A 60,948-nucleotide genomic window follows, 5' to 3' on the forward strand; every position below is an offset into this window, starting at 1 on the left:
TAGCATTGCATTGTCTCGTCTTCCAAAATAAGACAAAATGCCTTTGTCTTGAGAACCCATGACTATTAATCATTTTGGATTTGCAGGATCAAATATCTGGATCCAGCTTTATGCTGTTGCTTGCCATCTCCCCCTTTTCAAAACCTCAAGGAACAAAGCAGAGAGATGAAGACATTCAGGTCTGACCTTTAATGCTGTGAGCCTTGGCATATGGTTCATTTAAAGTAAGAGTGGTGGTATCTAAAAAGTCAGCCCTGGGTAGACCAGGCCATCTGCCAGTGGCTTTTAGGAGAATCAATTATCAAAAAGAGAAAAATACACAGCAGAGTGCTTTCCCTCCACTTGTAGTGCTCTGCTTTTATCTTCTATGTTTTCAGCTTATGGTTGAGTGGAGAGGAGGCATTTTCCACACTCAAGCAATGGCCTTGAGATCTAATTAACTTGCTGGCAATAATAACCAGCAGTCTGTTCTCCCCCTCTCCCCCTCCCCGCTGCTGCCTGACAACATGATTCAGTTGCATCAATTTGCTCCCAACAATTTTCAAGGCCATGAATCTCAGTTGATATCGACTGCAGCCAGTTTGAAGTCTCCGCTGAGTTTGTTATGTTCAACAGCTAGTGATTGAAAAAACAAGCATACCCCCTTCATGGCTCACCTTGTGATGGGCCACCTATCTCCTTGCCATAACGTGTGTGGGGGGGGGGTTCCCCCCAGCTGGAACTCACTGGAACTCAGTTCCAGCACCTCTCAAATGGGCACCACTGCCATTCTAAGAGAACAAGGGAGGTGTTAATGGTGAGTTCTGGCGCCTATTTTTCTCGAAAAATAGCACTGTCGGTGTATCACAGCCATCTCCCATCTTTATAGAATAATGTCCAGTGATAATGGGTTAGCATCCATCAACATCTGGAGAGCTACAGGCTCCCCATACCCCATTTTAAGAGCATGAAAGCATATGGCACGAGAGCTTTGGCAGAGGAATGTGAAAACAGCACATGAGAAACAGAAAAGGTTATAAAGTGGAATAGCAGGTTGTCATGGACCAGCTTTCTGCATGTGCAAGATAGCAATTCGCTAGATAAATTGTGCCAGCAGGTAAGAGCTCATTACAGGCAGGTAGGCTCTGCAGCATGGCATATGGCTTATCAATTTCATAGCATCCATCTCTTTAGGAGAACAAATGCTACTTTCACGGCTTCAGCATAATGGTCCATGAGAATGCACTCCACAAGAAATGAAGACATTTCAGTGAATTGAGGTTTATTGGTTCTCCCTCCCAAATTTAAATGAGGACCATGACATATCGTGGGGATCCCTTACCCTGGCATTCCTGGAGAGGGGGCAGGAAGGGCACAACAGAAGTCAACTTAAATTAGGCATCTTGACCCTTGTCATGCACAATAGACTACCCAAATGGATTGCCAGCTGCTGCCACCTCCTGAATTTATTTTAATTTTATGCCATTTTATATCCTGCCTTTCTGGTGCCTATGCTGACAGCAATTAAAACAAGCCATAAACTATTGTGCAATTACAAAAAGGCGATATAATAAAAAAAAGGACAGTGCAGCCTAATAAAACAAAAGCATCAGATAAAAAACTATCTAACGCATAAAATACAGTGATACCTCGGGTTACGAACTTAATTCATTCCGGAGGTTCGTTCTTAACCCGAAACCGTTCTTAACCTGAGGCGCGCTTTCGCTAATGGGGCCTCCTGCTGCCGCCACGCCACCAGCAAGCAATTTTCATTCTCATCCTAGGGCAAAGTTCTCAACCCAAGCTACTACTTCTGGTTTAGTGGAGTTTGTTAACCCAAAGTGTTTGTAACCTGAAGCGTTTATAACCCGAGGTACCACTGTAAATGTCTGGGTACAGAGAACATTTTCATCTCATAGAAAACCCAAAAAGAGAGAGGGGCACCTTAGCATCCCATGGTGTAAAGGTAAAGGGACCCCTGACCATTAGGTCCAGTACCTATTTATCTACTTGCACTTCATGCTTTCGAACTGCTAGGTTGGCAGGAGCAGGGACCAAGCAATGGGAGCTCACCCTGTCGGGGGGATTCGAACCGCTGACCTTCTGATTGGCAAACCCTAGGCTCTGTGGTTTAACCCACAGCACCACCCGTGTCCCCATCCCATGGTGTAGAGTCCCACAAATTAGGGACAGCCACAGAGAAGGCCCTTTCTTCAGCGTTTATCAGTCAAACCATAGATGGAACATACAGAAGGGTCCTTCAGATCTTAGGGCATAGCTAGCATGGTATCCTCACCCTTGTTTTAATACGAAAAACCCTTGAATCCCATCGTATTGAGAAGAAAAAGACACTAAGGGGTTAGTAGGCCAGGAAGAGGGGCCTGGTGGCTTTCCTGGGTTGCAACTTTGTAACATGCAATGGCTGATAGTCTTAAGTCAAGGAACCTGTTAAAACCTTACAGCTGTTTCTGACCTACTACCACCTTAGAATAAAGCAAGTACCCACTCTGCAACAGGCTATGGTCCCAGGTACCCCAGGAATCTCCAGGAGATCACAGAATAACCTTGTAAGGACTCATAGCTGCCTGATAGGAGGGAAGATTATGACAAAATTTCCAGAAAGCCCTGCTGACTGAGAGGAGATATGATGACAATCTTAAAATACCTCAAGTGTTGTCACATGGAAGATGGAACAAGCTTGTTTTTTCCTGCTCCAGAGGGTAGGCCTCGAACCAATGGCTTCAAGTTACAAGAAAGGAGATACCGACTAAACATCAGGAGAAAACCTTCTGGCAATAAGAACTGTTCAGCAGTGGAATGGTCTCCCTTGGGACGCTGTGAACTCTCCTTCCTTGGAGGCTTGTAAGCAGAGGTTGGATGGCCATCTGTCATGGATGCTTTAGATGAGATTCCTGCATTACAGGTGGTTGGACTAGATGGCCCTTGAGATCTCTTCCAACTCTACAATTCTATGGTTCTATGACTGCAATTAAGCTAAACCAGAATTCCTAAAGTCTTTCTCAAAAGAGAACAGAGTGAAGAATGAGGAGAAGGAGAAAGCATGACCCGCAGCTCACAAATCAAGTTTTCAGTGGGCAAGATGAACAATGTGAATTTTCAATTTTGGAAATTTAAAGTTGATTTACCATTTTCCCAAAAATCCCTACAAATGGGACAAGAAAGATAGACAAGCAAAGGCAACAGTAAGCTTACTAGTGGAAGGTAGTCAACTATTCCACATAAGAAATAAGGCCACATATCTGGGAAAGAGGCCTGAGTGGCTTTCTTCATTTCCCCTTTGCCTTCCTTCCTTGCTTCTGTCTGTAACATCTAATGGCTGATCCTCTTGAGTAAAGCAACCTTGTTAAACCTTACAGCTGTGTCTGCCTTCCTTGGACTAAGATGGAGAACCTGCTTTGCAACACACCTTAGGCTTTAAAGTAAATAGGACTATACTATTCTCTTGGGTAATGGGTTCAAAGCAGAGATGTAGGGTGAAATAAATCAGGCTGCTCATACTGTTCTTGGATCACACCTGCTGTACTTTCGCCAATTATTAATAAAATATACATAACGTACCACCATGATAAACGAGAAAAGTTTGTTCTGACTTCTGAACTTGTTCTTGCTGCTAGATAGACAGGAGAAGTCTTCTGTGTGATCTACTTTTAGCAGCAATCGCTGAGTCTGGAATTGGCCTCTCCCTCTGGCCTCCTGGCAGATGAACAGCATGACCCATGCACAGGACTTGGAGAAGTATTTATGGATTGTTACTTGTGAAATTGTTGCAGTGTGATCTGCTTCAGGGTGTTGGCAGGGGTGAAAGGAAGGTCAACCCTGATTGCCCACTCAAGTTGGCACAAAGGCAGGCAGGAACATGGGGTGGGGTGAGGGAGTTTGGGGTGAAACAAAAGGTCAAACTTGCACATTTTCTGTCAATTAACCCGTAAATTCCCAACTTCCCATATCAAGAATCTTGACTATTACCAAATGAAGATTTGGGGCAGCGCTACCAGTTCACCACACTGGGCTATGCTTACCAGATGTCCCCGTTTCCCGGGAACAGTCCCCGGATTTACAAATCTGCCCCTGGACAAAATCTGTCCCCGGATTTCACTTAATGTCCCCGGATTTATATTTTAAGTGTTGTAGATTTATTAGTAGGGGATGAATGTTGTGTGATTGTTTCAATGGCACAAGACACATCATATGGGGACTCCCGGTGAGGCAAAAAGGCAGGCGCCATGGCAGTGAGCAGCTCTTGAAGCCAGCAAGAGCCAACTGCACTACCAGGCTGCTGAGACTGCCACTGCTGTTGCCACTGCCACTGCTGAGGGGGAACAAGGGATGCCCGGCGCATCAACTGGGGGAACTGGTGACCTCCCCAACCCAAATCAAGCCAGGAGCAAGAGTGCCTGGCCACTCAGCCGACTGCCCAGCGGCACTCCGGGGCCGGAAAACCCCAGAGCTGATGCAGGGATAAGGAGGAGAGGAGAAGGAGAAGGAAGAGAAAGAAAGAGGAAAGATAAAAAAAGAGCCACCGCAGCCGCTGAGGAGGAGAGGTAAGAGAGCACCGGGAGGGTAAGGACACGTGGCCAAGCCCAGGCCTGACCTGAGCCTACTCCACGGCAGCTAGCACTCCAAAAGAGCAGGCCAGGGCCCAGAGGATGGCTGCATGACAGAGGAGACCACAGAAGAGAAGATATTACTTCTTAATTTTTTTAAAAAAAAATAACCCCAGATTCTTTGAAAAAAATATGGTAGCCTTACACTGGGCGCCAAGCCTAGGGGGCGCCACATGGTGTCACAACTGTGATATAGTGCATATGCAGAGCAGAAGGCTGAAATTTGCAAGACCCAAGCCCGCCCCTGACAGTTAGGCACAAAAAAATTGACAAGGACCTTCAGACTATATATGCCACTCAATATGGGGCAGGGGGAGAGGGGAGAAGCAGCTCAATTTTGGCTAGGATTATATAATGACATTGCCAGCTTTGAGTATCAATACATCAAAGCAACCCACTCTTAATTCATGTCTTGGGAAGGGCAACTTAGATTTCTCAGGTGAAGGAACTAGCATGAAAAGAGCAAACATTTGTTTCCTCTCTGCACCCACAGCCAATGTCTCTGTTGTTCATGTAGTATTACTAGTTTTCTGCATCGTGCTGTGTTGAAATCTGTCTTCCAATTTCCTGAAAGTTTTCTTAATCTGAAAAAGAGGCTTCTTTTTTCTGTCTCATTCTCAGTGCAATGAATAATTTCTTTAGAAGTTCTGAAGGTGCAGAGCTTTGAGCTTACCTTGTCATGCAAGGCGGCTGAGGGTGGTGTGTGTTTTTTTCTAGCCACTGAACATTTCTATGGCACTCTGCAACTTCTTGGCTGGGCTGGCAGCTGGCCATGTTTCCTGGTGGGAAAGTGCCCCATGGGAGGTAATGACAGGCTTTAAGTGAAGTGTGGGCACCCAGGAAGGCTACAGAATACAGGCCAGTGGTGAGATGATTTGTAGAATGAAAGGAAGGGCACCCACAAATAGCCCATGGCCACTTCAGAAGTAAGATAAATGCAACCCCATATCTCCTCTTTTTCCTGTCCCCTTTAACCTGCAATTTCTTTTCTCATTAATTGTTGGAGAATGGTAGAACAAATGCAGCAACCATAGCCATAACACAACTAATCTCTGGCTAGTCATTTGTCACAAAGCTAGCATCTGGTCTACCAAACAACAACAACAACAACAACCCTGACAGCATTAACCATAATTTACCCAGTTCGTCCATCCACTTCCATCTATGTGCTCTGCAAAGAATGTCTTCCTTTCTCACGTCTCATTGGATGACCCATATTCTAGCGGCTTGGTCTCCCAAAGCCTTTCTGCCATTGTACACGTCTCTAAGAGCTGACCATCTTAACCAATGGCAGTCAAGTACCCCCGCTTACCCTACTCCTCTGTGACTGTAATGCAATTCATCTAGTCATTGCCAGATGTTTAATCACCACAAACTCTCCTAGTGCATTGCTATGTATCTATTTATAGATTTGTCCTGGATACATACACACCTACAGCTATACACATCAACATAACAAATACAGGTTTGCATTAATAACATGGCAGCTGAAGGCAGATTCACACATGACATTTCTGAATTTGAAAACTCTCCCTGCTCCACACACACACACTGTCAACATACCTCAGCATGCCACACTGCCACATTACTATGTGGAGGTGATTTTACAAGAGCCTGGTTGCTTAATAAAAAATGGCAGTGTAGACTCCAATCAGCTTTACCATGATATAAATATTCCATTTATTTACATCTACAGTATACAATTCTTAATTGCCAGTAATAGTGCTTGAGGATTGCTCCAGATGGACTATTTCTTGGTAATCCATCCTTAGAGTACCCAAAATGAGGTGAGCATTTTAAATATAATCTGAGCTCCAGATGCATGTTGAGTATCTTCTTCCATAGAAGAGACATCTGAAAGAAATGGCGATCCCTTTATTGTGCTAAGGATTTGCTCACATAACATGATGGATTTTCATATGAAATAAAAAGGGAGGGGAGGATTCAGACTGAGGTATCTTATTTCAAGAATTCCCAAGAAAACAGCACAGCCAGCTATGTGCTGACTGACACAATGTAGCTCATTATAATCAGAGTTATATCTAAATCAGTATAACTAATTATGAAAATTATCTCCATGGATTTTTCCCCTGATTAAACCCACACAGTGTTTCTCCTTCTCTGAACATATTTTGCCACATGCCTTCACTTCAAATCTGCTGTGGTAATGTCACAGTCTGATTTTTTTAAAATGCAAAACTGAACTCCCAAACAGGACTTCTGAGCATATACACAGTGTGATTTTCCACCACCAACAAGAATAATCAATCAGTAGTCATTCATTGTAAGAAGTCAGAAACTATGTGTGATATCCAGTGTTAATCAATCATAGAGTAGACCCCCTGAAAGTAGACTTTATTTCAGTGGATCTCATTTGGGTATGAATTAGTTGGCTATCACTCTACCTTTGACATCAAGATACTCTTGAGCCACTGTGATACCACATCCCAATCCTGAAAGGTGTCTGGGTTTTTGAGGGGAGGTGGGGGGGAAGAATGATAGAAGAAAACACCAAAGAGAACATGATCATTCTAATGCAATCAGGTCTCTGTCTATCCCTCCTTTCAAGCTGCTGTCTTTGTTTTAATACAACTGAAACTGTGAAACATGATGTTGTGCATGTTTATTCAAAAGTCTTCACACATTCAATGAGGCTTTTCCCCAAGTTAGGTGATATCAGGTGTGAAGAATTCTTTCCCTCCCCTGATGGCACCAAGAAGCAGGGAGGAAACAAGAAAGTTCTTACTTATTATTTATTTCAGTATCACAGTGAAAGACAAATAATCCTGTCATTCCTCACTGATGGCATTGTTCACACTGAGCTCCTCCCCCTTCACTCTTAGCAACAACACCTTCCTCTATGGCTTCCGTCCATGGTCAACTGCCTCTGTGCCCTTTGTTCTTGCACACGTAATGAACGCCGCATTTTGGGAGAAGGAGGGTCAGTTATGCTGTTCAGTGACATGTCAGCTAGCTGCTCTGCCTCCCCTCCTCCTCCTCCTAACACCTTATAACTCTGCTCTTCACCTGTCTCTGAGCTATTATCTTCCTCAAAGCTCTGCTGTAATTTGAGACTGCCTCCCTTTTCTCTGAGAGTTACCGGAGAGGGGGGGGGTGACCTCCACCATTCCTCCTCCTCTTCAGTCCAGTCCCTGACAAGTGAATAGTTAATAATTTATATCCTACTTTTCTATTACCTGGATAACTTTAAAAGAGGTTTAGACAAATTCAAAAAAAGTACATTAATTTTGAGGCTGAATAAAAATTAAGGGTCAAACTATATCTATCATCTATCTATCTATCCCTCTATCTATCTATCATCTATCTATGAGGTTTAGACAAATTCATGGAAGATAAAGCAAGCAATGGGTACTAGTCGTGTCAGCTGTACTGGAATCTCTACAAGGCAACATGATTCAAAGTGCAGAGCCCTGAATCACTTAGTGGCACCTTAGTCATCCAGATATTTTGAAAAATGCTGCAGTCATTTTTGAAAGCAAAAGCAATGTCTCTAATCTTTCCATAACACCGGGGTGGGCTAACGGAGAGAAGAGGAGAGCAAATACAGAGTGGGGCAAGGACACAGAGGAATAAGGCTGTTGTCTGTGTTGTAATCAGAGGGATTGGCCAGTGTTCTACAATACCAGTTGCAGGGAACAGCACTGCAAGGTTAAGTTTTATGTCTCTAAGCGGAGGTAAGATGTCAGAATGGGGAAAGGTGAAGAAGCACTCATACACAACTGACTGATCTCACTTTTAAAGAGCAGGAATGATTACTCAGGAAGTGAAGGAGTCCTTCTCAAATTTATGCCCTCAGAGGGATGGCCTTGCATGCAAATTTCACCCAGTTCTGCAAAAAAAATGTTAGAGATGGTTCCCTTCTGCAACGGACGAGTGGTGATCACATTTTAGAGTTGTTCAGCACAAAAGTCCCTAGAATTATTTACTTGTAATTTGCACAAATCTGGAGGGGCTACCATGCTTGCAAATTTTATCCACTTCTGTCAAATAAAAAAAGTTATAAGCATTTTAAAACTTCCCAATAGTGAATGTGGATGGGGAAAACAAAGCGGATTTGAACAATCAAGTCCAACTGTGTTGTTTTTTGAAGCTCTGAGTTGAAACTGAATATTGTGGTTGGTGTACATTTCTACTAGATAGGTCTTTGGTCTGATCAGGCAAGGATCTTTTAATGTTCTTATATACAGTAATAATTTAAAGCAGATGCGGGGGATGCAGCAAGATAAAAGAAGAATTCAAACAATGCAAAAAAAAGGAAATACTAAGAAAATAAGAATTTAAAACAGCACTCCCCAGATGAGTGCACATGGAATATCAGCCTTTGTCTTAGAAACTCATTCAGTGCACAGTGCTTATTAAACATACTGGTTTGTATTTCCATTTTTTAAAGTGTCCCCACCCCCCTTTTCCTTACCACTTGTAGGTGCAATGATCACTAAAGAGAGAATGAAGATTCTTCTTCCTGTTCTTGACCATTTTAAACAATGTAGTACCTGAGCACTCAGCACCACCTCTGGACAATAGCAGAAAATGCAAGGGAGAACCAAGCTGAAAACATGCTTTAAATGCAGAGCACATAGGAGAGATTAATCTCCCAAACAGATTCATAAGCAACAGAACAAAGGCACCACATCCTTTGTAGAATATGACAGAACTGATAGGTGACAAAGAGAAGAGCAGGCTTCTATCTAATGTGAAAATCTAATCAACAACCCAAAGTGCTTTCTCTCACAGTTAGAATAATTGCATGTTACGCATTGCAAAGTGGGCTTCTTCTTTGTTTCCAACATCAAAAAAATATTAAGAATCAGATCAATGTTTTTGTCCTTTTGCAAGGCATTAATTTTGGTCAGGACTTCTTCACACTACCAAGGCTCAGAAGTTGTGCTCTCTGAATGGTTACCCCTGATGACACCTACCTAGAATGGTTCAGAGGTTGCATTCACACACCATTTCTGCAATGTTTCCTAAACTTAATACCTGCATTATATTTGAGCTTTCACACAACGTAAAAACCAATTCCAGAAAGCTAGTGGAATCTAGTGGAAATTTAGTACTCATTTCTGTGTTAATTGCTTCCAGCGCAAAACATCAATTTGCAGCCCCATTAACCCAGGAAATCACTGGAGTAAAGTGACAAAATGTGGAGTGGTATATACCAGCCTACAGTTCTTTCCTGCCATTTTCATGGGTGAATCATGGAGGAACAGAGAAGCACACGTGTCCGGCAAGGTGGCAGAGTAGCAACACTGTCCAATGGCATTTGTTGTGTCACACCATGTCTATTGGTGTGAATGCAATGTAGTGCAACATGCTGGTTTATCTGTCAAAAAGCCACAGTTCCATAACACAGTAGTTACTGCAGTGTGAAAGGAACGTTAGAAAATGTGACAGAAGCCCTACCATCATAATCAAGATTTTGAAACCTGGAGATAAAACAATTCTGGGGAGAAAACCTACAGTAAAATTAATGCAGTGAGCTCACCTTCAGCCCTCACAAAGTTTACAAAAGAGATACAAAAGTGGTCTCTACTTAATCATAGGTCTGTTTTAAAGGGAAGGTGGAGGTCAAGTGTGAAAATCGGAGTGTTCTATTGTCCGTTATAGAAACAGATACACACGAATGGACGATGGAAGTAATTTGGGAGAAAACAGCCTATTGACTTTAACGACGCCAAAGCTACTGCCTCCTTTGTGCCTTGTATGCAAAAACTTGCATGCCTCCAGCAAAAGTAATGGAACATTAATTGGAAATGCGTCAGCAAAAAACTAAAACTAAAAATACCGTGTCTTGGACATTATTTGAATCTGGTTACATCCCCTTGGGTAATCTGCAACTGTTTATTGTAAAAATTCTAATGTAGTCACTAAGCATGCAGTTGGTATCTCATCTGGCAGATCCCATAAAGCTTCCTTATAAAGATGAACTTGAATTAAAAGCTCATAATGCTACTATGCATCCAGATAGGTGACAAATAATGTAATCCTGCAGTCCGCTATGCCTGGTTAAGCCTACTGAGTTCACTGGGACTAAGTGAGTAACTGAGTCCAGGGCTGCAGCCAAATCCTTTATCAAAGGGGAAACTGACACAACTTCTGTAAGCCAGTAAGGCCTTTTAAAGTAGAGTTTGCCAAATGCAAAATTCCAAGAAAACAGCTGTCCCAGAGCTGCAGTCTCTGGAAAAAGAAGAGAAGATCCTATGTCCAATCAGGAGCCATAATATTTTGAAATAAAGAACAGTCCTACAAAAATAGAGGCTGTGATGGGTCCATAAATTCCTTTTGGAATGTGTGGGTATCATTCACACGTGCATGCAATAACATATTCTTGCACAACATAAAGTCAGCAGGCAGCTGATGATACTCTGGAGCAATGAGAGGCAGTTCTGCAGTAGGCCACAGCCAGCATTGTCAATGACAGGGAATGATACTCTGTGTGGATAAGACTGAGAGGTTTCCAATTCATGCTTCTTTTCCCATTACATCCACTGCTGCAACAGGAATAATTAGAAAAGGGATAAGTAGAACACTGACCCTGCTCTAACCCAGAAGAGACAGACTTCTTGAGCCAGTCTCTCCCAACCTGTTGCCCTCCAGATGCTGTTGGACTACAATTCCCATATTTCCCTGACCATTGGCCAAGATGGAAGGAGGTGATGGGAGAGTCTAAAACATCTAAAGGACACCCAGCTAGTCTAAATGCACAGCTTGGTGTTGACCTCCACCTGGAGTTATTTCTGGACCATGCTACTTCAGACTTAACAGGTGGAGAAGCCCCATGCTCTCTACAAACATCCCTGCATGGAGAAAACAAGAATATTAGAAATAGGATTTTTGAAAGTAGCTCTCAACCTTGCTTCCATTTCATGCAAAGGGGGTCCAAGAAGACCTAAACCACACAGTAGAATTGTTCCTTAAAATAAGTGCCCCTTTTTTTGTACCAGAATGAAGCAGCTCCAAGTGTTTAGCAACAGAAAGCTAAAATGTCTTCGGTATTGCTAAAGTATAACTCTTAAAAGTTATCTCCTTAAAAACAGAATTTTAATGACTTCATTTGACCTCTTTCATTTCCCAAGCTGTTTAATTAAAGTGACTTGGGTGGTAAGCCCTCCAGGTACAGAAATGAAGATTTTGAAACAATGATTGCTGCAGCCTGTTTTGAACCCCTGTGAAAGAGAAGCCTACGAATAGAAACAAATAAATAAATCACACAACGGCGTCACCGGGTATCCAGAGTAGGGAGGGCAGGAGAAAACTGCATTTATTCAATGAACATGTCACCCACAGCCTAAAAATAATTGTGTGGAACAGGCTCCAGGAAGCCTGCAGGTTGTGTGGCACTGGAGAGGAGATAAACTCTAAATAGAAAGACAGGGGTAACGGTCTAGGAGAGGTTTTCTTTTCTTCAGAAAGGAAAATTAAGGGTGATAAAAAGCTCCCATTTTTTCCCTGCATATTGCTGCAAAAATGTGGAGAACTGAATTTAAGGCTGGAAAAATGAGAAACAGGGAGAAACAAAGTTGGAAGATCCTTTGATTCCTAGGTGGGTGAGAACTTACCAGACCAAAGTTCTTTCTTGGAGATCAATGTGTTACCACAGCTCTGGAAAAAATGGAATGTTTTGTTTGCCCCTTACATTCTGTACATAGGAACAAGCATAGGTGCATAGTCTTATACTAGTCAGGCAATTGGTCCACATAGCTCAGTATTGTTTTCACTGATGGACAGTGGCTCTCCAGGGTTTCAAAGAGGTTTCTCTCCCATATCTACCTGGAGATGCTGGGCATTGACCCTGGGACCTTCTGCATGCAAAGCAGATGTTGTGTCATGAGTTACTGCCATTCCTCAAAGAGTTGTCCCTTCCTCCAGTAGCAACACCAAGTGTTAAGCAGCTCTCTTTTTGAGGCTCTGGGGTTCCTCCCTGGGCAAGAAGGTATCAAACTCCCTTCTCCTGCAGTATTCAACTTTTACACTTTGACACTGAAGGGAGCCCTTTCCTCTCCCCCACCTCAATTTGCTATTCCAGTTTTGGCTTGCAACAAAAAGTTGAATTCTAGCTCTCTGGCCACACTGAAAGAGACACAGCATGTTCCCTCAAGTGCTGCAGATCTGTCCACTGGGTAGAGAGTTAAGTCAAGAAATAGTGGTATAATTTTAGTGGATCTGGTTAAGTTTTAATTTTGTTCCACAGGGGGAGATGTGTTATCCGTTTAGTGATGAATGTTGCTCAATGAAATTACAAAGTAGGGTAGAGGGAGAAAGACTGTGGCAGCTGCAACCATTCCAGAAGGAGCCATTACTATTGCCAACCTCTATAAAGTGTGAATGCCTATCACCAGAGTTTCAAGGTAGAAGTCCATATTGGTTACCAGTGCAACATAATGAGGATGTGTCAGCTTGCGTTAAAAAGCACAGAAGAACTATTTGCTAGAGGTCTGCAGGGTTCTAAATCTCATAAGGAGCCTTCAGAAGTAGAGGAGTTTTCCTGCTTCAGACTTTTACACTCCAACTCTGGGGGAGAGAATGGCAATAATGGTGCAGGCAGAGGTATGGAGCTTAGCTTGTTAAACCATACTTGGGTATTGCTTTTACATGCAACATCATTTTGCGCTCTCTCAGCTCTCAGCTGGAAGAACATCACCTTCACCAAGCTTTGACAGGATCTCTTCCTTCAAACCTGAGAGAGAACCCCAGCTACCAAGAAATCATCTCCTGTCAATAGCTCCCATTACTGAATCATCAATCAATTACCCTTGGACTCTTAATGAGTCATCAGCCTGAAAGAAGAAACCAATTTAGGCACAATCCACTGTGAAATTTTCCTGCTCTTTGGAGTGAATGGGAATATCTTTTTTATATATATGTGGTATATTGTGCCCTTTCACACCAATTAAAAATTGTGTCATTTTTTTTGTCACTTTGATCTGGTTTATGTGGGAATATTGTGTTACTAAATGTGGGAACTGTCAAGAGGGAAAGTAATAAAGAAAGTTGGAAATTTTGTTATGTTCTTCTTAGTTTCTATATAGAGATTTCAGTCCACGCTTTACCCAGAAAAATAACACATGCAAGAAAATGTGACATATTATGACTTCCTTCCTCTGTTATGCAAGTCAGGCACAAACAGGGCAAGGATCAGGCACTATTATGATTTGGTGGTGGTGCTGACTGAAAGTTTCCATCTGGGTCATGCACTCACATTATAGAGGATTTGTGTTCCATGGTGAAGAAAGTTGATGCAGGCATGGGTGGCTAACCTGCAACCCTCCAAATGTTGCTGGACTATAGTTTGCACCATCTCTGATCATTGGCCACACTGGTTGAGGCTCCTTGGAGGTGAAGGGCAGCAACATCTGGAGGACCAGAGGTTAGCCACCCCAACATGCAAGTATGTCATCTCACTCTACATTTCAGGGATAATGCCAAGGTGGCCACCTACACATCACTCAAGAAGAGCAAATGCATCCTCACAAGAGAGGACAAAACAGTGCACCGATCTGCATGCAATTTGCATGTGCTTATTTGCAGCTATAGATGCACATTCAGAAATTATTACAATAATTTAAACAGAAATCAAGACAACTCACCCTCTGGGGAAAGACGCAAGGGTCCTGCTGGCCTACTTAGGGTTCTGTCTAGTTGTTAACAGTTGGTGGGTGACTACAGGGCCCATGCTCTCCCTTCTTATAGTTCTTTATGTTTAATTTGGAACTGGACTGGACCAGGAGGGGCTGGTAAGGATCGGTGGCACCACACCCCTGACCTCCCAGAAGCGGAGTCACTACCATATACTAGGGGGTGTGAGGCAGCAGGCAGATTCAACGGCATGGGTGCTTTGGCAGAGGCAATCCAATACTCCTGCTGATGTGCCCACACAGCACCAGCTTCCCTGCTGCCTCACCTTCTCCCTCCCAGAAAGTTGCAGTGACTCCACTGCCAGGAGGTCCTGTTTACAGCTCCTCACTTACTACTCCTGGACTTGACTGGACTGCCCTTCAAATAAAAGAAAATTTAAAACAGAGGACTGGCTGTTGTCTGTAAAGGAGTCACACCTTCCCTCAGGATATAAGAATAAACAAAAGAGAGGCAACATTAATTAAGGATGCTGTCTGTTGTGACAAGTATTTGCAGTGGACATAACAGAGGCAAGAATAAGTCTTATCAGTTGTCCAGCATATGGACAAGAAGTTCTTCGTAATATATAACTAAAAGAAGTAGATGTGTTTGTTGCTGTCCGTGTTGGCATTCACAGTAAGACAGCATCAGTAAATGGCTAAGCACTTCTTTTTATTCATCTAGCTCCTCAACCATCTCAGCCTATGGAAACAGATTATTGGTTAGATTACCAGTAGTACTGTCAGGACTGGTGGTCTCATCCTGAAGGAATTGAACTGAAAAATTGATCTTGGCTTGTGCGTGGAACTGACTTTATCTATTAGGGAAAGAAAGTCAAAAACTCATTTAGTAAATATGATTGGCTGTGTTTATCAGTAATTACGGACAGGTTGAAAAAGACTGGGACTTCAGTGTGTACGCTGGGCCTCACCTTGAGTGCTTTATTTTCTGAGTTTCTTATAAAGGACTGTGGGCTACTAAAAGATTCTATCTTCAGTCTTAAAGTCACTCAAACATTTATTATCCACTGAGAAAAACAACAATGGTTATGTCCTCTATGTGGCCTTGATAGAACACAGAAAGTATTCACATCTTGTTTTGAACTGCCACTTCTTTCCCCCCTCAGTGTCACTTCCCATTCACTCTGCTGAAACCTCTGCCATTGTTAAAAATTACCACTTCCCCCCTCTCACTTCTCCTCCATCCCTGGTCTACTCAAATGTCTGCTGTTGTTAAAAACTACCACTGTGGTGCAGCACTACAAATACTCCAATGGGGACTGTGTAATGATAGCCGTCTTATGATCTGAAAAGTAAATTAGGCTTTGATCCTATACACTCTTACTTTGAGAGTAATAACCATTCATTTCCGAGGAGCTGGTGCTTACTTCTGAGTAGACATGTATAGGATTGTGCTGTTATCTAATTCCCAAGCCTTTTAATATTTCTATTCACAGAATTTTTGCCCAGAAATTTCAAATCACTACAGAAAAACACCCCTGCTCTCAGGTTTACAAACTAAAACTGCATGACACAAATGGAAAGTGGTTTAGAAGGAATGAGGAAATAAGCAAACTTGAGTTCAGGTTCTTCGTTACAATTTCTAGTTATTATGCACCTACTTTACTAGTGAACTGAGATGGTATCTTGTTAGACTTCTTAGGCTTTTGTTCTGGCTCCCAAATTCTATATTCTGGCCACAAGGCTTCTCCTTGTACCACATATCTATCTTCAAATATCTGCCCCACACTGCCGAGACTTTATAAAGTCTTTATTGTTGTTTCAGAACATGCTTTTACTGAATTTAAATTAAACTATGGTATTTTATTTCTCCAATATATATGATACAATTTGGATTTGAACCTCCTGAAACATGTGGTGAGTCATAGAATAGTTTGAGCTGTTACCTTTGGTCAAGTTTTGATTGCTTCAAATAATTTTTATTTATTTATTTAAAACAAACTTTATGAATTAGTATTTATTTGATACACAAATTAAGCTAAGAATGGAATGGTAAAAGCAGTGGTTTAAAATATCTTGTTTGTTTTCCAGGAAATAGTAAAGATTTAAAGACAAGCACACTGACTGTTGCCTACACCTCTATAATCTAGCTGTATGTTTGAAAATAAAAAATATATTTTAAAAAATGCAAAATGTGTGCAGCACTCTCTGCTTCAAAGGAAGTAACCACAAAGGTGCTCTCTATGGAGCACCCTACTGCTCAAGGAAGTGGTGAGGCATTAAACACCGTACAAATATGGTGTAACAGGTCCATTGGATAAAACATATCCAAGTAAATATGGATGCCCCTAAGAACAAGTGAAAGTCATAAAAGCATGGAATATCAATGCTGGTATTGATATAAATAGTGCTGTAAGCAGGCTGCTATGCATCTTCACACCTAAAATTGCCCTATACTTTTGGTTGTCAATATCACTATTATTTCATTATTTGCTCATCTATTGATTACAATCCTCTGTGCAGCTGCACACTTTTAAAACCAAGTGTTTTTGGCTGATGGATACAGTGTACTGAACAAATACAAATACATAGTTACTATGATCTGTCAGAAGGCACGAGTCAATTATTTGCAAAAATATTGAAACTGCTTGCTGTTCTCAATTTCTGTGCCCATATTATATCATTGCATACCAAGCTTGCAACAGAGTGCATATTATATCAATGATCACTTGCAAAGGTACACCTTTCCCCTTCTTCTTTTTAGCTACAGGATGCCTAAAGTATACAGTGTCAAGGCATTAAAAAAAAATAGCCACTAGTAGTTTCAATATCAACAGGATTAGTTCCATAAATCAGTGCAGCAGCTGGGGAAGGAGGGCTATCAGATGGAAAGGGTGTTTTTGTTCTGATCTAGAAAAATAGACTCCCAATATCTAAGCATTCTAAAATTAATTTAATTTTTAATATGCTCTTGAAACCTCTGCTAATGAATCATGATTGCTATGTGAGTGAATCAAATTATTATAAGTGATGATTCACTCCAGGTGTTCAAAAGTGACACAACCCCAGCTCCCATCTCTCCTCATTATTATGCCATTTGATTTGGAAAGGAGGGTGTTAAGGAGCCTTGTGGCACGTCTTTTAACAAACCATAACATTTCTGAAAAAGATGGAGATACCCAAATCATTTGCTTCTTCCTTTTCTTTGGCAGCATCAGCTCATCATTCCCTGTCAGCTTGGTACCAACAAGCTGTTGCTAGGATGTGGATGTTTCCATGGCAATAAGCAAACCACTTAGCAGAGCTAACAAACAGAACTCTCTCTTTTGCTCTCAACTCCCTCCTGCACCTCACCATGCTTGCTCAAGGCGTATAGGTGTATTCACTATTATTAAGCCCAAACAAAGCTGAGAACACTGCATGGCTGATTGCATCTTTTCTTGTGCAGAACACATCTGCAGATTCGATTATTCCAGTGAAAGTTTTTGATTAGTGGGGGGGGGGAGGGTTTAATTTACCCCTTGGGAGTAATGTGTGGCTATCTGATATGGGGTCTGACTTCCAATGGATAAGCCAAAGTTATCTCAAGAGTCAGAAGGAACATCCAGTTTCTCTTAAATGAATATGGATTGCAGGATGACCCAGGTGCTCTCTTGTTCTTTCTAGATGACTTAAGGATGCCTGATAGCTTCCTGTAGCACACTCTGCAAGCATGAAGAGACTGTGTGTGATTGCCACCTGTTGGGTCTGAAATTGTAACTACAGTGTTGTGAGCTGCGATGGGCGAATAATATGACTTGATGGAGTGGTTGCCCATATCGCTCCAAAGTTCAAAAACCCTTCCCAGTTCAAAAACCAGGCTCAACAACAAATTTAAAACACTTAATTATAAAAGCAGCATAAAATACAGTATAAAAACATGAATAACAATAAAATTCAAAAATCAATTAGATAATCCCCAGGGCTAGCTGGCTGAATTGGTCCTACTTAGGCCAGCAAGGAGGCCAGGGGAGAATTAGCTGTGGGGTTGAGTGGGTGATCTTCATAAATGGGGAGGGGGAGGGAAGAGAAGGGAAATAAAAGATCAATCTGAATTCAAATTAAAGGCCAGTCGGAATAGCTCTGTCTTACAGGCCCCACGGAAGGAGGTTAAATCCTGAAGGGCCCTAGTGTCATGGGACAGAGCATTCCACCAGGTCGGAGCTATCACTGAAAAGGCCCTGGCCCTGGTGGAGGATAGTCTGACTTCATTAGGGCCCGGGACCTCTAAACTATGGTTATTCATTGATCTTAGGTCCTCTGCGGGGCATACCAGGAGAGGCGGCCCTGTAGCTACAAGGGCCCTAAGCCCTAAAATTCTGCTGTTTTTTTGGAAAATACTACCACTTTCAACTTTTCCTACATTCTTCAAGATGTCTATGTTTTAGATGAGTCATCTGATGGCATGTCTTCAGTGTAAACAAGTAGCTTGGGAACCTTTGTTGCCATTCATTGCTACTCTGTTTCCGTAGAAGAGAGGTAGGTGCTAAGTAGAACATAGGAAGTGGTGTTATTGACAGTTTGCATTTCTTAGTATTGATCTGATGTGTAGAGATCTTTCCTGTTCTGCTTAGTTCAAGAGGGTTCTGGATGCTTGTCTGTAAGAAAGAAGGTTACTGATGTTTGGGTTATTCCTTCAGGGAAGCTGAGTACAGCTGGTTTAAACTGGTTCTGTTATCCTTTCTGTCAAGGTCATTCTGACTATAATAGTCAGGCCAGGAGGAGCCTGGCTTTCACACTTGCTCTTTCTATCTCTTTGTTCTGGTGTGGTGTTCTATATGCAGTGTTCAGGTTTAGTCTTACTGTAGGTTCTTGTTAGTTTAAGTTAAGTCTGCTGCAACTGGATTCCTTATGGACTGTGCCAATCCTGAATGTATTGGATTTGTGACCATTATGCTTATTTGCCTTCAGTAGCAGTAAAAAGCAGAGACATCACCTTGCCAACAAAGGTCCGTATAGTTAAAGCTATAGTTTTCCCAGTTGTGATGTATGGAAGTGAAAGCTGAACCATAAAGAAGGCTGATCGCCGAAGAATTGATGCTTTTGAATTATGGTGCTGGAGGAGACTCTTGAGAGTCCCATGGACTGCAAGAAGATCAAACGTATCCATTCTGAAGGAAATCAACCCTGAGTGCTCACTGGAAGGACAGATCGCGAAGCTGAGGCTCCAGTACTTTGGCCACCTCATGAGAAGAGAAGACTCCCTGGAAAAGACCCTGGTGTTGGGGAAGATTGAGGGCACAAGGAGAAGGAGCTGACAGAGGTCGAGATGGTTGGACAGTGTTCTCGAAGCTACCAGCATGAGTTTGACCAAGCTGCAGGAGGCAGTGGAGGACAGGGGTGCCTGGCGTGCTCTGGTCCATGGGGTCACGAAGAGTTGGACATGACTAAATGACTAAACGAAAACAACAGCAGTAAAGCTCTGCTGGATGAAGTACAATTGCCTGTGGTCTATTTTTTAGGAACTCTGCAATATGTTTAAGTTTTGCTCCACACACGACAGTTATGCCAGGTCAGGCCATTAGTCCCTCTAGAGTAGTGTCCACTCTGACTGGCTGCAGATCTCAAACAGAGCTCTTTCCCATCACTTGCTACCTCATCCATGCATCTCTAGAGACTTAAATCTGGGACCTTCTTGTCATGGACTGGCTAGAAGCAGAGGAGTGGTGAGAGGCACCAACTGGGGAACCCCCAGGGGAAGATGGCTCAGAGCCAGGGGATTGGTGGTGGGACAAGGATGCGAGGTCAGGGGAGGGGAGAGGGGGCAGACTGAGAGGAGGTGGTGTTGGAAGCTGAAGCAGGAAGAGTCTGGGGCATAGAGCAGTCCACAGAGCAGAGGCTGGAGAGGAGAGGTGCCAAGAGACAGCAATGAGGCAGGCTATTTAAGAATGCATGAAGTCTCCCCCTCCTGCTGCAACCAGCTCCCCTCTGCCCCCCCCGTCTCCTAGAACATGCAGAACATTTCATAAATGAAAAGAGCAGAGGAGAGATTGGTTGCATGCAAAAGCAGTCTAAGACTGCTTGGAAAAAACCCTGGAGAGGAGGGGACCTAGGCAGCTGTGGAAAGGGGGGTGACATTCAGTCCTCACAACTGCCTCATTGAGGCAAGACCCATGGGGTAGAGTTGCTGTAATCACTAGACCTGCTTGGTTCTGAATAAAGATTTGATTTCACTGACACCATGCTTTTTATTGCTGACCTACACCTGACTCCAGCTCCTGCATGGAAAGCACTTGCTCTCCTACCAGTGGTGGCTGATGCCCATTGGCACTGGTGGGGCAGAAGGCAGAGAGCCCAACAATAGGCAGATCCAGAGCAAATGATAGATGGAAGCAACCAAATCTAGTTTGACCTTCCTCTTCCCTGCTGAGTTTTGCCAGGCCAATACTGAGACTGAGGAGGAAGGACAGGCATGGCAACCCTGCCCTAGACTGGTTGTAAGTATGACAGCAGAGGAAGCTAAGGAGCTGGTTCAATGCGGACTGGGTTTAGTGGAGCAGTGCCCCAACGGACCAGCTTCCACTACTGAACTATACTTCTGCCCCATAGCTGTGTGTAACTTTCCCCAGTAATAAATTGTTCATCTTAAATTGGTTGTTTTCCCTCATGAAAGGCTGAGTCGCAGAATGGAAAGAGCAAAAAGCCAACCAAGTTTCTTTTGTTGCACAAAGTATTATAACAGTTAATGCTCTGAGTCTTCCACCATAATTTCTGGCAAGTCCCTTAACAGCCAGGCAGAAATTCAACAGGAGCATGGATGGGTGCAGCAATGAAGAAATCTTCACCTGCAAAGTTTCTGCCTGACACACAGACAAAAGGGTGGCAATTTTTTGGCCCCATCCAAATATTATAATGTAAATCGTAGAATGCTTCCATATGTCGCAAGATGCTGCCTCACTTAGCTAATACAGTGGTACCTCGGGTTAAGTACTTAATTCGTTCCAGAGGTCCGTTCTTAACCTGAAACTGTTCTTAACCTGAAGCACTATTTTAGCTAATGGGGCCTCCTGCTGCTGCCACGCTGCCGGAGCACGATTTCTGTTCTCATCCTGAAGCAAAGTTCTTAACCTGAAGCACTATTTCTGGGTTAGCGGAGTCTGTAACCTGAAGCGTATGTAACCTGAGGTACCACTGTAAACAGAAAATGCTATAGATAGGGTTGCCAACTGACCAGAAGGAAAGAGGGTGATCTGTTCCTGTTCCTTTCGCAGCAACACAACCTGCCGAAAACAGCAGGTGAAACATTTTGTAGGATGGATATAAGCCCGCTATTCTTTGAAGAACAATATTTGTTAAAGGTATTGGAGTAGGGGGCAGTTTTAAAAAACAACAACTTGGCAATGGGAAATAGCTCATTAAACAAGTTACTACCTATTTAGATCTCTCATTGCTATTTTGGTGCAGGGGTAATTTGTCTCTGGTGCCAATCTTGCCAATTTTTCTGAACTAGCAGTAAAAAGAACTTGTACTGTCCTTTGGGCCTACGTGAATCATCTGCGGATGATGAACATCAGCATGATTAAGAGTACCAATTCTCCACAAACCCATTCACATGGAAACTATTTAGCGACAGGCAGAGAGCATGGAGTGATCAAGTCCCAATGTGCATGAAATGCTTCAGTGGCTAAAGAAAAACAGGATGAGCAGAAATGCTAGTATGTAGGTAGAGGGGAGAGGGAAATGGTTCGTTTCACATTTAAAAGTAAACCTACGTAATTCACAGTTTCCAAAACTATATACAAACTGAAAGACAGCAATCCTTCAGAAACTGCACTTCTCCAAATTTTGCAATGCAGTTCCCCAGCCAAGTGGTGTATAGAAAAATGTATATATTAGTCAGTATAGCATACAAAAATGCATTGTATTAGGTGAGATTGTTTTTTTTAAAAATGTGTATATTACACAAAATTACATGCAAACCTGTATATAATTGTTATTGTTTTTATTTTGATTATGTATTTTGTGGTTTTATATTTTGATTTTATTCTATGAACTGCCCTGAGACCTCTGGGTATAGGGTGATATATATATATATATATATATATATATATATATATATATCTCACCCTATACCCAGAGGTGTGTGTATATATATATATATATATAATGTTAAAATGCTAATTAGTTTTCTGGAGGACTTTTTTTAAAACAATCATCATCATCATAAACTGATGTGGGATTCTAGAGGATTGAATGGCAGCTTAAGAAACAGAGAAACAAAAAATGACAGATCCAGCCATCCCTAGGAAAAGGGATCATGAATCCTTCATTGAATGGTAAGGAGAAGGTGGCGATTCCCTTTTGGGTGTACCACAATTGTTTCTTCTGAAAGGCAAAACCTGTCTTTTGGTGCCTTGCTTTCCTAAAATAAGACCATAAGAAAAGCCCTGCTGGTTCAGACCAGTGGGCCATCTCTTCTAGCATCCTGTTCTCACAGTGGCCAGTCAGATGCCTGTGGGAAACCTGCAAGCAGGATTTGAGCACAAGAGCCCCTTCCCCACCTGTGGATTTCAGCAACTGGAATGATGATGCAAGAAGGGCTGTGGGGTGGGTGTATTTCCCTGGGCTAATGATACGCACAGCATATTTTTAGGAGCTGTGTCTAAATATTTCCAGCATGCTGTGCACAATATGGTTGTTTGTGCCTTCCTTCAATATGTGATAACATTTGTTTAATGATTTCTCAGGCACCGACCCAAGCTTGACGGTATCTGCTGTTAAGTTCTAATGAAACCGGGGGAGGGAGTCGCTTACTAAAACTGGAGCAATATATTCAGCAGCACCCCCTCCAACTTCCCTTTGAAACCCAACTGCAACATGTTGCCTTGGGACGAAATAGCATTCATTGCAGGAGAACTTCATTCCTTCTTCATATGCTTGCTTTATTGTTTCATCCTTAAGTTTTCCTCTTTGATATTTTTTCTTCTAGTCTTAGGATCACTTGCACTGCTAAGATTTTAAAGCTCACGGATACACCTGCAAACCAGTTCTGTGTCAGGAGAAAGCATAATACACATTGCCAATTATGAGGAAGAAATGCACTGGCGCTCTAAGAATGTAGGATAAGTTTATCATTCCTTTTTATTTAAGGAATGATTAACAGCTGCCCCACAAATGATTCCAAAGTGGTGTACAATATGAAGGAACAATAAATAGAGGGAAATATGTATCTACATAACAATTTTGCAAAAGATCTGAAAAGCATTTAATTACACAAGTTCTGTATAGTATACAATATAAAATAGGTGAGTCACCTTTCAGGGAAAGCCCTCTCTGAAAGATAAACTTCCAACAGCAAAAAACTAAAAGCAAAAAGACTGAGTTTGACTGGAAGCTGATCCCACAGAGCTGGAGATGTTACACTAACAGCTGATGACTGGGGCACCCCCCCTCATTACAGGAACATATGGCCAAGGTGGTATGTCAGATAAACTGGCCTCAAGTTGTACAGAGCTTTAGATGCTAAAAGCAAAACCTTGAACTGAAATAAAGTGCTATCCCACTATATACGGTAAGCAGCCTTGTGTCTGATTGTTTATGTACATATGTATGCATGGAAGTTATGTATTTCAAGCAGTGCTGTATTATTTTAAAATCCCTAGGTTGCAAATTTCAGGTGAAAGTTATTGCAACACACTCGTTTTTTTCTGCCTTTCTTTTCAGGCCCCAAACAAGTCCACAAGAAACTATTCAGATTTTTTTTTATTTTTTAAAGACATGGATCAAAAACCCATTGAAAAAATTGTGGCAGATCCACACTAAGCATTTAAAGCACTTCCAACACACATTTAAAGCAAATGTGCTTCATGAAAGAATCATGGGAACTGTAGTTTGTTGAGGGTGCTGGGATTGTAGCTCTGTGAAGGGGAAACTACAGTTTCCATGATTCTTTGGGGAAGTCATGTGTTTTAAATCTGTGCTGGATGTACTTTAAATAAGGTGTGGATTTAAAGGCTGGGTGCAATGGATTAATTTGGATTAGATGACATTCTATGGATGAGGGTTGAATTATATTTAGGCATTTTCTTCCCCTCTGGCACTATCAGTCCATCACAGCTAGCATCATGGAAGGTTGTGCACATGCTGTGGAAAATAGCACAATGAAAGGAGGTGGCTGGAAAATTAAGGAGGGGTTTACAAGGTTTACAAGCTGAATGCCAGCACTGCTACTTTTGCCTTTGAATGTAACTGCTCAGTGATTGGATCCCATCTAAGGAACATGCAGGGCATCCTTCTCCAACTTGGGTCTTCAGACATTGTTGGCTTCCAATTCCCATAATCCTCAGCCAGCATGGTTAATTGTCGGGGCTGATGGGGTATGTAGTCCAACATCTTGGGAACCAAGGTTGGAGAAGACTTCTATAGGGCAAAGTTTGGACAGTAACTGGCCTGTATTAATGCTGCCTTATTGCTTGCTCAGGCAAACACATTAATGGCCTGAAAGTATAGTGAGATGCCATTCAGCAAGGTGGCAACCCCAAATATCCCTTCTGTTCCCCCAATGCAATCTCAGCTTTTAAGGTTTTTAGATGTCATGACTATTTAAAGAGACGGAAGTATGGAATCTCAGAGGCAGCATAAAGAGTATTCTGAACTGCTCGCTATCTACTCAGACAGGTGTAGCTTATCTTAAGGGGCCAATCCAGAGCCCATTGAAGTTAATAAGATTTCCCCCCCCCAATTGACTTCAGTGAGCTGAAATGTGGAATGCAAAATGAGTGAAGCGAGCAGTAAGCATCAACAAGGGAGAAGCACATTGGAATTCAATCATGGAAGCTGGAAGCTTTCTATTAAGAACTTGCCTTCACGACGAGTCAAACCCATTCGTCATGGTTTCAGCTGTCAGGGGGACAAATGTATTCAAGATGGATATGCAGAACAAAGGCCTGAAATAATTTCTGAAAGCAATGTTGTCCATTGATGCTTGCTATGCTTGCCCAGAAAACCTCCTTGCCTTCCTTCCTTTGCTTCCCAGCTGTACATCAAAGTTAAGGTTACCAGGTTTTTTTTTCTATGAATCCAGGGACACTTTTCAACTTCAATAGGAATGATAGGATTTTGTCAGGGGACTAATTTGTAAATCCAGGGACTGTCCCCAGGAAATGGGGACATCTGGTAACCTTAAAAGGGGCCTCAGGATGAAGCACTACTTGTCCCACTGGCCTAGCCCTTCTAGCCTAGCTGGGGGTAAAGCCAACCTTCCCCAACCTGGGCTCTTTTGGACTACAATTCCCATCAGCCCCAGCCAGCATAGTTGGTGTGAAGGCTGCTTTAGGCTTCTTACAGGATAAGTGTGACATGTCTTTTCTGTGCTTTGTTCCTCCCCAGGACAAAGGGAGAGCACTTATTGATGCAACTGGCTTCTCCTCCTTAGAGGGTAGCATTGAAATTGACCATGAAATCACTGCTCAGGGAGGCCACCCATTGCCCCCAAGAGTTGCTTCAAGTCTGCAGCTGGCTGGGAGTGATGGGAGTTGTAATCCAAAACAGCTGGAGAGCAGCAGATTAGAGAAGGGTGACATGTCATCTTGAATCCCAAGAGCCATCTTGGACCCCATCTTGGGAGAGAGATAGGATAGGAAACATTAAATGGATGGATGAATGGATGGATGAATATTCTTCAGATTGGGATGTTAACATCTCCTTGGATACAACTTTCACAGCAGATTATTGTCTCTTCCAGGTTTTTCTCCCAACTGTCCATATCCAAAGGCTTCTGCTAACCTAACAAGTGGGGCACACAATATCCCTGTAGGTCAGCTACCCATCTGAATGCATCACGTGTTCTTTCAAAATTGCCTTTTTCCATAGTTAATTTTATACAGCATAGCAGCTTGACTATCGCTAGCTCACCAGAGCGAGGTCCCAACTAAAGAAGAATGGCAACTTAAGCTGACAGAATATGGGCAGCTTGCAGACTTAACATGTAGAATAAGAGAACAAGAAGAACATACATTTAGAGAAGATTGGAAAACGTTTATTGAATATATGGGGGGAAATTGTGTACACTTGAAAATGTTGGCAGCATTAAGATAAATTCAACAGTGTAAATAAGTTTTGATGGATGTAATAATGGAATACTGAAGAGTTTAGTTTTTGTAAAATATGCAGGGATTTATGATATGCAGAATGAACCATGGAAAGAGAAGAACAGAAGTCATTGATATTTTAAGGACGTTTTAATGAGTATTCTAAATTGTAAAACAAAAAATAATAAAAATTAACAAACAAACAAAACCCCACTCTCACCCAAACTGACTTGAAATGTAGTGGTGGCAAAATGACACTGGTACATTTTAAACTGTTAATATGTACAAAGCTAAAGAGAGAAAAAGATGTCAATTTTAAAGGGGATTTTAAAAAGGCACTTGGATACTATTATGATTTAAAAACAAAGCGAAACTGTGAAGTTTCAATGTTTGCTCTCTTTTGTGTCTCCTCCTGAAAAAGGGGAGGTGGAGTTCCTAAAATGATTTACAGATTCAGCAGCAGCCAGCAGCAATGAAGAAAATTCCTGGTTTCTTTTTCTTAATGCATTTTAATAGGGGGAACTTCAGGCCTCTTCTCCTCATTGCCCCTCCTTCCACACCCTCCTGCATCTGCTCTGGCACTGCAATTAGCACAGTGGGAGCCAAAAGCTCTTGTTCCATTGTTTCACTTCCCCTTTAGGCTGTGATGAGATTGCAGGAAGCAAGAAAGATTCTGTCCTAGATATGTGCATGTGCAATTTAATAGTGGATATATTCAAGGAAAGGCCTTTACACTTTGCAAAGTATTTCTCTGTGCCTAGCCTTGTGAAATCTCCAGCAAAAATTTCGGTTTCCTATTCAGAAGAATAGACAACAGCTTTCTATTGCAGTGGTCCAGATCCAGCTTGGGTACCCACAATTCTCAAATTCCCTGTCTCAGCGATGGAACTGCTGACACTGAACATTCAAATTTTCAAAGAGCCAGGCATGTTTCTCCTCCTTGCAGTAGACATACCTCTGGGAGGTAATAGTTAAGACCTGGGGAAATGTGCAGTGACTAGCTCACTGATATAAAGTGGCTGATGGAACGTAAATTGTTATAAATGTTTTGTGGCATGCACATGAATTTCCTGTTTGCAAAGTGTATGGTTGGAAAAGGCCTAATAGGATAGGATTCCAAAGGATATGATTTCCGGGTAAGTGTTACAGGCTTAAGAATTAGATTGAGCTAGTTTAGAACCTGCATAGGTGCCAACTCCTGGGGCCCTGGGTGCCCAAGCACCCACAAAATTCCCCATGAAGGGGCCGGGCATCCACAAATTTTGGTGCCAGGGCCATGCACGCTGCATGGTATCCATGGCCCTGGACACCCATGGTCGCTGGGCCAAGTGGGCACTCCTGAGAACCTGGTTTCCAGTAGACATCCAAATTAGGTAAAGGTAAAGGGACCCCTGACCATTAGGTCCAGTTGTGGCTGACTCTGGGGTTGCGGCGCTCATCTCGCTTTATTGGCCGACAGCTTCCAGGTCATGTGGCCAGCAAGACTAAGCCGCTTCTGGAGAACCAGAGCAGCGCACGGAAACGCCATTTACCTTCCCGCCAGAGTGGTACCTATTTATCTACTTGCGCTTTGACGTGCTTTCGAACTGCTAGGTTGGCAGGAGCAGGGACCGAGCAATGGGAGCTCACCCCGTCGCGGGGATTCGAGCCGCCGACCTTCTGATTGGCAAGTCCTAGGCTCTGTGGTTTAACCCACAGCACCACCCGCATCCCTAGACATCCAAATTGTACTTGCAATATTACTGGTCATTTCTGTTTAAATCACTTGCAAATGAGAATGTTAACTTCATCTTCTCCATTCTGCAATTGATTATGAAACTAGTAGACACTTGACCAAATATTTCTTTAGTAATTAAAGAAATATGCCACATACTCTAGATTATGGATTCCTTTAATGCTTTTTTAATACATAGTTTGTAAATGCTGTGCATGTGGTATTAGCTTGAGAAAGGGGATCTAAGAAAAATAGCCCTGCAAAATGTAGAAAATAGGTTGTAAGCCTGCTAGCATTTTTATATCATGTCTGTTTAAAAAATCCATCTCATCTAACTATCTGGATTTATGAATAAGATTCCCAGGAATTGTGAACTCATATATACCAAGTGTCATTTCACGACTGAAGAGGTGATAATGTGCCACAGTAGAATGAAACTAGGCACATCTCTGGGGAACTTTCATATTTCAAAATCATATGAATAGCATTTTTCTTTTTTATGCAAAGGTTTTTCCAGGAATCCTTATGTACTGTAGAAGCTAGTCATACTACTGGGAACAGTAAGGCACTACTTGACCTATTGATTTCAGTTGCCGTAACCCAGTCCGAAACAGTGGCCAAAACATTTTCCAATGCAATGAAGTTATTCAGAATGGTAATGCACAACAAATGTTGTAACTGTTGCTCACAGAGCTGGTGGGTGGGTGTGGGTGGGTGTAAGGCTGTGCACACACACACACACCCCAATCTGATTCAGGGTCTGATATAGTTATTTAGATTGACCCTGACCTGGGATGATCTGGATTGCAATGCCCCCCCCATCAGAAATCCAATTGATTTGCATTGGGAATCCAAAATGGCCATAATTTTCTTATTTTTCCATATAGGTACATAATATTAGAAGGCATGGTAGCCCCCAGAAGGGTGGTTCCCGAACACCTCCATTGTTGTACATTTTCGTTCTCGAATGCTGAAAACCTGGAAGTAAATGTTTCCATTTCTGAACATTTTTCAGAAACCAAATGTGTGACACAGTTTCCACTGAGTGCCTCGGTTTTTGAACATTTCAGGAGCCAAACGGGCTTCCGGAATGGATTTCGAGAACCAATGTAAAATTATGCTGTATGAGTGCTGATTATGCACTGACAGTATATACCGTATTTTTCGCACCATAGGACGCTCTTTTTCTCTCCTAAAAAGCAAAGGAAAATGTGTGTGCGTCCTATGGAGTGAATGCAGGGGGGAGGCAGTCGGGAAAAGCCCCCAAGAGCCGCACACAAGCTCCGTGCGCTCTTGCGGGCTTTTCCCCTGGAGGGAGAAGGGACTGACTGGCCGCATCAGTTGCTTCTCCCACCTCCCAGAAAAGCCAGGAGAAGCCGCGATCTCTTTAAAGGGGTTGTGCGGCTTCTGCGGGCTTTTGCGAGAGGTGAGGGAATCCCCCCACCTCCCAGGAAAGCCAGAAGAAGCCGTGCAGCCCTTTTAAACTGTGCGTGGCTTCTGTCGGTTTTGCGAAAGGTGAGGGAATCCCCCCACCTCCCAGAAAAGCCAGGAAAGCCCTGAGCAGCGTCTCCCGGCAAGGAGAGGCTCCACGGGGCTATGGATTCTTTAGCCCCACGCAGCCTCTCCCGGGAGGGAGAGGCTGCACGGGGCTAAAGGGGAAGCCAAAACAGCGAGCGGGATCCATCCCGCCCCCTGCCTTGGCTTGCTACATAGCTGCGCGCAACCCCTCCGGCAAGGAGAGGCTGCATGGGGCTAAAGGGGAAGCCAAAACAGCGAGCGGGATCCATCCCACTCGCTGCCTTGGCTTGCTCCATAGCTGTGCGCAGTCCCTCCGGAAAGGAGAGGCTGCACGGGGCTATGGATTCTTTAGCCCTGCGCAGCGTCTCCTGGCAAGGAGAGGCTGCACGGGGCTAAAGGGGAAGCCAAAACAGGGAGCGGGATCAATCCCGCTCGCTGCCTTGGCTTCTTCCATAGCTGCGCGCAACCCCTCCGGCAAGGAGAGGCTGCACGGGGCTATGGCTTCTTTAGCCCTGTGCAACCCCTCCGGCAAGGAGAGGCTGCATGGGGCTAAAGGGGAAGCCAAAACAGCTAGCGGGATCCATCCTACTCGCTGCCTTGGCTTGTGCCATAGCCGCGCGCAACCCCTCCGGCAGGGAGAGGTTGTGCACAGCCTGTACGCTGCTCTTTGGGGCTGGGGGGGAAATATTTTTTTTCTTGATTTCCCCCCCTAAAAACTGGGTGCGCCCTATGGTCCGGTGCGCCCTATGGTGCGAAAAATATGGTAATATATTGGGCAATATAAAATGTACTTACAAGGCTTACACGTCCCAAAATACTGAAAACACTGAAAACAGAACACAGCTGTAAATAAAATGCGAAGCTAATCTAAAAACTAGGGCCCAGATGGGGGCCAGGGGATGGGAAGAAGGCCCTGCCTAAGTAATGAAGACTGTCTGTCTGTATTTAAAGAGACTGATTTTTAGTTCCAGATTAGCACAAATCACTATAAATCCCAATCCCTCCCTGTAGCAATTCATAGCTGCCTCAACCTTATCCAACACCTAACTATGTTCTATTCCAGCGGAGGGGAATTTGCATCTCCTCAGACCTCCACTTACTATGATGCTAGTATAGGAGTTGTGAAAGTTCTGGAGGGAAACTCCTAGGCAGGAGAACCATCAATTAACATTGGATATTGGAACCTTCCAAGCACTGAAGTAGCCTCACCCCCCAAGACTTGCTGCCCTCCTAGTCAGGGCCTTTAATCCAGCACTCCTTTTCTTCTGTTGGAACAACCAGTGCTTGCCTCTGCCGGTAGCTATGTGTAGGACTCTCCCCCCCTCCCCACCCCATAAACCACCTGATTTCAAGAAACTGAATTGTGCTTAGTTATTGAAACAATATAAAATACCTACAGTTAGAAAGTGTTGCTGCTGAACAAATCAAGGGCTCTTGGAGAAATCTTCCCTATCCAGTGATAATTTCCAGCTGCCTAAGTCTGAGAGCTGCTTTCCCACATTTTGGACTTCCTCAGCCATCCTGGTCTGGGCTTCTGTATTGGAAGCTGCCAATCAAATGATTTTCACTTTTCCGTATATGCAGTGTCCTCTTGGACTCACTTTAAAAGTCCTCAAAACTTCCATTTCCACATTAAATGAATGCTCCTTTTTCTGATTACCTTGTTGTTAGGATGCTTTGGTTGCTTTCAACATTTGCTCCATCTGGGGTTACACATTTATCACATAGAAAAAAAATCCCACCACTGACACCAGTCTGTCAGGAGCTCCTTGCTTCCCTGAGCAATGAAAAGTCAAGGGGCTGGATGCATAAGCACTGGGTACTTTTGTTGTTGTTGTTGTTGTTGTTGTTGCTGCTGCTGTTGCTGTTGTTGTTGTTGTGTTTGCTTTATTTCCAAATAAACAGGTAGACCATAGTGGGGGCCAATTAATTCCCTCAACAGAAAGCATAGATGTGAATCCTGCATCATATTCCCCGAAGAAAGGCCCTTGGACTCCAAGGTGCTTCCCTTTCAGCTAACTCACAGCTCTGGGAGTCTCACTCCTTTGTCTTTGAATACAATAAAATTTGCTTTTAACTGTCTCTCAGCCCCTCCTCTAAATGGGTGTCTGATGGATGTCGTATGCCAAAGGCTAGGGCTATTAAGCTACATTTACAGTTCACTTCAGCACCCTGAGCAAAACCTTCCTGATACACCCATTTAGAGTAAGCCAAACTTATAACAGCCACAATCATATTGAGGAAAACACATCTGCTTTCTCAAACCAAAATGGTGACTGTGCATTTGATGCTGTGCCCTCCCGGCCTAATTAAACAACTTACTTGCAAAAATGCCGCACTGAAAGAGAACTAGATGCTGACATTTGAAAATGTATGAAAGACAAGAAGAATTGGTGTCTGTTGAACAACTGCCGTAACACTAATTCTGTACGATTTCTGTTTAATATTTTTGATTATGAGTTGCATTAACAAATATTGGAAGGCAGTGGTAACTGTTCATTTCACAGAATCACAGAAGCATAGAGTTGGAAGGGACCCCAGGGATCATTCAGTCCAACCCCCTGCAATGAAGGAATCTCAAGTAGATCATACACAACAGGTGGCCACCCAACCTCTGCTTATAAACCTCCAAGGAAGGAAAGTCCACCACCTTCGGAGGGAGTCTGCTTCACTGTCAAACAGCTCTTACTGTCAGAGAGTTCTTCCTGATAGTTAGTTGGAATCCCTTTTCCTGTAACTTGAATCCATTGGTTTGGGTCCTAGGCCCCTCCTCCCCCCCCCGGCCGTTCCCCTCTGTTGGAGGACAGAACTGTACCTACAACATGTCATGTCCAGGTCCCCCTAAACTGCCCCACTGCCAGTCCAGTTGATCTCTCAGTGTGGAAATGTTGTCTAGTCCTTTACCTCAGGCACATAAATATATCGGATTGCCTCTGGCTTTTTTCTTATGAAAAAATTATAGACCAGGTACCAATTGTTGATTTCTTTGATGGCCTAGTCATTTATTGCTGCCAGATCAGATTTGGCTTTTTTTGTTTTGCTTTGTTTTGCATTTTAAAGCAATGGCACTTGCTCACATTTTCAGTTTTATTCTCAGTGCAACATTTTAACCAACTATCACCGATTGCCCAAAGGTCACAAAATGGGTGTCTGGCTTTGGAATCTGCACATAAAAGGGTTATAAAAATAACCATGGCATGTTTTGCATGCCAAAATACAGCATTTTGTCACCCAAATGATACTACTTTGCAGTGGTGCCTGGTATGTAGGCAGCTATGCAGTCTTTTTATGAAAGCATGAAGTTACAAGGAGTCTGTGTTTGTCTTTTGCTCTGTAGTGAATCGATGCTACTTCATATGCCATTGATTCTGATGCAAGAGGTACGTTATATGCTGAAAATTACAATCCTGAATCCACTTACCTTGGAATAAGCATAACTGAACTCAATAAATTTACTTTTTGAGTAGACATACATAGGATTGCACTATAAATCTCTCCCAATAAAGCCAGTTAGTTGGACATTATCATGCTGAACTTTGGGCAAAATCATGCCCAGTGTGTGAAAATAGAGGCATAGCATTAAGCACAGAGAATGAAAGAAATCAAATGATAGCAAGATAATCTTGACAGATCAGTTCTGGTATTATGCTCTTAGCTAAGGCACATAAATTTAGTTGCCTTCACAGACGAGCAGCAGATCCAAATGAGCTCAGAATTCCAGCTTAGCAAAACGTGCTTAGACTTCAGTGCCACAAATGCAGCAGGATGCATCTTGTTAGTTATAAAAGGTAAAGGACCCCTGGATGGTTAAGTCCAGTCAAAGGTGACTATGGGGTTGTGGCGCTCATCTCACTTTCAGGGAGCAGACATTTGTCCACAGACAGCTTTCCAGATCATGTGGCCAGCATGACTAAACAACTTCTGGCACAAAGAGACACTGTGATGGAAACCAGAGCGCACGGAAACACTGTTTACATTCCCACTGCAGTGGTAGCTATTTATCTACTTGCATTGGCATGCTTTTGAACTGCTAGTTATATTCCAGCATGGCTGTTAGTGGGTGGCTCAGAGGGCCAGAGCCCAAGGTCTCCTGACCCTATGACTCCCCTTTAAAAAAAGTAGTCCCCCCTCAAAAAAACCACCTTTGCTTACAGGGCAGTTGGGCAGCCAGAGGCATCTAGCTATCTGCTAATGGTATGCAAATTTGTATCATGGACTTCTGCTTAGCAATGCTCCTGTATTCCAGGATGTGTTTAAGAACTCTGTCAATTTTGCTTTTCCAACTTTTCATTTTTTTCAAATAATAAATTCAATTCTCCACATTTCTGCAATGATTTGCAATTGTTATAAATGCTGGTGGAAAATTGTCAGCATTTTAGTGCAGATTTCTCCTCATAAACATATTGCTGTATGCAGTTTTGACTGAGATTCACATTTGACAAGCAGTGCTTCATAACATAATACATCTTTGTATGTTATTTTTTGTAATATACACATTTTTAGAATAGTTACCATTTTTTGTAACTTGACTGGAGAACTGCATTGCCAAAATTTGGAGAACTGCAAATTCTCCAGTTCACATACCATTTCAAAAATTGTGAATGTGATATGTTTGAATATATATGTGAACGAAACTGAATTTTTCCCCCATCTCTAATTTCAGGCCACTCAGGGCCTAATGCTTGCTTTAAAAGCCAAAATAAGGCTAGATCGTATGGTATCCACTCATGGAAAAAGCCCTCCTAATGGCAGGAGGGGCTATTGTCACAGATCTAGGGTACCAGTTAGTGAATGGTTGAAATTAATAAATGGTACTATTTAGATAATATTTGGGATATGAAGGGAGAATGCATACTGCAGAACTGTGTGAGACAATAAATTCCTGGGTTAGCTTATGCAAACCAGCCTGGCCTGGCTAGCTAACTGCAGAGCCATTGAGAAACAATGGGGAGCCAGGTACTTGGCCATGAAGGGAAATTGACAGTGCAAAAAAACTATCCTTCCCCTCTGCCCTGAGGCGTGGACAGAGGCAGGAGATTTCTGAGGTTGCCAAGGTGATGGGAGGAAGTAGGCAGAACTCCATGTGCTGACTGGAGGAGGCTGCACTGAGAGACTGGGGGCCAAGACTGACTGCTGCTTTAGACCCAGGTTTCCTGAAGCTATGAGAGGAGAATGAGAGAGTTTTGGATAAGGTTACCAGATTTTTTCAATGAATCCGGGGACACTTTTCAACTTCAATGGATTTTGTATGGGGACTGATTTGTAAATCCAGGGACTGTCCCCAGGAAATGGGGACGTCTGGTAACCTTACTCTTGGAGTATAATGTTCTGCACCCTCTACATTGAAGACTTTAGATGTAAATATGTGTAAAATACCATCACTAGCCTCCACTATGCCTCGATTTTCCCAATGGAAACACAACCCTGGGTGAGCGCCTGAAACCCCTTGGAATCTTGCTACCCATTGGCAGAGATTGAAGGTGGTGCACAACCTTCATAACACCATGTTAGCTGACTCGGTCTTCCCCTGTGCGCCTTGAAAATCAGCTTTAGATGGGGCATCCTCCACAGCAGCAGGAGGGAGTGGTTGGCAAAAATGGTCTCACCCACTGAGTCCTTCCATTCACATTCACAGGAGGACACCTGCGATCCAACCCATGAAGTCAAAACCTCTTAAGGAGAGTCAGAGTCCTCCTGGTTCAGGCATTTACTCAGCTGGCCAAGCCTTTTATGGGATGTAAAAAATGAATGCTAAGCCCTTGCTTCCAACAGCCTCCTGCAGTAGTTTGTGATGTGGACTCTCCACATTTGATGGCCCAACTCACATTGTTGGTACCACTCAGAAGTGCAGAGATTGCCCAAACATGGTTTTCAAGGAATCAAGTTTCTATTATATGTTCCTTTGGAGAAAGGAGCAGGCAGCCTTTCTTCAACCCCACAGAAGAAGAGATGACTAGGAAAGTATCTAAACCAGGGTTTACTTTTTAAAAGAAAGGAAGAAAGGAAGAACGAAAGGAAGAAAGAAAGAAAGGAAGAAAGGAAGGAAGGAAGGAAGGAAGGAAGGAAGGAAGAGCAGCCACTGATTTAGAACTGATACACCCTCCTGAAAATTAGATGATATTTTGTGTTTGAGATCAGCTTCTATTTTTTCCTTGGGGTGAGGATGCCAAGATAGCAGTTTGCAGCCCTACATAGTTATCTCATGAAGTGGCAGTTTGTCTGTTGTTATTGTTCTCTCTCTCTCTCTCTCTCTCTCTCTCCCTCCCTCCCTCCCTCCCTCCCAGAATAGCTTCCCAAAATTTTCACCCAAGGAAATCTGTCTTCACACTGAACATTGATATCTGTCTACATAACTTCAGCTTTCTCCCAAAACAAATTAGTCATCGCTTGGGCAGAAATGACATTTCAGGTTTCCCTGAGGGTGGCTGCAAAAGATTTGATTACAGGTAAATCTGTCACCAGCTCTGAGACCTAAAGTGCCTTAGGAAAAGACAAGATTCTGAACAAGGGCACACACAGTGATAGGTGCCATCAGCCTGCCTTCCCTTGCCTGCCTCCTGGTTTCCCTCCTAGAAGAGAAGTGTTGCCTTGTGATCCTAAGTACATTTACATGGAATTCAACTCCTTTCATAGAATCACAGAATTATAGAGTTGGAAGGGACCATGAGGATCATCTAGTCTAGCCCCCTGCAAGACAGGATCCCACATCCCTGAGATTAAGAGTCCCCAGAGTGATTCAGTCAGAGCATGAGACTCTTCATCTGAGGGTCATGTTGAGGGGGGGCGGGGAAATCCTGTGTTGCAGAGAGTTGGACTGGATGATCCTCATGGTCCCTTCCAACTCTGCAATTCTGTGAAAAAGGCTTCTATGCTCTACCAACTGAGCTATCCCTCCAGTAATGCTTGGGACAATGATGTTAATATTCAGTACTCATGCATTCTTCTGGACTCTGCTTAACTTTTTTTTAAGTACTCAAACTGGGATGCAGTCCAAAATCTTCTTGAAGTGAGCTATAGTTGCCTGCAAAAGTACAGCAACCTTTCTTTCTTCTACCTGTCTCCAGCACATACAATTTCTGCAGAGGAGCTCTGAAAAGAACACTTTCCTCTTGGGAGTATTCATTGTTGTGAAAGGAAAATCAGCTGAAAGCAAGTATTTCTGTCAAGGGTAAGTCCAATAAGAACTTTGTTCTTGCGCCCAAAAACCTTATGCAGAGGATATCTGTCTCTGCTATTGGAAAGGCCATACCTTCTCTCAGTTCCCAATCCCTCCTTGTAGATACCATTGCAATCTTTTGCAAAAAGCTGCTGTTTTCTTTTGGCTTTGTTCTTTTGTTCTTGCAGCCTTTGTGATAGCAAATATCGTAATTGCATAAGGTCAGGCACAAGCCCTGCCACTCTCTGTGTTTCTTTTGCAGTCCATATGTTTTGCCTTGCAGTCAAGCAGAACAGTGAAATTAGCACAGCGAAAATGAAAATGATGGCAAAAGGTAGCACCTATGCTTTGACTAGAACAAACTGTGCAAGTTAAAATCAACACACCAGTTTTCTTTCTCTGCACAGTTCTTTTGTTGTTGCTGTTAATTTGGGGGAGCACATTCATACAGACCACTGACTCCTCACACCTGAACCATTATCATTCTTTTTTCTAACACAGATACACACAGGCAGATTTTATTTCACCAGGCATAGCTCCACAAAATGTTTTTGAACTTCACTTTGCAATCCTAAGGACTAGAAACTTTGTGTGTGTTGAATTTTTAAAAAGTGAAATCCTGAGGATGCTGGATTTCAGCATATGAATTTCTGCACTTGTGAGGTCCATTCGAAGATGTGCAATACAACAAATTCTGACAGAGCCCTTAGATGACCAGAACTTAGTTTCTAAGGTGCAGTAGAAGGGGAAGCACAAGATGGACCAAGCAAACAGGATGAACCAAAGAGACTACTGAAAAAATAGAGCAAGTTGCCACTTCTCTGCCTAGTCTACCACACACAAAACCCAAACCTACGTTTAACAAAGTCAAACCACAGCTGAAGTTAAGAAACTCATGAATTACCCCAGTGGGAGTGTCAGTTTTTAAAATTACTATGTTTTATTTGACATTTTTGCATGACTGATCTGCACCTCGTGGAGTTTCATTTCCGCAGCTTGCCAGATCATCCCCAAATGGATAGCTCCATTAAATAATCAAGCCATAGTCCCAGGACTTGCTGGAACATAATTGTAATTCTATGTTTAGAGAGGAGAAACGCAGGAGCTGCTTCAAAGAACACTTTCTACTACTCAGCATGTGTTATCAAACAAGGTAATATATACAGCTCAAAGCATGCTGTCGACTGTTTTTTGACCTCAGTCATATACACAGAGCATGCAGCCATGAAAATCCAAGGTAACAATAATGTAGTTTCCAAACAATGTGTACTACTGAAAGCATCCTTTCATTTGACCCATGTTTTCTTGATGACAACAGTCATCATTAGGGAACATAAGGAATGTTTACAACAAGTGCCTACAGCTTCTTTACTTATTAATTTGTTTATTAACTAATTGGATAAATTTGCAGGCACAGGAGAACCCCTTCTGAGGGGATGAAGCTTGTTCAAATATGTGCTCTCAGTGGCTGCTAGCTACAATCACTATATTATGCCTCTGCTGTCGGAACCAGTATGCCTTTGAGTACCAGATGATGGGAATCGCAAGTGGGGAGAGTGTAGTTGCACTCAGGTCCTGCTAATGGACTTCCCATAAGAGATTGGGCAGCAGCAGCTTTCTCAAAACCTCTGGATCCAAGGAGTGCCTCTTTAAGAGGGGCCTCACCACACCTCTTTCAATGTGGTGGGCATAACTCCCTCCCATTCTGAGGTACAGTGGTACCTCGCAAGACGAATGCCTCGCAAGACAAAAAACTCGCTAGACGAAAGGGTTTTTTGTTTTTTTTAACTGCTTCGCAAGACAATTTTCCCTATGGGCTTGCTTCGCAAGATGGAAACGTCTTGCAAGTTTGTTTCCTTTTTCTTAACACCGTTAATACAGTTGCGACTTGACTTCGAGGAGCAACTCATAGAACGCGGTGTGGTAGCCTTTTTTGAGGTTTTTAAAGACTTTGGTGATTTTTGAAGCTTTTCCAAAACTTTCCCGACACCGTGCTTCGCAAGACGAAAAAAATCGCAAGACGACAAAACTCGCGGAATGAATCAATTTCGTCTTGCGAGGCACCACTGTATTGGCCACTCACTGGACTGTCCAGCCCACCCTCTCCTACTGGATTTTACGGGCCATGAATTATGATGGGCAAGGGCAAGCATTCTGTCCAGGAACTCAGGCTACAACAAGGAAATGGATCCAACTGACAGTTCTTATTTGTTCTTTTCAAAGAAGTTGGTGCATTGGAGACCTTCACCTGCTTACTTTTCTTAATTGTTGTATTCCAAAAACTGGAATAATTTGATTCTGCTGTTAGCACTTTACTACTAAATCTCTGGCAGCTTTTAGCATAAAAAATAATAATCTAACGACAGAACATTTTAAACAATAAAAAATGTGGTGAAGCAACAGAAAGGCAACAGCCTCTCAACCACTTCTACTCCAACATTGTGCGCACCTCTCCCCTTCTAAAAAAATATGCTTGATATCATTTATGGAAGGCCATGTGTTCCCCTCTCTCTGGTACGGGAAGCTCACACCTGACCAGATTTTTAATTTTCTTTTTCGTTGCAGTGAGCAGCAGTAGAACTGTGCCCGTTGAAGAAAGGTTGTCCTGTGATTACTATGCGAGGGAGACTTCTGGCAAGGGTATAAATGCGGTTGAGTCACGCGGTCACTGGTCTTCCGGATAAGAGCCCTCTTCGCTTTTCTTTATTTAAAACAAACAAAGCACCAATCTAATGCCATCTCATTGTTCTAGGAAAGCTGCGTGAACGGAAAGAACAAACTTTTCAAGTTCGTTACATAATCCAAGGTAGTCGCAGCCCGTATATCGGACCGCAGACTGATAGTAGCTAAACCCCCTTCCCCTCAACCTAGAAAGCACCGTGAACTCAGCCCTCCGGCCACTCCCTGTGCTGGAACCCAACTCTCACGAACATTTAACCCTCTTCCTACGATTATTAAACCACATTTGTCCTGGCGGCTGCTCTGGTTAGCTAAAGATGGGAGAGACCGGCGGAGGTGGGGGGTGAGGAGAGCGCCACAGCTCGCTCGCGAAGCAGGACCGCCTGATCTCAAGCGCTCCTGCCTCTGTGCAGGTTGGGTTAAAAAGAGTCCCTCCCCGCCTCCTCGTCCCATCAGCTGGAGGCTCCTCCTCCCCATGCTTAGCCATCCCCCTGGCACAGGTGAGCGCGCGTGTGCCAGAGCCAGCTGTGGGAGCGCACGTGTGTGCGGGTGCGGGAGCGCGCGCACATCTGGAGGGAGGGAGCGCAAGCTTTTGGATTGCTTCCTGCCGGCTCCTTCGTCCCGGGCTCCTTGGTGACTCCTCTGCTCTCTCCGGCCCTTTTGCTCCGTGCGCTCCTGTCGAAGGAAGCGGCGGCAGCTCAGAGCAGAAGGCAGCGCTTCTTTCGTCTCCCGCTTCGCCACTGGCTTAGCTGGGAGGTGTAACCCACTGGTCCGTCTCCCTCCCTCCTTCTCTCTCCTGCGTCTGGGGCAGCTTTCGACGGCGGCAGGGGTCCCGCCCTCCTGCACTGCAAAGGGGAATTTGCCCTGAGGCTGTCCGGTCAGCACCAAGGACAGCGCCCGCAGCCCCTTGGAGCCTCGCTGTGGTCGGGCGGCCGCTGGCCGGGAGAAGCCCTCTCCGGGACCATGGGGGGCGAACCCTGGAACCAGAGCGAGCCCAACAGCACCCAGCTGTCGTGCGGCGGCCCCAATAGCAGCCTGGAGGCAAGCGGAGGCAGCCTGTGCTCTGCCCACGGCGTCAGCCCTTCCATGGTCACGGCCATCGTCATCATGGTTCTCTACTCCGTCGTGTGCGTGGTGGGACTCTTCGGCAACTTCTTGGTCATGTATGTCATCATCCGGTAAGAGGAAGCGGGTCTCGCGGGGAGGCGGTGGCAGGGTGCTTCCTGGGATCCAGCGAAAGGGCCGTTCATGCAAATAGGCAAGGAGGGGGGCAACTTTCGGGGCGATGGCTCTCCCCACCACCCCATCATGGAGACTGGAAAGGGAGGTGGTTCCCTGGTCATTTTCAGGGTGATCATTCAAAAAAGTGCAGACAGGAGAAATGCAGTTCTTTTTCCTTGGTGAGGAAAGACCCGGAGAACATAAGTGTGCCCTTGAGAACCCCAAAGCTGCCTTCCCCAACCCTGCTGGCTGGGGTTGATGGGAATTGTAGTCTCAAAGGGGGCACCAGGTTGGGGAAGGCAGGCCTAAAGGTTTGGCTGGGAGGTGCTCTTTGGAAGACCTTCCAAAACCAGGGATTCTTTTTCATGTGGGACCCATCTTCTGCAGAAACCCCTTTGCACAGTTCACGAAAGGAGATATTTGTTGGACACCTTTAAGGTGGACCAAACTGCAGTAAACCAATTGGTGCCCATGATGCCATGGCACTTCTCATTCTCACCATCCCCTGGCTATGCTTACCACTGCCACCATGTTGATGCCTCTTCCCTCAGGAGGAACTGTATTCATGGGACTTTGCTGGTGGTGGTGGGGAATCATGTTGAGAAGAGATGCAGTCATTGCCTCTTGTTTTGATGTCTAAGGACTGATATGCATGGCAGTTCTGAAGACTCTGTGCTGGCAGCAAGAAGAAGTGTGTAACTGGAAAAAGAAAGTTGTAACAGGGAGCATGTCTGATTGTGCAAGTAAATCGGTTTGGAGTTGGAGTGGTGGTCAGGTGATAAGAAGACTTTATTTTTAAAAAGAGAAGAAATTCTTCTTGAGTGAGAATATGATTTTTTGCGGGTGAAGAGTTTAATATATGTATTAGATAGGAAAAAAACTTTGGGTCATAGCTCTTCCTATATCCAGGGAGAGAGAAAAGAACAAAACAATAACCCCTTCTCAAGTAGCTCAAAAGCAGTGCCTTCTATGGTCAGGTTTGCTGTCTTAGAAATACATGTCTGTACTCTTTTGCCAGCCTCCCAGCTAGTAAATCACTTATATATAAAGAGATGAATACCAAAAATCCTTTCGGGGGAAAATAACAGAATTTGATGGTCATATCCCCCCTCCTACTGACTTTCATACCAAAATGTTCCCTCTTTATTTCAGTTATGAAAATATCTGAACCCCCTTTAAAGGTTTGCATTTTCTGGGCAAGTAAGCTCCTCTTCCAAAGAAATGTTGTGCAATATTCTTCCACAGAAATACTTCTGTCAGATGCAAGTTTACTGCAAAGAGATTTGTTGCCCATCTTAAGGGGGGGGGCACAACACTTCTGTATGTGGAATGGGTTTTCTTGTTGCCTTTTTGAAATTAGATTTCTTTAATGAATGCCAGGTAGGACAGCAATCAAATTTGCTCCTAGCACCCGGCTAACATTTAGGAGAAACAAGATTACAATCAATATCTAAAAGAACACAGCACCATCTATTGAAACGATTGATAACAACAGGTGGAAACGGCTGCTTCTGAGACAACATTGGAAGGGGGGCAGAAACCAGTTTATTTATCTGAAAAATTCCACCTGGGATGGACAAAAGCCTAAAGAAGCAAAATCTTCATTTGCAAGTCATAAAGGTATTCAGTCATATGTTAAGATTTAGTAGCACCTGTAACAAAATCTTGCAGTGTACAAAATCTTGCAAAAGTTCCCTTAACTTACTTCCTTGGGAAACTATATAAGCAACAAGCAGCTGAAGACAGCCTCTTTTTTTTCCAGCTGACACTCAAAATTCATTGGCAACTGAATTCCATTTCTTTTTGGTGGGGTGTGTCCCCCCCCCCCCCAATCCTTGGGTCCGTGTGTTGACGTTCTATTTCAACAAACCTCAGAGTTCTCCAAAGCTTACTGATACCACCCTCTTTTTCTCTCAATGACCCAGTTTTGACTACATAACACCAGCATCACCCTGGCTTCGGGTTCTAGAGGGCCCTTAGGCAAGACATACCCTGTGCTCTCCCCCACACTCAGGGAGCCTACCTCCTCACCACCATAATCACCAGCTTCTCCTACTGCTCTCCCCATCCTCTTCATTGTGATGACCCGCTTGCTTGCCAGGCAGAGAGCCAATGTGCAAGCAGGCAGTGGCATCGACTGCTCCTCCCCACCACCACCATTGGTTGAACCAAAGAGGTGAGTGATCAAACAGGAAGAGGAACAGGTCCAGGGAAGCTCTTGTTAGAGAACTCTTTGCTGGGTCACTCTCAGCAGCTGTCCAGCCATGCCAACACTGGACACCAGCCCTGCATTCACCACCCATGTCTGCTCTTAGCGGGAAGGAGTGGTGCATTTTGTTACTTATACAGTGCTATGAACTCCTTGCAGGCTGACAAGTGGGGATTGTGACTGAGAAGCAACACCACCTTTGACAATGATTATCTACTGTTTATTTCAGCAACATCTGCTATTTATTGCAGCAGCAGCAATAAGAAATCTGCTCTCTCTGTCTCTTTGCAATGCTATTTCCATCTGCCTGGGAGTAAGCCCTACTTGACTCAGTTGGCTTCCTTCTTCGTAGATGCATTTAGAATGTCATTGCTCTTTCATTTATCTCCTGTTCTTCCTTTATGGGACTCAGGACAGCATGTATGGGGCTCCCACTGAACCTCCAGGAGTTGAATCCACAGTCCCACACTGCTATAAGACTAATTATTCAAATGCATTTCCTTCCTTCTCATCATTGCATAATGACTTAATTGCTTTTTCAACAGTGGTTAGAGTGCCTGATTAGTGCCAGGGAGATCCAATTCAAATCTCTACTCAGCTATTGAGGTAACTAGTTGGCCTTGTTATGACAATAAAATAGAAAAAACATTGTGAGCTACCGAAAGGTCTTTGGAGGTAGGGTAGAGTAGAAATTATATATATATATATATATATATACACACACATATATATGTGGTGGGGGGGGTGGGTGGGTGTGTATTTGAGCAATGGTTTCCCACTCCATACCCCACAATGACCAAGAGCAACATTTTCATTGACGGCACTGGATTTGAACTCTAGGAGGCTCCTTGAGAAGCACATCAGCAGCAACCTCACATACTGAACATACAAAAAACCAAAAGTAACAGGCATCCTTTTTAGGTCTATAGGAAAGAGTAGATGAATTTTGGTGTGAGGAACTTGCATTTCAATCTAAACTTGGCTATGAAATTCTCTAAGGCTCAAATTACATGTGATACTCATTCACAAGTAACATTCCCCCCCTGTTTTTTGGTAAATCTAATTTTTTATTGTTTTTACAGAACATTTAAAAAAATACAGCAGGTATAGTGTGACAATGCATAATCCAGACATTGTTCCTTTTTTAAAAAATGAAATAAAGCAAAGAATCTGCTGGGAGAGACAATCTTGAGTGGGTGACTGTATAATTCCTACTTTTTAAGCATTTGTTCATTGATTCCCACCCCAGTAGTTATCGCACCTGTGGGAACAAATATATTGGGACCTGCAGGTATCCCTTTCTGAAGAGAAAATCAACATGAGGTTGGGGAAAGTGGCATAAGGAGAGGTAAGAGTGAAGCAGAATGGATTAGCTCCCTTCTGTTGGTGCTCTGATAAAAATACCAGTCTCCCAGAACTGCTTTTTACTTTTTTTAAAAAGAAAATGTGGATCAAGTGGAGGAACATGTGTACTTTGAGTATGAATGACCATGGGGAACTCACTTTCTCTTGGTACTGTGAACAGTTCTATAGAATAATAATGGCATGCTAGACGTAAAGACTGTCAATCAGAAGAAACACTTCTTACTGCCATTGACTGGATTTGAGTACGCCTTGTGTCTGCATAAATGTGGATAGAGTTACAGTCCCCAAAGTGTTTTTCATTTCCTGAAATTTTGATTATGAGTCATGTTTGATTACACTCCCTGCCACCGCAATGCAACCCCTGCCACCGCAATGCAAAGAATTAAGTCATTATTGCAACAGGTAGAAATTGGGTATCCCAATTTATGTCTGCAGCTATACAAAGACCACCCTGCCTGAAAATTGCACAGTGTGAGGACCCTGCATGAAAGGAAGTATATGCAGAATGCTTCCATTCTGGTAGATTATTTTAGATCCATACAGGCAATTATTTTAGGTTAATACAATGACTGAAAGGATTTGTTTAATCCAAGACTGCTCAAAACATCTGAGAAAGAAGAGCATACAAGTCCAGTCAGCCTCCCTAAATCATGGGCTGGAATTTATTCAGGGCATTGTTAAATGGTGGTATTTACTGATGTGCTAACGGCCACCAATTGAGATGACTTTAAAGGGGGATTAGACAAATTCATGAAGGACAAGGCTATACAGTCACAATGGCTAAACCACCTCCAGGTTCATATTCAGCATACCACTCAGTGCTACCTACAGTGAAACAACAGTGGAGAAAGACTATTGATCTCATCTTCTACTCATGAGCTTCATATCTGATGGGCTACTGTGAACAGATACAATAAGCCTTTGGTTGGATCCTGAGAGACACTTCTTCTGTTCTTGATCAGGAGTGGGGAACCTTCTTCAGTTAAAGGGCCACATTGCCTTCTAGGCAACCTCCTGGGGGCCACTTGCCACTGGGTGGAGCCATGGATGGTAAATGTTTACCTTTGTACAGCAGGCTAATTTCTATACACACTTACACATCCTCTTTCATCCAAGCGCGTGAGAGGCATTAGCAGAGTTCATGGCCTTATGGCAGCCAGGCAAAAAGCACTCTTGGAGATTGCAAAACAGGGCTGAGGAGTGGCCTGGACAGATGGGGGTGGCTGGGGACAGGGTGCCCTAGAGAGGGTCCTTACGGCCAGGTAAAGAGGCTTCGAGGGCCATATCCGGCCCCTAGGTGAACCTGAGTAAAGCCTGCTTGCTCCAGTTCTGCTCCCCTAGCCATGCCCCCTTGGCTGCCACAGACTGGCCAGTTTGAATAGCAGGCCTGGTGGGAACCCATGAGCCTCTGTGGCGGCCGAGGAGACATGATAACAGCCAGGAAAATGTCACAGTGCAGTGGGGCAAAGTGGAGGTGCTGCGGTGGGCCACAACCGCCACTCACAGTGAGGTCCGGTCAGCGGCCATTTTGGCCAGGCACCTGAAACTCAGTAGGGGCGGTGCTTATCTAACTTATTGTGAGAGGGAGTTCTGTAGATCAATGCCCACAATGTTGATTTCCCCTTCAATGATCTTGACTTGGGGTATACAGGGTAAAGAGGTCATTAAGGTTTTCTGGGCCTAAGTTATTCAGGGCTTAGTACGCTAACCTTGAACCTGGCTTGGTTGATCCACACACACCCTTCCAGGAGAGCAGGTGGCTTTCTTTGTATAAGCTTTGCAAAAGTATTTGCATACTTTGATTATATGACCTGATAACAGAGTTTGAGGGCCAGCACTTCTTTTGCCCTAACAGACGGAGGGATTGATTGATCTTTCCATTTACCTTCTTGGCATTTAAATACTAGGTGAACTTGGGCCTGTTCCCTAGAGACATTCTTTGTTTGAGACTGCACAGTTATTGTGATCTGTAAATAAAGACCTGAAAAAGAAACCAGAATGTCAGAGTCGTACGATATCAAGAGGCCTGGAAATAGTTCTGCCAGGAACATTCATCTGGATGCAATATGTTGCTTTTGCAAATCCATTAAAATGATCTCAAGCACAAAGCAAATGATTTGCATGCTCTCCTGTCATGTCTAGTGTTGGTGCCAAAAAATTGTCCTTCAGTTTCCCAGAAGCTTTCTTCCTCTGAAAAGGAGGCTTCGGTTTTAATGCCCCATCTTCAAGGCACATTAGAAATGCTTTAGAAATTGGATGGGGTGCATTTTTGAGCTTACTTTAGCATGGTGAGGTGGCCAGGGATTGCGGGTTTTTTCATTGTAATAAACATTTATCTAGGCTTTGGAGGGAAGCTGTCATTAATGCCAAGTGTACGCCCCTGCCCCATAAACCTGTTTGCTGTATGGGAGGGTCAAGGAAGAGAGGCCATGAGCTAGATCTAAACAGAAGTAGAATCAAAGTGTTTGAACAGCTGCATTGGGGGCTACGCAGTCTGTTTCCAATGAGTATTTTTAGGATGGAGCTTTCAGTCAAAATGATAGCAGCCTTTTTACACATATGAAGTGGACCAGGCAGTGCTGTGTACTGAGAATCACTGGAATGTTGCATTAGTTGCTATGGATGTAATCAGTCATATTGTCTTCAGTAAAGTTTGCTAAAAGCACCATTTAAAACATGTATAGTTAAAAATAACATCTCTGAGTGATTTTCTTTCAGATGAAATATTTGGTTTTCTTAGTCTGCTGCTAAGGTAGAAAATGAATTGTCCGTTTATTTAAAATATTTGTATAGCACTTTCACACAGCTCAAAGAAAGTGTAAGAAAGCATTTTTAAAACAATAATTAAACACAAAACACGCAAAGTAAAATACAAATCAAAACTCAATGATTGTGAGCTGAAATCTGGGCAACCTACCAATTGCTGCAGCAGCCAAAAAACCTCCCTGATTTTGCAGTCTCTCCAAGACAGCTGTGAGGGAAGAGTGGATTCTGACCTCCTTGGGGAGGTAATTCTAAGCTATTGTGGCAAAGGCTCTAGTCTATGCAGGGATGTTTTAACTCATACAGTGAGGCTCTATAGGTAAGGCTTGAAATGCAGTCCATAATCAGTCAATGCAGGGGCTCATTCAGGAAATTAAAGACTCTCTGGTTTGTCACTTCCAGCCCAGGCCAAGAAGTGCTTTCAAGGTAGCCAATTCAGCTTGGCGCAGAATTGGCTAAATATGTTGTCACCACTTAATATTTTTCAGGAGGCAAGCCAAAACTACTTCCAATGTGTCTTCAAGGACAGCACATGTAAAGCATATTTTGAAGCAGTCAGTCTCATGGCTCACTGACAATTCCATTTGCCATGCCTAGAAAGCATGGGTCCGAGTGGTTTTCCCCTTTCCCCCCACTCCTTCCCAAGGGAAAGCCCACTCTTCAGCAATAGATCAGAACAAAAGATCAGAACAGAGTGGCTGGGGAAACCAGGGGAGAAATAAATTATTATTATTATTATTATTATTATTATTATTATTATAGCAATCAGCTCTGATTGAGCACTATGTCTGCAAAGGATGATTACCATCCTTCCTATTACAAATGTAACCCTCACTCAAGAGCCTAGGATCTTGCTCTTGATAGCATCGTGTCTTTCTTGTCAGGATTCAACTTTTTTAACCTTATCCCACAGCTTGTAGGCCAGTGTTTCCCAAACTTGAGTCTCCAGCTGGTTTTGGACTACAACTCCCATCATCCCTAGCTAGCAAGACCAGTGGTCAGGGATGTTGGGAACTGTAGTCCAAAAACAGCTGGAGACCCAAGTTTGGGAAGCACTATTCTAGGCACTAGTTTTGCAAAACTGGGACAGGTGCTCCTTGATGTCTTGTTATAATTGATACCCAAACCAAAAGGCACTCTTTGTCTCATATGATCAGCTGCCCAATGACCAAGGTCAGAGCTACAGCAACGAGAAGGAAAGAAGTGGAGTAGGGTAGCGTTTTGCACACCTTTCACAGGTAAACATGCAGAGATTCCACAGCATGCAACATTTTCAAATGCAAAAAAGGTGACAATATTAAAAATTCAAGAAGTTCGGGTTCAGTGCCAAATAATGTCCAAGATCTGGCTTCCCTTCTAGAGTTAGAAGAGTGGCTGAGGAAACCCAGGCAGATAACAACAACAACAACAACAACAACAACAATTTACTACTATTACTACTACTACTCCCTCCCTCCCTTTTAAAATGTAATGTTTAAGCCTTCTGAGCTGCACAGTGAGAAACCGAGTGGGCAATTCCATTCTATACTCACACCTGTGAGGCACCCCATTTAATTCAGTGGGGCTTCCTTCTAAAGAGCATGAAGAGAATTGTGCTGTCAGTCTCGGAAGTTGGAAGGGGTGAAGCAACACTTTTAGTAGCTAAGGGTGAGCCTTCAATGCCTGTCTAGATCTTTGCCCCTCAAAATTGGTAGAAGAAGCAAAAAAGATGATACAAAATAAGAAAATATAAACTAGTGTGCATCATTTATACAGATCTTGTTGCAGATTGATTTTTTTGCATGGAATACAAACACAGACCATACTGTAGCCAGTAAATCAAGCCATCTCCTGCCTCATCCTGACTGTCTACATTGACTAGTGACATCTTTTAAAGGTTTCAGTTGCAGCAGGACTTCTCAATCCATCCTGGCTTCCAAGCCCTACTAAGTGTAATTCTGCCCTTAATGGTCAAAAGCCTTAGCACAGCCATTTGCTGGCGTTGCTTATGTACCCGAATGTTAATGTTGCTTAAGAGAAATTTCATTTGGAAAAGATATTAGCAGCCATCTGGGGAAGGCAAATAAAAGAGAATTGGGAGCATCTTATGAGTTTATATTGGAAGGAAAATAATAGATCTTCTGCCAAGTATCTCGAGTTGTACTGCTAGGATTGCAATAAAGAAATACAAATAAAATGCTTGGTATCGCCTCTTTTTTCATTTAGCTTTGGCTCCTGTCATAAATATGTAATAAAAACCATGAAACAAAATTATGAGAAAGTGTCAAAGCGAAAATAACTTTAATCATAGAAAAACTCTGGAGGTGGGTATTACATATTCCATCTTGAATACGGCTCCTTATCTGTCCTATTCTCACTCGGTAACAATAAAGGAGCAATGTAAACACTGCCCTCGTAAACAGGAAATCATCTTTCTTAAATGGAAAAATATGCTATTCTTTATAGGTGTGGAAAAATGAGACAACTTCATCATAAAGATAGGACAAAATGCAACATGGCCTAACCTAAGAATATAAAATGTAATAGGGAGAAAATGAAGAAGGAGGTTAATAAAAATGTAAATGATACTATTTGAGTAGCTGGACAGCACATATTTCTTAACCAGATTTTCCAATAGCTACATAGATGGTTGCCCAGGGCAGCAATTTATAATGGGTACCAGTACTGCAGCATCAGATAGAAGAGACCTTTCCAGAGAATCATTGGTACGCCTGCTTCTTTTCCTCAGGAATATCATTAGCACAGTTTATTAATTCAGGTTGGTTTATGAATCATGTGTACATACAGTATAAGTCAGGAGTAACAGGGTCTGGCCTGTTTGGCTTAGCAAATAACTAGTCACAGGGATAGGATTGCAGCCTTTGAATATCAGGCAGGTAGCATAGTCAAGTGGGGTGACCTATAATTTAATTCTAGTGACTTAAAGGAATAAGCTCCAGGATACTCTGCCACAGCAGGAGCACATATGCAAAAAGGCACCATAAATTTAGGGAGATAGAGAAAGGGCTTTCTTTCAAAAATGGGATTTAGATGGGATTGAGTCAGCATCAGAGCCCTAGCTTGAAAAAGAGCTGTCCTTATGCTCACACAGCCCTACTATCTTCATGCTGATCTCAGGTTTGAGAAGGGGAATGTCCTCAGTGAGACCCCCCCCCTCCTTTAAGGCTATTGATAAAGGCTCTGGACAAGGGTTGTGCTAACCATGTTATGAGTTAGTGCATTTTCTTTAATGCTCATTTTATTTTTCAGTCTCTTTACATATAAAGAGCCCTGTGTGGATGCTAAAGCTGTGCAAAATCCACATGACTATTGCCAGGTGCAGGACAGGAAGCACATAAAGTGAATTTATGCAACCAGCCAGAGTACATCTCTGCTTAAGCCATGCCTTCCTGCTCTTGATCTCTCTTAGATATCTCAAAACGCAGGCATCACGTGCCTTTCTTGCAGACCCCTTTGCCCTTTGAGTTGGGTTCAACGACACTTTGTGGTAGACATTTATTTGTTGCTCTTTGGCAGCATACAGGGCAGTTAAACCCAAGTACCTCAGTTGAATTCTGTTCAGTGGAACGGGCAGCCTTGTCCTATGGGACTGCTTAGCTGTTGTGACACAAACAGGAGTTTATGCCATTGATACTTAAGAGCATCCCAGCTACAATGAGTGAAGCAGAGCTTTGGGGCTGTGTCCATAGAAGAGATCTAAAATCACTTTGGTTCTCACTGGGTAAGATGCTGTGAAATAGCCACCTTGCTCACCACCTCAATTAAGTGGCCCACAAGAAGAACAGGACAGAGCAAAACTCCAATACAGGAGGGGCATTCTCACCCTGCCTAGAATAGCTTTCCAATGGCATGATGGAGAGTTCCGCTCTCCTCTCTGTAAGAACATTGTTTTATAAGTATTAATAAATAAGTATTTATATACAGTTATATAGAATTATTGCATGTATCTGTTTATGTGCTTGTTCCTGTACGAAACCCAGAATGTATAGGTACAAAATATGTGCATAAAATTATTTATCTAATTATGTGTATAATATGTGAGAAATGTTTATATTTCTACTACTAGAACAGGTGGAGGGAAACAGCACGCTTCTCATCAAGATCAAGGAGAAAAATAGGAATTAGAGATAAAATATCTACAGCTAAACTTGATACTGAGTCGTCCCCCCGAAAATTCTTTCTGTACCATATTGCTGGACCAAGGCACAAAAATACGTTATTCTTAATCCCTAGTCCTCAAATCAGACATTAGTCTGGTTATAATTGTGTTTGATCTTGTTATAGCTTTTCATTCCTCTGCTTTGTTGACTTTCTTAGATATACCAAAATGAAGACTGCTACCAACATCTATATTTTCAACCTTGCCCTGGCGGATGCCTTGGCAACAAGTACGCTGCCATTCCAAAGTGTGAATTACCTCCTGGGAACATGGCCGTTTGGTACCGCCATTTGTAAGATTGTTATCTCCATAGATTACTACAACATGTTCACAAGTATTTTCACTCTCTGCACGATGAGTGTGGATCGCTACATAGCAGTTTGCCACCCAGTCAAGGCTCTGGATTTCCGCACCCCCAGAAATGCCAAAATTGTCAACGTCTGTAATTGGATTGTTTCTTCAGCCATCGGCATCCCAGTTATGGTGATGGCAACCACCAAAGAGAGCAATGGTGAGTAAGGATTTCACACACCATTTCCAGATGCTCAGTTATTTCAGCAGTGGCAGGAAGGCAGGGAATGAAGGAGAGAGAAAAATCCATGCAGAAATCAAATTTCTAGGTTAAATTCCAGTTCCAGTAAAAGTCAGAAAATTCAGTAGTACATGTAATTTACAATGAAAAAGGGACTTTTCTATACCTCACACTCACTCAAATGGAGGACTCAAAAGGCATCCACCCCCAAATGGTGATACTTCCACCCTAGTGAGAACTCTGACACTTGGTTCACACATTGAGACACACTGATTATGGAAATGGGAAGTGGATCTTAAAGGGAGGACATTTGCAAATTAATATCGAGAAAGAGAGGAATGATACCCTCCTAAACATTAAGGTACTTCCAGAACACCCAGAAGTACGAAATTTGGTATACACATACATAAAACATGAGTCACGGTGATTACTGGGAATGCATCAAAATGGGATATTTTAATACCTAATGAGAAATAATGTTTACCTAAAAACAGAGGCTGACACACTGGCAAATAACAAGCCAGGCCACAAGTACAATGCAAAATAGAGTTGTTGAAGGTTTGTTGGTTCTTCACACACTTCCATCAAGCTGTGATTATGTGGGTAGAAAGAAGAATTTCTAGAAGCTGCAAAGAACATTATGGTTGCATAAAGGGAGCCTCATTTAGAAGTAGTGCATCTACATTTTATTTTTATTTTTTGGCTACATCTATCTCTCTTTATGTAACCCATAGAAACTAAGCAGTTTAGGATACAATCCTGCACCCACTTTCCTGGGAGTAATCCGCTTAGAAGACAGTGGGAATTACATCTACATAAGTACATATAAGGTTTTGCTGTTAATCAATAAACTAATCAGCTAAGAATGGGATTATATCTTGTCTATTATAAAGTAAGCCGGACCATTCCAGTGGGACTTGCTCCCAAGTTAATGTATATAAGTTGTGGTTCATTTAGTGATGGAGACCCGGTTTAAGTGGTGGCACTGTGATTTAAAGGCACACTTTTATATTTAGATTATTTTAGAATTAGATAGATACTTATAACAGGGAATGAAAAAGCAAGATATTTAACATGATTTTTTCTAATAGCAGTGAACGACACTTTTTGTTATTAAATAGTAAATTATCTCCGACTTTCTTTTGCTCCTAACTGGAAGGAAGGAAGGAAGGAAGGAAGGAAGGAAGGAAGGAAGGAGATAGCTATGAATTCCACTAAGCTATCTAACAGTCAAAACGATGCTTTTTGCCCAAAACTATTGCTGGTCAGCTTAAGGAAGCCTAATTATGTGAACCTTACCTATTTTCTCTTTTTGGAGAAATGCTTTTATATGGAAAATAGGCTAATTTAAGCCAACAAGACTCTATTCAGGGATATTTTCCTTGCACAGAAGCACTTTATCAAGGTCCCTGATTATGCAGAGGGTTCTGCTCATTTTCAAGCAAACATGAATAAAACTTCTGCAGACAACTCCCAGTCAACATGAGAAGTTCAGGGACTGAACAGGCAGACATACCTAGGGACATTTGGAGTGGGACTTGTATGTGTGGCCCTGCCCTTATTGACCTTTTGAACACTGAATCTCCCCCCTTCCAAAAAATTCTATGTTGTAAACATCACACTAAAAGTCAGTGAGTTTTCTTACAGGCTCGCACCACAGTAGAATATAGTTATGGCCTTGGATGGAGGGGGCAAGAGGAAGAACAGGATTAAATGTAAATAAATAATTCTCTCAAACCTCATTTCTTTCTTTTTCTTTTCCTCCTAGGATCTGTTGATTGCACACTTATATTCTCTCACCCAGCATGGTATTGGGAGAACTTGCTGAAAATCTGTGTTTTCATCTTTGCCTTCATCATGCCTGTCCTAATTATCACGGTATGCTATGGGCTCATGATTTTACGCCTGAAGAGTGTCCGAATGCTCTCTGGCTCCAAGGAGAAGGACAGGAATCTTAGAAGGATCACCAGGATGGTCCTCGTGGTTGTGGCTGTCTTCATCGTCTGCTGGACCCCCATCCATATTTACGTTATCATTAAAGCCTTGATCCATATCCCAGAAACTACTTTCCAGACCGTCTCCTGGCACTTCTGTATTGCTTTAGGGTACACAAACAGCTGCCTTAATCCCGTCCTTTATGCCTTTCTAGATGAGAACTTCAAAAGGTGTTTCAGAGAGTTCTGCATCCCAACAGCTTCAACCATGGAGCAACAAAACTCCACCCACGTCCGACAAAACACTCGCGAGCATGCCTCCACCGCCAACACGGTGGATAGGACTAACCAGCAGGTATGACTAGCAGTGGAGATGTCATCTCTGGATTCGGGAATCCCTCCTGGAGATGACATGAATTCTGAAATTACAGTCTTTACTGATGTGTAGCTTCTGGAAGATGTGCCACTCTTTTTGATTTATCTTCCCTAGCTGGGGAGTCATGGAATGATGAATCCAGACATCATCAGACCCAATTGGGTTTTGGGAAACTAGAGAGCTCCCAGATGTACCTTGCATGGCCAGGCCCTTGTCTGTGTATAATTGTGATATTTATTCCATAGCTGAGAAAGGAGGAGATGCTTTCATAGTTTTTGAAGCAACAGAATGTTTGCTATTGCTTAACATTCTAGAACTGTATCTATTTTAAGAACTGCCTTGTACCCAGTCAGAATCAATATAACTAAGGACTATCAGCCCTTCTAGCACCTGGCCTTACTGCCAGCCCACAGGGCCCTTGATAGTCCTCCTTCTTTAGACTTCTGACTGGCAAGCAATAGACTTTCAGTCAATGCTTTTAGACATGTCTGCATCACCATGATTCATACTACATGAGCAGACCCTGATGATCCATTTTCCTACCATGGCTTTTGTGAACAAGTAACCCATAGAATTATTTGGTTGTGATCTCACCTTGAAATAGCTATCTATTTTGCAATGGGTCATATGGAAATTCACAATGGGGAGGTGCTTTTGTGAGCAAGCTCAGTTGGGCTGAACTCACAACAAGCCCCCGATCTTCTGTTGAGTATTCACAATTTATTCAGTAGAGGTATTCCCGGTGTTCATTCCAGGGGCATGTGTGTGTGTGTGTGTGTGTGTGTGTGTGTGTGTGTTGGGGAAGGGTGTTCTTGGGAAAGATGCCCTCTGTTGTGCTCCTTGGGCACAATCCACACAAATGTTCGGAGGGAAAGAAAAGGCACTTGAAGGATGTTCTTTCTTCTCTTTGCTCCTGCCACTGCTCATAAGCTTAGAGGGGACAAGTGAAGAGGGAGCAACACCATGGAGAGGGGGCAGCAGGTCCAGGATAGAGGACTAGTGTCCAGCATCTGTCGGCGCCCAATAGTACTTGCCCCAAAATCCCAGCCCTGTGAACTACCCAAAGTATAGGTTTGTTTCACCTTCATTTTGTGAAGAGTAACTGCCAGGGTTGATGACCACCACAGCTATCAACCACTCATGTGATACACAGATCCCCCTACTTTCAGAATTGTTCAAACAGCCCTTTCTCCAAGTCTGGCCCATATGTCTTCTTTATCCTCCATGGTGACTCTCTTCCTCTTCTTAGTAATTCCTCCCCTTTGTCCTCCACCACAGACCACATTTCTGGGGCTCCATGACAGATTTTCATTGTGCATGCATGGTGGGCATTTGCAATGGTGGTGGAGAAATCATTGCAGAAATAAGGGACAGCTGATCAGACAGTTAACAAGGTTGCTGTTGGTGAAGAGCAGCAGGAGAAGGGAATAGATGCTCCTTTTGCCAGCTGGTTTGGGTCTCCAGATCTAAAGGTGTCAAGTCTCTCCGACCAAGGCCTGCTCAGAATTTACCTGAAGTGTAGTTACCAACTCTAAGTAGCAAGCAAAGATATCAAGATCATTTACAAGTGTTACTTCATTATCTTGAGAGGAGCATTGTGGCTGATCTGAAATTCGATGACTCGGAGGGTGGGAAAAGGCCTCACACTACTAATATTGGTATGGAGATATGGTAAACTTACGGAGGCCTCCTAAATGCCTTAATGTTTCAACAGGAACTTTGAGTGCCCTTGTCTAACAGAAGTACTCTAAAATTGGCACATTAAAGGAATTTATGTGCCTGTTTCTAAGAAAAGACCCACTTAGGTGAAAAATCTAGGAATATTTATGAAGTCCTCCCACTTTGCCTCTGTGGTTTGTTGAACCTTGCCTTGAAATGGCGACCTGTGGGCACTTGTCTATATTGTAAAATTACATTCTTATCTATAGCATTCATAACCACAGAGTTCAGGTGAGTATGTGTGGTTCTCCCCTCCCCTGCTGCAATTTAATCCTCACCACAAGTGAGGTAGGTTTGGCTGGATGGCATGATAGGGGACCAGTCCAAGGTGACTCCATGAGTTTCATGGCTGAACAAGGAATTAAACTGAGTCCTCCCACTACTCTAATTCAGCTCTCCAGCTTTCCATTTCTCATTGCATTCTTCATTTGAAGTAGTTCTGAGATTCAGGTTCAAGGCCCGTGTCCTACTGCGGCAGTCCAAAAATGCCACATATGCATCCTTTCCAGTATTTATTTTAGCCGGGAGATTTTGCCCAAGGTATTTTAGTATCTGAGGCAAGTGGTGGGATGGTAACAACCCCCAATTCCATGTACAGAAACTGACTGGTCTGACAGCCAGTTCTGATTTCAATACTGGCAATGGGATAGTGTCCTTCACTGCACCTGAGCGCAAGAGCCTAGTTTCAGGTGTTTGGGAGAACACTGCAACTATAATTCTGAAATGTGCAGGCTGCACCCCATCAGAGGAGGTGATAATACCTGCAAATTCTATCCAATTCTGGAACAAAATGAAAAAGATTTTCTTTTTCTTTTTTAATGTCAAATTTCAAAGGTACCCTGCATGCAAACCCCCTGGATATATCTGCCTACGATTTGGCAGGTGTGATCCAATGGGGGGACAGGGCTGCTATTCCTGCAAATTTCATCTAGTTCTGTGAAAAGAAAAGAATCACTATTTTCAGATTCCCCATTATAGTGAAAGTGGGGCCAGGGAAGCTTTATTGTTAGCAGATGGAATTTGGTCCCAATTAATGAGTTGAATTGGAAAGATACAGAACAGCTCTGAAACAGACCGTACTGCTTCCCAAAGCTACAGATGCATGCTAAATCTTGTGAATGGCACACACGCTCATAGGACTGCAGCTCTTCAGAATGCTCCAAGATCTAAAAGGAACCCACTGTGTAGGGACATTCTGGGATCATTTCCTTTCAGCTTGCTATACCTCTTATTTATATGACTCATTTTCAAAACTGTTCCATGGCCCTCTAGCAGGTGAAGGAGGAAATGAGAACTACCTCGTATTTTTGTTGAATTTGTTTGTTTTCCCAGCATTTCAACTTTAAAAATAAAACCTTATAAGTGATGGGGGCAATGTGATTAGTAAAAGTGATTAGTAGTAGCAATGTGAGTCTGCAGTCATAAACAAAAAATGCTTAAATACTACTGAAATCAACTGGATTTTAGTGGCCTGAGGATAGGATTGTTGTTTAAGACATTACTGTAAATAACATTACATTCAAAAATAGGGTCAGGTTTCAAACAATAGTTTTTCATCAATGGCTATAGAAAAGAGAACATCTATTAATGCAGTCTACAAAGGACCCATTGAAGCAAAGGAACAATTGTACTCTGTGTTTGATATGTTATGTAACGTAGTGTGTGTTGTATTTTTATATTCTATATAGTCTGGGTTGTGTAGCTCCAAATCTTCAATTGGTGTAGGTTAATGAAACTTTGTTCAACTCGGTGAAGATATCAAGATGAAGCTCTGCGCAGCATGCCCCAATCCTCTGGGTAGAATATTTCATTATTAAGAATTTCTGAATTTCTCAACTACAAGTTTGGTAACATGAACCCACAAGGCAGACACTGGACAGTTGACCAAAAGCTTGTCACAAAGGGAACTGCCATCTCAGTTTCAAAGTCCAAATGGATCTACAAATGAACTTTTCCCACAAATCACTCTCATGTTGGCATGTTGCTAGAGAAAGCGAAGATAATGTTAGAAACAACTTATGGAGTGTGAAATGTTGGCAACTGGGGAGAGGGGAGGTTTGCATGGGTGAGAAGGAGGAATGGTGGCGGAATTTGATTCAGTTCACACTGAAAAACAAATCCACACTTTCTGAAACAATATGAGAACTGAAACTTTAAAAAAACAAAACTCACAAATTGCTGCAGAAATGTGGAGAACTGAATTTAGGATTGGAAATTAAGAACAAAAACTGACAGCTCCTTCCATCCCTAGTGAGAAGTTGTGGGGGATGCACAGTGTGTGTTGGAGTGGGGTGGGAATCCCAACATTTAAAAGGGATCCACATTTTAAATATAAGAAGCAGATCCATTTTGACAACTTCGTAAACATTGTGGTTCTGTTGGTGGTTATTAACTTGAAACCTGAAAAGCAAATATGTTTCTTTGTGTGCACCTTCAGATATTTTCTCCTTTAATCTTGCAACTGACCATCTCCTTTCTGGGATAATAGGTCACTTCCAACCAGATGGGCTTTTAGAAAGGTTTTGAGGTAAGAGAGAGAAATGGCATCACCCAGCTGATCTGAGAGACAGTTCCAAGCCTATGGGGCAGTAGAGTCTTTTGAGGGAAGTGCAACATGGGATGCTGCCTTAGAATGAGTCAGGCCACTTGTGTCCATCCAACTGAATATTGTCCATGCTGACTGTCACCACTTTCCAAGATATCAGAAAAGGCTCTCCCAGCCCTACCTAGAGATGTTAGGGCTTAAACCTGTGACCTTCTGCATGCAAAGCTGATGCCTCACCACTGAGAAGCAGCCCCACCCCAGTCAGGAGAAGTGTCCATGTCCACTGCTTCTATTTTCCATCCTGCAGTTCTGTATTTTACACTCATATACTGTTGTGCAATTTTTAGCTCATCCAGTATCAAAAGGAGTCCAGAGAGGCAGGCTGATTACCATTTACACAGGAGTAACTGAGGCTGCAAGATGATGGCTTCTCCATGACTACCAGGGGAGTGAATGGAATTTGAAGCTTGGGTCTCCTACCAAGCTATCTATTGCCTCGGATTGGGTTACTTATTCTAAGAAAATACATTAGTGATGTATCGGATACATTGCATGTATTGCAGAGATGAAGCATCAAGGTTTACACTGGAACCAGCCTGGGTTCCTCAGACTTTGTTGTTCCATGTTGTCATGTGAAAGGGTATTCCTGCCACCTCAAAATGACTCCACTCTGATTTGTCCCCTGAGAAAGGAATGGCTCGTGCTGAGCAAATTCGCCCAGCATCATTTGCAAGCAGGAGGGTGGAGAAATTAGCTCATTTCTTTTCTCTCTCACTGTATTTCTTTCCTTTCAGTTGGAACTTCTGGAAGCTGAAACTGCACCACTGCCGTGACAGGGCCCCCTGCCGTGTAGCAACCCCAAACCAGTGCCACTGGGTGGCTGTGCTATAAGTGTGGTGGGGATATGGAGGAGACTGGTGCTCTCTCTTGCCCGCCTGCCCCAAGGCAAGTGCCTGCATATAGTATCCATCAGAACGATTTGCTCCCGTGGCAAAATCCCATTGCACAAATAACTTCAAAAGAGAGTCTGACCAAATGGGAACTTTGCACTCATCATCTACGGTACTGAGAAACATGATTCTGAGATTAGACAGCCTTACCTTAATTCAGACTCGAACTGCAGTGGCTCAAAGCCATAGTAAGCCCATCTGCCCCCTACTCCACTCCCTAAAAGGATCAGAGGTATGGGAAAAGGGAATCCAGTGGAGATTATCATTCAGAAGTACCATACTTTTCCGTGTATAAGACGAGGTTTTTTTACTCTAAAAGAATGTTAAAAATCGGGGGGGGGGGGGCATCTTATACACGGATAGTGCATATGCAGGACGGGCAATTGGTTGCAGCTGTGAGCAGGAACTTGTCAGCAGCGATTGGGTGGGTGATTAGTGGCTGCTGCAAAGGCTGCTTAGGATTTGCTGTGGCAATTGGGTGGCTGATTGGTGGCTGCGACAAGGGCTGCTGTGGATTGGCTGCTGCTGTGGCAACTGGGCGTGCAATTGGTGTCTGCTGGTGGCGAGTGGGCTGACGCTTGTTTTCTTCTGTGACGCATGAGATTTCAGCGTCGGGTGAGTGATTTTCGTGGCTCAACAACTTTGGCAATCCTCCCCAAAAAACTCTGGGCCAACTCACCCCATTTTCTTAAATTGGAGTCCCCCAAAGTAGGGGGCATCTTATACACAGAAAAATAAGGTATATATCCAATGCATTTGCATAGGACTTGAAATAGTTCATTTTTATCTATATGTGTTTAGTTGTGCAGATTCTCTCTCCCCCCCATACAGTTATTTCCAACATATCATTCTCAGTGATAAAAAAATGATTTTCAAGCTAGCTGCAGTAACAAGACTGATCAAAGCTACCTCTGAGTGTTAGTGGAGGTTGTAACCCTCATCTGTTGAAGTCCTCCATTTCACTAAGATTTCATCCAAAGAAGATTCTTCATCTATATTCTGTGCTGACTTGGAAAAACAATCTCCTTCTTTACACATTTACAAATATTTGAAGTGCAAAATTATGGAGTGAGGCAGCAGATGGAGTGTGGAAAAGCTTTTGTGTTGTTGCTGAATGTATGTATAAAAACAGAAGACAACTGTAAATATTGTAAAATACCATAGTCAATACTTGTATATTCAGTGATAGATTAGGAAATAAATTATATCCATATATTATTACATGTGCATAAAATAATTGTTTGTGTGTGTGAATAACTACACCTGTAAAGTAGTTGAGCATTTCTAATATACTTAAAATTTATTTACTACTTATGTAGCAGGAAATTATAGATTTTGTTTAAAATTAAAAGATAGGCAGTCATATTATATAAGGTTTTCTGTTCTGTTACCAATGCCATCATCTGCTCCTCTGTTATATGATAGCAGCAAAAATAATTCACAGCTTACAAAAGCATACTCTGTAAAAAGGGGGGGGGGGGGAATCTAATCTCCAGAATAAGCAACAGTAATAATTGTCTAGATAATTTGTAGTTCTATATCATTTTCTACTTGCTGTTTAATGTGTGGTGTAATTAAATGGTCAAAAATTACCCAGGAAGCAAAAAGCACTTTGATGAATTTGTGTGCATTAAAAAAGAAAAATCATATCCATGGTTTCTTTTTAAAAATTTCTGCCACTGCATTTTCATTGCTGCTCTGCTCAGTTGTGGAAGTGGTATCTGCTTAGTGTGTAAAAAAGGAAGTCTACTCTTCATCTTGACTGAGATGATGAAGTTCAGTTACTTTTAAAAGTGAGATCAAGTTAGCTTTTTGTATCCACGTGTACATGATTATGTAA

The 60,948-nt window shown here is 42.9% G+C and overlaps 1 protein-coding gene and 1 long non-coding RNA gene across 4 annotated transcripts; one reads left to right on the forward strand and one right to left on the reverse strand.

The window, feature by feature from the left end:
* Positions 1–11,729: 11,729 nt before the first annotated feature.
* Positions 11,730–15,044, reverse strand: LOC308473148. The gene is made up of 3 exons (XR_013983951.1): positions 14,972–15,044; positions 12,185–12,227; positions 11,730–11,791 (listed from the first exon to the last, which is right to left on the reverse strand). It is a non-coding gene; the product is annotated as an uncharacterized lncRNA (long non-coding RNA).
* Positions 15,045–39,674: 24,630 nt separating this feature from the next.
* Positions 39,675–60,578, forward strand: OPRM1 (opioid receptor mu 1). Of its 3 annotated transcripts, XM_080998415.1 has the most exons (5): positions 39,679–40,513; positions 51,211–51,563; positions 53,353–53,462; positions 53,734–53,873; positions 58,953–60,578. In XM_080998415.1, exons 1-5 carry the CDS (start codon positions 40,299–40,301, stop codon positions 59,047–59,049), a joined length of 915 nt encoding a protein of 304 aa, XP_080854541.1. In that variant the 5' UTR covers positions 39,679–40,298; the 3' UTR covers positions 59,050–60,578. The 3 variants fall into 3 exon arrangements, with proteins under 3 accessions (XP_080854542.1, XP_080854541.1, XP_080854540.1); XM_080998416.1 differs by lacking the exon at positions 53,353–53,462 and having other exon boundaries at positions 39,675–40,513; XM_080998414.1 differs by having other exon boundaries at positions 53,353–53,873.
* The last annotated feature ends 370 nt before the right edge of the window (positions 60,579–60,948 follow it).

This window comes from Podarcis pityusensis (assembly GCF_964106645.2).
Source record: "Podarcis pityusensis genome assembly, chromosome: 3".
NCBI classification, from domain to species: Eukaryota; Metazoa; Chordata; class Lepidosauria; order Squamata; family Lacertidae; genus Podarcis; species Podarcis pityusensis.

What these genes read in the sequence shown, in the direction of transcription:
- OPRM1 (XM_080998414.1), top strand. Translation starts at nt 40,299, where the DNA reads ATGGGGGGCGAACCCTGGAACCAGAGCGAGCCCAACAGCACCCAGCTG. An exon ending in GTCATGTATGTCATCATCCG is followed by an intron (nt 40,514 to 51,210) that starts GTAAGAGGAAGC and finishes TGACTTTCTTAG; the next exon opens with ATATACCAAAATGAAGACTG. An exon ending in AACCACCAAAGAGAGCAATG is followed by an intron (nt 51,564 to 53,352) that starts GTGAGTAAGGAT and finishes TTTTCCTCCTAG; the next exon opens with GATCTGTTGATTGCACACTT.